Source organism: Hyperolius riggenbachi, chromosome 9 (assembly GCF_040937935.1).
Source record: "Hyperolius riggenbachi isolate aHypRig1 chromosome 9, aHypRig1.pri, whole genome shotgun sequence".
In the NCBI taxonomy this organism is placed as follows: Eukaryota; Metazoa; Chordata; class Amphibia; order Anura; family Hyperoliidae; genus Hyperolius; species Hyperolius riggenbachi.
Window position 1 is genome coordinate 189,256,976 of NC_090654.1, and position 72,089 is coordinate 189,329,064.

The following is a 72,089-nucleotide window of genomic DNA, read 5'->3' on the forward strand; positions in this document are numbered from 1 at the left end:
CATTGGGTAGAAATCTATAGTTGTATGGCCAGCTTTACTCTAACCTGATACTTAATTTGAACCCTTTGCCCATAATTCTATTCTCAAATTCCTAGCCTCAACCTAAATTGCCAAAAGGCCTAGCTTTTAATCTTTCCTAAGCACTTTTTTTTTGTTTTTGTAAGTACCTAAACCTAATAACCTGATCTATTAGTATTTCTAACCTCCCCCCTTTTCAATGCACGAAACCCTATCCTAACCACGTTGTTGTCATGGGGCGGCTGGAGGTAATGGGCCTTGGGCGGTAAAAAGTACAAATCCGGCCCTGGACCTGAATCCTATTGAGATGTTGTGGCATGACCTTAAAAAGGCGGTTCATGCTAGAAAACTCTCAAATAAAGCTGAATTAAAACAATTCTGCAAAGATGAGTGGGACAAAATTCCTCCAGAGCGCTGTAAAAGACTCGTTGCAAGTTATCGCAAACGCTTGATTGCAGTTATTGCTGCTAACAGTGGCCCAACCAGTTATTAGGTTCAGGGGGCAATTTATTTTTCACACAGGGCCATGTAGGTTTTTAGTTTTTTTTCTCACTAAATAATAAAAACCATCATTTAAAACTGCATTTTGTGTTCAATTATGTTATCTTTGACTAATAGTTAACGGTTTTTGATGAGCAGAAACATTTAAGTGTGACAAACATGCAAAAGAATAAGAAATCAGGAAGGGGGCAAATAGTTTTTCACACCACTGTAATTACTAAGCTACCAGACTGCGCTGTGGCTAGGACTCTAGTCCAAGGGTTCCTTTCCTGGCCCAAACACTATCTGTTCCTTCAGGCTCTCCTTATATTAATTCCCTTTCCTGTGAGATGTAGATGCTAGAGTGTAGCAGATTATGACTGGGGTACACACCAAGCGACCGGGGTAGTTCATTAAGTGCGCTCTATATCTCTGAAAATGCACTTTGGCTACAGGAGAAAAGTGCTTTACAAATGTTAGCTTATCATCATTATTAGATGACATATTCAAAAATGTGCCTAGAGTTGGGATTTAACACCCACTGAAATGCAAAACTGATGTACTTAATAGCTAGTACAGCAGCACCATCTGAGGGATGTGTGCAGCTGTCTGGGGAAGACACAGAGCCCAGCAGTTTAGCATCCAGTTATCTAGCAGCTGTGCCAGAGTGAGATGTCAGAACAGAACTGAGACTAATGGTCCTCATAATCGCTAGAACATGCCGCTATTCACGGCTCCAGCATAATTTGGCAGCAGCAGAATAAGATTTGCAGCTGCACAGAAATTCACAGAGGTTCAGGCCAAGCTACGCTAGGGAAGAAGATCTAAGTATTGACATAACACAGAACGAGACATCCCTGTCAAAGGAAAACAAGTTCCAAATCTTAAAGAGACTCTTTAAAAAAATTTCAGCCTTATTTCTTCTATCCTATAAGTTCCTATACCTGTTCTAATGTGGTCTGTCTTACTGCAGCCTTTCCTAGTTGCACAGTGGATGTATTATCTCTGTTATATAATCTAATCTTCTTTCCAGGAGAACATAATGAATAGAATGGTATGCTTTTTATTGTAAGAATTTTAGAGTACAGATTCTCTTTAAAGCAAACTCTATTCAGAAAATTATTCACTGTGTATAATTCTATGCATGCAAGTTTTTTTTTAGCATTCTCATTATGAAATAAACACAGAATCCCACCAGTTTAACTTGGTGACAGGGCTGCACAGGGAAATAGGAGCCTTTAAAATTATAGGTTCAAACTGTCCTTTTTTAGATAGACAGTCCCTCTTTGGGAACCAAATCCCTGTGTCCTTCTTTCTTCCTCATGTGTCCCTCTTTCGGGAATGATGTACAGATCTATGTAAATATATGTATTTTTCTCATAAAAAAATGTTTTAGATTGACTCTAAACTTTATTCTCTTCCTTTAAATTAATCTATTTCTTACTTTTGCATGTTATTATGAAATAAAAATAATGATGATACAGAGTACCAGTCTGGTTTGAGAAGAACAATTACATACAACTGATCTGTAGTTTTGTAACACAATTTAAACGTTAGCACCAGGCCCCAGCTGAGGGGAATCCACCAGACACTGACTCAGATGAAATTATCAAAGATCACTGGTAGCTTCAATCAACCCGTAACACTTCAACAACACAATACACCTCCCTTGCACATCACATGTCAAAATACACAATCTTCTGGTCTTCACAACCGGTGCACTAGTAACAGCTGTGAAATAAAAAGGTTAAGTTACATACAAATTATATATGAAAACTGAGCTACAAAGGTCTTCTTGTACAACAATTAATTACTTTACAGCATGTTTACATCACAGTACCACTGTTGGGGGCATGGGCTGGGGAAAGGGGATGGTCTAGTGAGCAATTTCAGTTCCTAAACAGTTCTCAGTCCCTTGCAACCAAGTCCAAGCTATATTGCTCAGCAAAACCTTGGGGGAACTCGTGACAGTTCTTAAGATGGTACTGTATAGTTGCAAAGTTCGTTGGTTGATCCCAAAAAGGATGTTTACCTGTAACGATCGGTGTAACACAGAGAGGGTCTGATTACCGGTGATCTGCAGTATCACCGAGAATGCAGAATATACCCGATTATTGATGATCTGCAGTATCACCAATAATCAGATATACCTTCTAACCTCTGGACACCTGAGATATGAGAGTGTTTGGTGCTACAGAAATACTTTGAGGAAAGCACCCCGGAGAATGGGTGCTAGACAGTAGGATTTACTGTTAAGGATTAGCTTCCTTTCACCAGCCTGCTGCTCCCCAAGGGGCCACGCTGAGACAGTGGGAAGGACAGAACGTGAGTGACACCAGTGGTGGAGTGTCACTGACAGATCTGTGAATTATCTCCTAACAGGGGAGACAGTTCTCGAGGTCGGACAAGCCAGGTCGTAAACACACGGACAGACAAAGTACAGAGACAGTAGGCAGATACAAAATCCAGAGACTAGCCGGGTTTTGGAGAATCAGAAAGACAAGGTACAAAATCAGAGATCAGGAGAATGGTCAGAAATGCAGAGGGTCATAATAGATAATCAACAATGCCTAAGCTTGAGTGTGAGCTCCAAGATTCTAATACTCCAGGAACTAAACTAGATAATACAACTAATACAGATGGTACAGAAATCCTAGACTAAGGTGTGAGTTCCATGGCCGTCAACACCTTGGAAATTGGTCTAGATAACAACACAGATAGTAACAGAATTCCTAGGCTAAGGTGTGAGCTCCGTGATCATTAACACGTTTGGAAACTGACTAATAAACACAGATACTGACAAGGTCTAAGTGCTACCACGTAGTGATCGCAACGCCAGACACCAGAGAAATGACCATCACCCAGTATATATATACACCAGCGCTCTCCAGCGCCTCCCCTAAGTGCTGGACCAATGAAAGTTGCTGCAATTGTCAGCTGACCGGCCTGGTCAGCTGACCCTCCTCTGACTGCCATAAAGGCCCTGCCTCTCTGCGCGCGCGCGCGTCCTCCTAAACCAGTGTGGACTATCAGTCCCAGCCACACCAGTCATGTGTTGTAATGTTTCTGCTGTATTAGATGCGGAATCCGCCGCCACGCTGTCTGGGCGTGCGGCGTTTACTCCGCATTCCGCCTTACTGAGAGGAGCAGGCCTATGCGAGCAACTTGCCGCATTGAATGCGGAATCCGCCGCCCTGTCGTTAGAGCATGCGGCGGTTTCTCCGCGCTCCGACTGCGCCCCAACTGCCATGTTAAACGCAAAATCAGCTGCCTCACCTTGAGTATTGGCAGGGGCTTTTCCGCGTTTTCTCACATTACCTTGATCAAAGATCTCTCAGATTCTTTACCCTTGATAATATACCACAAACCCACTTTACACTTATCACACCTCTCTGTACAGGGCCTCCCAAAAAAACAAACAAAATAAAGTATAAATCAAATAATCAAAAAGAGTTAGGAAAATAAAAGTAAACAAAATAAAATATAAAAGTGACCAATGCACCAAACTATACCACCAGAATCACCCTCCCACAATATAACTACCTTTTTGTGCACTTTGACTTTTAGGCTGAATGAGCTCTAATTTAGGGTTGTTGCAAAACTTGTGCTGCAAGCAAGTGGACTGTGTATCTTGGTCAAAGGTCAGTTCACTCCTCACTGTAGCACACTTTTATTTTCGCAAGACGCAATGCAACTCCTCCTCTTTCACTTATCTTCTTCAATACTGACAGGTTCTCTTTACAATCACGGCCTTAGTTATCGCCTCTTTCTTTAGGACCGTGTACTCAGGCAATATGCATAAATCACACTTTGGTTCACTTCTTGTATCTCTCTCTCAGTAACACTTCAGAACATAGCACAGAAGAACACATGAACTTCAACTCTTGACTTGAAACAGACTTGACAGGCACACTGTCTCTGAATCAGGCCTAAAGCAAGAGGTGGCTGTGTCAACTCAGCGGGGTACTCAATGGAGGCTGGTAATGTCTCTTGTAACAGAAAGGCTTCACACTCAATACACTTCATATAGTCAGAAGCAGATTCCTTCACTTTAGCTGGCAGCAAGAACTGTATCAACAACACAATGGGCCTGATTCACAAAGTGGTGCAAACTTTTTCGTGGACTTTTTCGTGCGCAAAGTGCTGCGATTCGCGCGATCGTGGACTTTTGCGCGCGCAAAAGTCCGCGATCACGCGAATCGCGCCACTTTTCACGCGAAAAAGTCAGCGAAAAAGTTTGCACCGCTTTGTGAATCAGGCCCAATGTCTCTGTATATTTAAGACCTTTGCACACAGACAGTCTCTAGCAACAGCACTATGAACAGGCCTGGCCTCTTCAGGCTCTGGGTTGCTATATTTCAATCTCAGCAAGCCTCCGCTGAACACTGGCTTCTAACTGAACACACACTGTAACTTGTAGTTGGCTCTAGGGCCCATACTCATCTGACTGCCGGATTTCCTTTCTGTCCGGGCTAGCTCGAATTTGCTCTGTGTATGCTGCCTCTGGCCCCCGGTCACTGTCTGGCCTGGCTGCTGCTGTCTCTCTGCTCTGCTCTGGTTGCTGCGTGGCCGCCGGGTCCCCTCTTAGTCTCTGGGGTGACTGCTGCGGCCGTTCTCCTTGTGGCCTAGTCCCTGCTCACTCCGCCGCCTCCTGACTTTTTCTAAGTTCCACTCTCTCCTGCTCTCTGGCGCGCTCTGGCTGGTTCTAACCAGTTCCCTCCGGTTACACCCTTCCAGCTCTGCCCCTCTGCACCTGCGCTGTAGCTTCCGACAGGCCGCGCGGGGCTTCTGGAAAGTTCCACTGCTCTGTGTGCTTTGGTCACCTAGCAACAGTCTATGCGACCATTACAACGCCTCCACTCCTCTCCCATGTGCCATTTTGGTTCCACAGGCGACCATCTAATGCGAAACTTAGTCTTAGATTCTAAAGTTACCTAACACATAGAAATACATTAGCAAAACTTTTGGGGCCCTCTTTTAGAGGGTTACAGTTGTAGTTTGAAAATACTATCACATGTTAAAAAGATAGAAATCCCACTTTACCAAACTATGGCTTAACCACTTCCCCCTCCCCTGGGACGAGTAATTACATCCATGCAAAATCCCATATCTCTGTGCAGGGATGTAGCTACTACATCCCTTCCCGATCACCCACAGTTCCCATTTATTGATCTAAGTCCCTGTGTGAATGACTGCAGCCGTCTATTAGACCGCGCCGCCATTCACAAAAAAACGATACTTACACATGCACGAATTACTTCCTACTTACGGAAGTTATGCATGAGGACATCTAGTGGCCACATAGTAAAATTAAATCTAAACACTTTTTTATCATTAAAATACATTTTTAACATCTGGAATGACCCAATAGTCACCCCCAAAATTTGTATGTAAAAAAAAAATTTACAATACAAAAAAATACATAAATAGTTACCTTAGGGACTGAACTGTATTAAAATCTATGTCAAAGGGATTATATTACTAGTCCTTTTTAAACTATGGGCTTGCAAATAGTGACGGACGCAAAACTGAAAAAATGCACCTTTATTTCCAAATAAAATATAGGCACTATGTACTAGGGAAAAATTTTAAACATTGCAATACCCGGGACAAATTGTCAAATAAAATGTGTAGGTTTTAACCTCCCTGGCGGTGCATTTCTGTCTGGAATAATGAGTCTAAAAGTGGTACATTTTTTTCAAGAATTTTAAGCCATACTTCTTAAGTCATAACTCACCAAAATATGTCAGAATAAAAGCCTGGTATATAAATCTGCATATAAATAAAAGACTGGAACACAATTTTTTTGAAATAATTAACTTTATCAATAAACTGAAACAATAAGAAAACTGTACCAATAAGGCAGCAGATAATTATACAGTATGTACAAGTATACTTAATACACCCCCCCGCATATGGTAAATTTTAAAACAGGAAACGGCACAAGTCCAACATTATAATCAGGGCAGTACATTCGGGATTCCTTATGGACTTTTTCCCCTTTATCATCAGTCTTAGAGCAGCAAATAACACATGTCCTGATTGGTGTATTTTTTGGGGGAGTGGATGGAATGTACTCCATGAAGTGACGGCCAGTGAGGCGCTCCAGGTTCATAACGTAGGAGGCACGGCATAGGAGGCATCTGCTGTGGTATGATACTTTAGGCAGATGCACTCACACATCTTCCATATAAAGTCTGCGTGAGTCCCTGGCCTGTTACTGCGCTGCTTGTAGATGATGTATGCATTCCACAGACTTTGTTCCAAGAGATGCCGAAATATTTTCTTGTAGTATTTGTTTTGTTGTTTTCAGACTGCGGGGTAAAAGGTAATTTTCTGGTCGGCTCTGTCCACACCACCCATCATGAAATTATAGTCCACCATGACCTGAATTCAATGTCTTTTCCTCCTCTTGTTCTGGCGGTGACAGTTGAGGTGTCGTGGACTGTACTGAGGAGAGATACATCTTTTTTTGTCACGCCAGCGTAGAGAAAACATTTTCCCCTTTTGCCAAGTAACTATGTCCCCAGTGTTCAGCTTCTGCTTGGCAAATGCTGAAGGCATCTCCCGCCTGTTAGGCCAAGTCTTATGCTTGATGAGCAACTCAAATAGTTCAGGGGAGCTGCAGGGGTCTAGTCCTGGGAAAAGAAGTGAGTGGACTCACCTCGAAAAACACTGCGCCGCGCCAAAAATGGGCGTGGTCAAGCATAATGTGGGCGTGGTCACGGGTGGGGCCAAATATATATGACCTTAGCAGTGATGTAAAAGGTCTGCCGGGGAAGTTTGAGCTCTGCCGTAGTGTATCCCCCCAAAATAGATGCAATCTGACAGCATTTCACCAAAAAGACACATAATCTGGTAGAAGTTCCTCCAAACTACAGAAAATATGGCAGTGGTTCCCCCAAAATAGACAATGTGGCAGCAGCAGTTCCCCCAACATACACATAATTTGGAAGCAGTTCCCCAAAATACGCGAAACCTGGCAGCGGATCACCCAAAATACACGTAACACCCAACATACATATAATCTGGCAGCAGTGGTCCCCAAACATACACAATCTGGCAGCAGTTTCCCAAAATATGCGTAATCTGGCAGCAGACGTTCCCCTAACATACACATAATCTGGTAGCTGCTCCCCAAAATACATAACAGTGGTTCCACAAAAATGCAGATAATATGACAGCAGTTCCCCCAAAATAGGTACCCCCAGCACAGGTAGCCAGGTCTATAGGTGTCCCCAGTATAAGTAGCCATGAGTATAATAGTCCCAGTATATGTAGCCAGAGGTATATGTGCCTAGTATATGTAGCCAGAGGTATATGTCCCCAGTATATGTAGCCAGGGGTATACGTGCCCAGTATATGTAGCCAGGGGTATATGTGCCAGTATATGTAGTCAGGGGTATATGTCCCAGTATATGTAGCCAGGGGTATATGTGCCCAGTATATGTAGCCAGGGGTATGTGTCCCCAGTATATGTAGCCAGGGATGTATGTGTCCCCAGTATATGTAGCCAGGGGTATATGTGCCCCAGTATATGTAGCCATGGGTATATCCCCAGTATATGTAGGCAGGTGTATATGTGCCCAGTATATGTAGTCAGGGGGTATATGTGCCCAGTATATGTAGTCAGGGGTATATGTGCCCAGTATATGTAGTCAGGGGTATATGTGCCCAGTATATGTAGTCAGGGGTATATGTGCCCAGTATATGTAGGCAGGGCAGGTGTATATGTCCCCAGTATATGTAGGCAGGGGTATATGTGCCCAGTATATGTAGTCAGAGGTATATGTGCCCAGTATATGTAGTCAGGGGGTATATGTGCCCAGTATATGTAGCCAGGGGGTATATGTGCCCAGTATATGTAGCCAGGGGGTATATGTGCCCAGTATATGTAGCCAGGGGGTATATGTGCCCAGTATATGTAGCCAGGAAGTATATGTGCCCAGTATATGTAGTCAGGGGGTATATGTGCCCAGTATATGTAGTCAGGTCAGGGGTATATGTCCCCAGAATAAGTAGTCATGTATCCCCCCAGCATGAGGGGAGCAGCGGAGTGGAAGGAGAGCTGTGAGCAGCGGTGGGGGAGGGCGGACATCTCTCCCCCCCCTCACCTTGGGACTCTCCTTTCCTCACTCTTCCCTCCAGAAGTAATGTGCGGGACTTACCTCTCCTCGTCGTCGGAATACCGGATCTGCATGCCGCAAGTCTGGTCTGGTCCAGAGCAGAGCAGCGGCACACAGATCCGGCGTCGGAACGAGGAGAGGTAAGTCCCGCCCACTGCCGGCCGCCCGCACGTTACTTCTGGAGGGGAGAGCGAGGGAAGGAGAGCCCCAAGGTGAGGGAGTGGGGGGAGATGTCCGCCCTCCCCCACCGCTGCTCACAGCTAGTGTTGGGCGAACACCTGGATGTTCGGGTTCGCGAACGTTCGCCGAACATGGCCGCGATGTTCGGGTGTTCGCGCCGAACTCCGAACATAATGGAGGTCAATGGGGACCCGAACTTTTGTGCTTTGTAAAGCTTCCTTACATGCTACATACCCCAAATTTGCAGGGTATGTGCACCTTGGGAGTGGGTACAAGAGGAAAAAAAATATTTGAAAAAGAGCTTATAGTTTTGTTTTTGAGAAAATTGATTGTAAAGTTTCAAAGGAAAAACTGTCTTTTAAATGTGGAAAATGTCATGTTTCTTTGCACAGGTAACATGCTTTTTGTTGCCATGCAGTCATAAATGTAATACAGAGAAGAGGTTCCAGGAAAAGGGACCGGTAACGCTAACCCAGCACCAGCAGCAGCACACGTGATGGAACAGGAGGAGGGCGGCGGAGGAGGAGAAGGCCACGCTTTGAGACACAACCCAGGCCTTGCATGAGGACAAGAAGCGTGCGGATAGCATGCATTTTGCCGCCATGCAGTCATAAATGTAATAAAGATAAGAGGTTCCATAAACAGGGACCGGAAACGCTAACCCAGCAGCAGCAAACGTGATGGAACAGGAGCAGGCGCAGGAGGAGAAGGCCACGCTTTGAGACACAACAACCCAGGCCTTGCATGAGGACAAGAAGCGTGCGGATAGCATGCATTTTGCCGCCATGCAGTCATAAATGTAATAAAGATAAGAGGTTCCATAAACAGGGACCGGCAACGCTAACCCAGCAGCAGCAGCACACAGGATGGAACAGGAGGAGGTGCAGGAGGAGAAGGCCACGTTTTGAGACACAACAACCCAGGCCTTGCATGAGGACAAGAAGCGTGCGGATAGTATGCTTTTTACCGGCATGCAGTCATAAATGTAATAAAGATAAGAGGTTCCATAAACAGGGACCGGAAACGCTAACCCAGCAGCAGCAGCACACGTGATGGAACAGGAGGAGGCGCAGGAGGAGAAGGCCACGCTTTGAGACACAACAACCCAGGCCTTGCATGAGGACAAGAAGCGTGCGGATAGCATGCTTTTTACCGCCATGCAGTCATAAATGTAATAAAGATAAGAGGTTCCATAAACAGGGACCGGAAACGCTAACCCAGCAGCAGCAGCACACGTGATGGAACAGAAGCAGGCGCAGGAGGAGAAGGCCACGCTTTTTGAGACACAACAACCCAGGCCTTGCATGAGGACAAAAAGCGTGCGGATATAGCAATGCTTTTTGCCGCCATGCAGTCATAAATGTAATACAGATGAGAGGTTCCGTAACAAGGGACCGGCAACGCTAACCCATCACAGATGTTCATTGTTCATGCTACTTGGTTGGGGTCCTGGAGTGTTGCGTAGTCGTTTCCAATCCAGGATTGATTCATTTTAATTTGAGTCAGACGGTCTGCATTTTCTGTGGAGAGGCGGATACGCCGATCTGTGACGATGCCTTCGGCAGCACTGAAACAGCGTTCCGACATAACGCTGGCTGCCGGGCAAGCCAGCACCTCTATTGCGTACATTGCCAGTTCGTGCCAGGTGTCTAGCTTCGATACCCAATAGTTGAAGGGGGCAGATGGATTGTTCAACACAGCTACGCCATCTGACATGTAGTCCTTGACCATCTTCTCCAGGCGATCGGTGTTGGAGGTGGATGTGCACGCTTGCTGTTCTGTGGGCTGCTGCATGGGTGTCAGAAAATGTTCCCACTCCAAGGACACTGCCGATACCATTCCCTTTTGTGCACTAGCTGCGGCTTGTGTTGTTTGCTGCCCTCCTGGTCGTCCTGGGTTTGCGGAAGTCAGTCTGTTGGCGTACAACTGGCTAGAGGAGGGGGAGGATGTCAATCTCCTCTCTAAAGTCTCCACAAGGGCCTGCTGGTATTCTTCCATTTTGACCTGTCTGACTCTTTCTTCAAGCAGTTTTGGAACATTGTGTTTGTACCGTGTATCCAGAAGGGTAATTGGTGTTGTCCAGTAAAGGATCCAGAACCCAGTAATTGGTGTTGTCCTGAATGAGCACAATGCGTGGGTCGCGTTCAATGCAGTCTAGCATGAATTGAGCCATGTGTGCCAGAGTCCTGCCAGAACCATCATCATCCTCTTGTGGTCGCTGTGATTGTTGTGATGCATCATAGTCGTCACCTTCTTCCTGGTCTGATTCTGCTGACTATTCGCGCTGAATTGTGGAAGTCCAACGTGCACCGCTCTGGCCCTCGTCAGTGGTGGCATGAAATTCCTGCTCCAACTCCAGCTGTTCCTCCTCCTCTTCTTCGTCATAGCTGCTGGGGCCAGCGTTTCCTGAGGCAGATGGCCTGATGTTGGTACCATCACGCTGATCGTTTTCTCCTTCTGATTCCCCCTGTTGCATCATGACAGCTGTTTCCTTGATTTTCAACATTGACCTCTTCAGTAAACACAGCAGTGGTATTGTAATGCTGACTGAAGAGTTGTCACTGCTCACAAGCAACGTGGATTGCTCAAAATTTTGAAGGACTTGGCAGAGGTCCAACATGTTGGCCCAATCGGATCCACAGAAGCTTGGCAGCTGTCCGGATGCGCCTCGGTACTGCGCCGTCATGTACTGGACCACTGCACTCTTCTGCTCGCAAAAGCGGGCTAGCATGTGCAGCGTAGAATTCCAGCGCGTAGGGACATCACACAGCAAGCGATGGTGGGGGAGATTGAAGCGCTCCTGCATCTTGGCGAGTGCCCCCGAAGCAGTGCTGGAATTTCTACAATGCTTGGCCACTCATCGCACCTTCAACAGAAGATCGGCCACGCCTGGGTATGTCCTCAGGAACCGCTGAACTACTAGGTTCATCACGTGCACCAGGCAAGGGATGTGTGTCAGCTTAGCCAACCTTAAAGAGCGAATGAGATTACTCCCATTATCACACACAACCATGCCCGGTTTCAGGTCCAGCGGTGCCAGCCACAAATCCGTCTGTTCCTTTATTCCCCTCCAAATTTCCTCCCCTGTGTGCTGCTTATCCCCAAGGCAGATCAGCTTCAGCAACGCTTGCTGATGCATGCCAACAGCTGTGCTGCACTGCTTCCACGATCCTACTGCTGCTGGTGCTGGGTTAGCGTTTCCGGATGAGGTACAGCTTTGCGATGCGTTGGAGGAGAAGGATTTAGAGAGGTAGGTGCTGCTGTTGTTATCCAGTGGGAAGGACGGCGGTGCAGCTGTTTGCGGCGTGGGCAACACCCGCGCCGTAGCAGGTGAGGAATCGCTGCCAGGCTCCACAAGGTTCACCCAGTGCGCGGTAAGGGAGATGTATCGACCCTGGCCGAACGCACTCGTCCAGGTGTCAGTGGTGAGGTGAACCTTGCAGGCAACGGCATTCTTCAAGCTTTGGGTTATTTTGCTGACCACGTGCTCATGCAACTCAGGCACTGCAGAGCGCGCAAAGTGGTAGGGGCTGGGAACCACGTAACGTGGGATGGCCACTGACATCATGCCCTTGAAGCTGTTTGTCTCCACCACTCGATATGGCAGCATTTCGCAGGCCAGAAGCTTGGCTATGCTGGCTGTTACTGCCACGGCCCGGGGGTCATTTGCTGGCAATTACCTCTTGCGCTCAAACATCTCCGAGACAGACAACTGAACCGTAGGGCTGCACACTGAAGGGCTGTTGGTTGTTGTGTTTGATGAACACTGGGAGACCTCAAGAACACTACTCTGGAAAGTGACAGTGTCAGCGTCGTCTGATGTTTGTGAATGTTGTGAACCACGCAATGGCTGGGCTACTGCTGCTGCTGAGGCGGGTCTGGTGGTGAGTCTGGTGACCCCAAGGGAGGCAGTGTTGCTGGTACCCTGTCCTGCCGCGTTTGCCCACAGAGTGGGATGTTTGGATAGCATGTGGCGGCTCATGCTGGTGGTGGAGAGGTTGTTAATACTTTTCCCCCTGCTCAGGCGGGTCTTGCACACCTTGCAAATCGCCATGGTACCATCCTCAGTGCAGTCTTCAAAGAAAGCCCAGACTTTGGAGCACCTGCCTTGCTGGCGATTTCTGTTTGCTCCTCTTTTGCCTCTCACTTGAACTTCCACGCTTGTGGAGCCTGAAATTTCGCGCCGCCTACCAGTTGTGGCACAAGGCGAACTCGTGCAGCAGTGGGTTCTTCAACTGACTCATCTGTGCTGCTACGACGGCGATGTTGTCGTTCACATACAAAATCTGAGTCTATGTCCACATTGTCCATACCCTCCTCTTCCATCTCCTCAAACTCGTCATATGTCATTGTGGGGGGCCGCCGCCGTGGAGTAGAGCTCCCCAGAACAACCTCTGCGCAGCTCACTCCAACGTCGTCTTCCAGATCTTCTCGGCCGACCTCCTGCAATTGCAACCCCTCCTGCCCAACTTGCTCTGGGATTTGGGTTTCAAAGTCTTTGGACTCGCCTTGTATTTCAGTGTGCGGTGCATTTCCCACAGTTAATGGTTGTGAATCCGGGCACAACATTTCTGGCTGTTCCTCCATTGACCTTTCAAAGGTGGAAGTTTGTTGGGCTGGGAATAGCTCCTGCGAATACCCCATTGTGTCCTGAGGTAATTCTTCGGCCTGGTTATCTGGCAGTTGTGTGCGTGGTGTCGCTGCCGGTTGTGTCAGCTTTGTGCCCACTGGCTCCTTGTAACTGGCTGAGGACTCGGACCTCGTGCGTGATGTGCTGGTGCTGCTTAACCCACTGCTGGACACTTGAGAGGTCATCCAAGTAATTATCTGGTCCTGTTCTTTTCGATTTGTGAGGGTTGTTGTCCTGGACAACATGGGCGGTATTGAGTGGGTTTTCTTGGGTGCTCCCCTGTGGCCTGTACATGAACCGTCAGGGGAAACACCTCTTCCCTTGCCCCTACCTCTTTCACCGGATTTCTTCCTCATTTCACTTATCCTTAAAGTACACGCTGACTGGCAGCAGTACAGTGGCAGTACAGAAATGATATACAGTGGTGGGTGAGCGGTGTACCACTATTGCCAGCAGCGACACAGAGCACAATGCTATACAGTGGCGTGTGAGCGGTGTACCATTATTGCCAGCAGCGACACAGAGCACAATGCTATACAGTGGCGGGTGAGCGGTGTACTACTGTTCCCAGCAGACACAGAGTGGCAGTAAACACAATGCTATATAGTGCTGGGTGAGCGGTGTACACAGAGTGGCAGTAAACACAATGCTATATAGTGTGGCTGAGCGAGCGGTGTACTACTGTTCCCAGCAGCGACACAGAGCACAATGCTATACAGTGCTGGGTGAGCGGTGTACCACTATTGTCAGCAGCGACACAGAGCACAATGCTATGCAGTGGCGGGTGAGCGGTGGACTACTGTTCCCAGCAGACACAGAGTGGCAGTAAACACAATGCTATATAGTGCTGGGTGAGCGGTGTACACAGAGTGGCAGTAAACACAATGCTATATAGCGGTGTACTACTGTTCCCAGCAGACACAGAGTGGCAGTAAACACAATGCTATATAGTGTGGCTGAGCGAGCGGTGTACTACTGTTCCCAGCAGACACAGAGTGGCAGTAAACACAATGCTATATAGTGTGGCTGAACGAGCGGTGTGCTACTGTTCCCAGCAGACACAGAGTGGCAGTAAACACAATGCTATATATAGTGCTGGGTGAGCGGTGTACACAGAGTGGCAGTAAACACAATGCTATATAGTGTGGCTGAGCGAGCGGTGTACTACTGTTCCCAGCAGCTACACAGAGCACAATGCTATACAGTGGTTTTGAGCGGTGTACACAGAGTGGCAGTTAACACAATGCTATATAGTGTGGCTGAGCGGTGTACTACTGTTCCCAGCAGCGACACAATGACTGGGGGGGACCCTGGCTAGTCCGGCTGGAGAGAGAACTACCCTGCCTGCCTACCCAAAGCTAAACCCACAGACAAATGGCGGAGAAATGACGTGGTTCGGGTATTTATTTACCCGAACCACGTGACACGTTCGGACAATCAGAGCGCGTTCGGGTCCGAACCGCGTGACCTGTTCGGTCAATCAGAGCGCGTTCGGGTCCAAACCACGTGACCCGTTCGGCCAATCACAGCGCTAGCTGAACGTTTGGGGAACGTTCGGCCATGCATTCTTAGTTCGGCCATGTGGCCGAACGGTTTGGCCGAACACCATCAGGTGTTCGGCCGAACTCGAACATCACCCGAACAGGGTGATGTTCTGCAGAACCCGAACAGTGGTGAACACTGTTCGCCCAACACTACTCACAGCTCTCCTTCCACTCCGCTGCTCCCCTCCACAAATGCCAGGAGGGACAGAGTCCACCCTCGGGAAATAGTAAGTGGACTCCATCCCCCGCGTCCACGCCCCACTCGACCCCTGGGGAGCTGTACAAATTTTCAGTGGTCACTCAATAGCCTTTGTCCAGTAAAGGCTCAACAAGGAGCAGTACAGAGGATGTCGCTATTCCGTAGTCGCTGCACCTGGGGCTAAACTTGGTGCCTTTTCTGGTATACAAAATAGTGTTCCAAATGTATCCAGTTGCCGATTTGCATAGCATGTATGACTTTACACCAAAGCGGGGCTGCTTGGATGCTATGTACTGGACCCAACTCAGCCTCCCCTTATAGGCCATCAAACTCTCATCCACGCTTATGTCCCTCTGTGATACATAAGTGGTCCGGAAGTTGTCAACCACCATCTAATAGACTTGACTTCCCAGAGTTTTGGGACAGGGTGGGTGGATTCCTCAAAGGTATCCCTGTTGGCAAAGTGCAAGAACTTCATGATAAGGCTAAACAGATATTCGGACATCACCGGTCTGAAGAAAGGGGTTGCGATGATCTTATTGGTGCTCAAATACCATTTCTGCAGGGGCTTCCCCACCACTCCCAGCGGAATAATAAGGCCCCAAAAGAACCAAATGTCCTGTTTGGTGACTGGCTCCCATTAGAGATGGCCCGAACGGTTCAACCGCGAACTTACAAGCGCAAACTTCGGTGGTTCGCGGTGAACCGCGAACTTTATGGCGGTTCGACCCGCCCCCTATACTACATCATTAGGGTCAACTTTGACCGTCTACATCACAGTCGGCAGGCACAGGGTAGCCAATCAGGCTACACTCCCCCCTTATAAAAAGCAGGCAGCGTCAGCCAATTCACTCACTTGTGTGGCTACAGTAATAAGAGTAGGTAGAGGTGCTGCAGAGACATTAGGGAAAGCTTAGTTAGGCTACAGTTAGGCTTGTTAAGTTGCTCTTTCTTGCTGATACTTATTGCTAAAAAGCACTCCTCATCCTCAACAGCTCTTTTGAGAGCTAATGTTGTTCTTGTGATCTACTTTTTCTTTGTGTGTGTCCCACAGACACTTGTGTTGCATATACAGCCCTGTCAGTCAGTCTTAGCTGCTGGACCTTGGCCCCTTGGTAATTCCTACTGTGCCACTGCCAGGCCCAGCACATTCAGTGACTACCTGTGTGTGACAGCTGCACATATACCTACCTGTTGTTCAGTGCATATACTGCCGAGCTGGGGGCGGGCCACAATAACGCAGGTGGGGGTGGCCAGATCTTCAGGAGACATCTGTGCTATGCTGCATATACCTACCTGTTGTTCAGTGCACCCACCCACTTACCTACGTGACCGCACGTAGTGCCACTGCACCTGTTCACGGTACGTGTGTGTGTGTGACAGCTGCACATTTGTAATACCCATCACTGCATATACCTTACCTACCTGTTGTTCAGTGCAAAACCACCCACCTACGTGAGTGCACGCAATTTGATATTTAATACCACCAGTCACTGTACTTGTTCGTGGTACCTGTGTGTGTGTGTGTGTGTGTGTGTGTGTGTGTGTGTGTGTGTGTGTGTGTGTGTGTGACAGCTGCACATTTGTAATACCCATCACTGCATAATTGTTCACAGTACCTGTGTGACCGCATGCTGTGTAATATACCACTCTGTGCATACCTGTCAACTGCACCTGTGTGACAGCTGCACATTGTTGTAACATATGCGGCTGCGGGCACGCAGGGTGTCTCCGCAGCCGCTTCGGTTCCCTATTCAGAGTCTTTCTCCGTTCCCTCGGCGTCTCCGAGGACGGAATTGTCATTTGCACATAAGGTTTCTGTATCGTGCGGCCGCACACATAGACAGGACCTTTATGCTGGGAGGAGGCGCGTCAGCTGACCCGCTGGTCGGCTGACGTCAGAGCAGACGTTCGCCACTCAGGATTGGCTGATTGGAGTGGGCGCGGCTTGGAGGTGTCCTCAGCTTCTTAAGCCGTCTTTGCTCACTCGCAACTAGTCTTGGTTGCGAATACTTATGTGCTAGCGCTCAGACCTTAGACTAGTATCCGGTGTGCTTTGATCTGGGAGGAAACCTGGGATTTCACACAAGACTAGGAGATTGTTTACTGTATATATTTGATATTCTGCGTATGACTCTGGCTAACCCCTGACTCTGCTAATTGCTATTCGTCTTTGTACTTCTGCCCATCTGATCTTGTTGCCGACTCCCTGCCCGATTACCTACTACTCTTTTGCCCTCTGACTCTGTACAGTATTTGCCTCTTAGTTGCCGAACCTGGCCTGTCTGACGCTCCGACTCACCAATGGGCCCTCGCCACTGGTGAGGTATTCTTGGTGCCCACCAGCTCCTCTGGTAAGCCTCAGCTAAACTAATCAGTTACTGTACTCTAATAGTGCCCACCAGCTTCTCTGGTGAGGCTCAGCTAAACTAATCAGTTACTGTACTCTAGTAGTGCCCACCAGCTCCTCTGGTGAGGCTCAGCTAACTTATCAGTTACTGTATTCTATAGATCCCCACCAGCTCCTCTGGTGAGGTCTTGCTAAACTTATTGTTGCTGAGTTCTTAAGCCGTCTCTGCTCACTCGCAACTCGTCTGCGGTTGCGAATACTTATGTGCTAGCGCTCAGACCTTAGACTAGTATCCGGTGTGCTTTGATCTGGGAGGAAACCTGGGATTTCACACAAGACTAGGAGATTGTTTACTGTATATATTTGACATTCTGTGTATGACTCTGGCTAACCCTTGACTCTGCTAATTGCTATTCATCTTTGTACTTCTGCCCATCTGATCTTGTTGCCGACTCCCTGCCCGATTACCTACTACTCTTTTGCCTTCTGACTCTGTACTGTATTTGCCTCTTAGTTGCCGAACCTAGCCTGTCTGACGCTCCGACTCACCAGTGGGCCCTTGCCACTGGTGAGGTATTCTTGGTGCCCACCAGCTCCTCTGGTGAGCCTCAGCTAAACTAATCAGTGTGAGAGATCGCGGAAAAGCCACGCGGAAGCGTGTGTCTGGTAGCAGGGCAGAACGCGGAAAAGCCGCCGCATGCAACAACAGTAAGGTGGCTGGTTCCGCGGCGTGTCTGGTGTGGCTGAGTCTGTTAGTGCACATAGGCTTAGGAATACATGCGCGCGCGCTGAGAGGCACAATTCTTACACTGAGCAGGAAGAGTCAGCTGACCACGCTGATCAGCTGACCCAAGAGCAGGATACTATTGGTTGAGCAATTAGGGGTGGTGCTGGAGAGCACTACTCCATATATATTTTCTGCTGGTCACTTGCAAGTTGTCTGCCAGTGCGATCACTACGTGGAAGCACTCAGACCTAGTCAGCTCCTTCAGTGTGTTTGAACCAGGTGGACCTGGGAATTCACACTTAGCCAGATTACTTTGAATTGTTATTCTGTTTATGCTTAAGCTAGTTCCAGGGTGTAGAGACCAAGAACCTCACACCCAGGTTAGGGAACTGTGTTATCATCTGTGTTATACCTTCAGACTAGTTCCAGGGTGTAGAGACCAAGGACCTCACACCCAGCTTAGGGGACTGTACTACCATCTGTGTATACTTCAGACTAGTTCTGGGGTGCTGAGACCAAGGACCTCGCACCCAGAATAGGCATTGTTTGTTATATGTTATGACTTATAGCTTTTCCGACTACTCCTCTGTCTCCTGATTCGGTAGCTTGCATATCTGATATTCCATTGCCAGACCCTGCTTGCCTTGGATACCGAATCAGCCTTCTGTCTTTGTACTTTATCTGTCAGTGTGTTGCCGACCAGACGAGGCCGACCTTGAGAGCTATCTCTCCTGTTAAGAGATAGTCTCCAGACCAGATAGTGACATCCACCGTCAGGTGTCACTCACTCTCTGGCCTTCCCTATCCTTAGCCTGACTCCTCCCCTTGAGGAGCCTCAGGCTGCTGGAAGGTTCCTGTGCTCTCTGAGCCGTGTCTCTTCACTGTCAATTATCACCTGCTCAGCAGGTGTGTTACTCAAAGTATTACTGTTACACCAAACACTCACATACCTATAGGTGTCCAGAGGTTAGCAAAATATCTGTATTATCGGTGATTCTGCAGATCATCAATAATCAGGTATATATCTGCATTCTTGGTGATACTGCAGATCACCAATAATCAGATTCTCTCTGCGTGCTGACACCAATCGTTACAATCAGTTACTGTACTCTAGTAGTGCCCACCAGCTCCTCTGGTGAGGCTCAGCTAACTTATCAGTTACTGTATTCTATAGATCCCCACCAGCTCCTCTGGTGAGGTCTTGCTAAACTTATTGTTGCTGAGTTCTTACAGTGCCTACCAGCTCCTCTGGTAAGGCCCAGTCTATTGTTGCACCAAGCACTACACATACCTTGTATCTTGCCAGCTATACATGTATTATTGGTGATACTGCAGATCACCACATAATCAAGTATAGCATCTGTATTATTGGTGATTCTGCAGATCACACATAATCAGACGTCTGTGTTGCTACACCGATCGTTACAATTGTATTGGAATACCAGTCACTGCATACCTTTCACTGCACCTGTGTGACTGCACAATGTATTAATCAAGTCAGTGCATACCTTTCACTTCATCCCCCCTCAATATGGGCAAAACAGGCAGAGGCAGGCCACCCGGCAGGTCTGTTCGAGGTCTTACTGTTGTGATTTTGTGCGGCCCTGGACCAAAGTACAGTGTTCAGAAGGCATGTGCCATCAACCCCCAAGATTATCAGAACGTAGTTGACTATTTAACACAAAACACCTCATCTTCCTCAGCTTCTGCACGGAACCGTGACATATCTTCCTCCTCCTGCTGTGATTCGGGCACCCCACTTAACACTCAGTCAGCCACCACCACCAAAGTGCCATCACCCCAGGGCTCAGCGGTGTGGACATTTTTTTGTGTGTCTGCCTCAGATGAGAGCAATGCCATCTGTACTCTCTGCCACCAAAAATTGAGCCGTGGAAAGACCAAGACCCGCGTAGGGACACTCAAGATAATAAGGTTGTTACTTCATTGTGGACAGACCAAATTCGATCAGCTGGACAGTAACTGTTGTTCTGTCATTGAGCTACCTCCGCCCGGCGACCATATGGGCTTGAAAACTGCCATTGCCTGCACTCTGGCCATGGTGCGCACCAGTCCAGCACGGCCGTCACTACACAAACAGCTGTGTGCGGTGCGTTACACAGTGAGTTTGGTCTGTCAGTGTGAAGCAGTACTCTAATTACTCTCCCTGATTGATGTATACACATGCAAGATGTTTTAAAGCACTTTAGGCCTCCAATTTAGCATGCAATGTGATTTCTTACCTTAAAACGCTGCTTTGCGTCAAGTCCACATTTTTACCCGGGACTTTTGTTGTGTATCCCACTCCCCCATGCAAAAACTCAGATGATAGACCCCTTGAAACATCTTTTCCATCACTTTTGTGGCCAGCATAAACGTTCCTAATTTTCGAAGTTCGCCTCCCCATTGAAGTCTATTGCAGTTCACAAAAGTTTGCACGAACCAAACTTTTTGCGGAGGTTCGCGAACTGAAAATTGGAGGTTCGAGCCATCATTAGCTCCCATGTCCTGCTCCTTGAAAAGCGCCCTTGTGGAGCAGCCAGTTGTTGGGTGGCATAGCAGTTAGTCTCCTCCACTATCTTTTCAATAACCACGTCCATGAAGAAGAGCTGCAGGTAGGCCAGGGGGTTGTGCTCACACTCTATCTTCAGGTCAGGCTCCCCAGTAAAAGGGAAGCATGGGGGCGGTGGCGAGGCCTTAGTACGGTCTATGGGGCACCAACAGTGGACATCACCAGTGGCGTACCTAGGGCATTTGACACCCGGTGCTGGGTATTAAAAGACACCCCCCCCCCCAAAAAAAAGGGTGTGGCTATAACCTACGGCACGCGAAGCGCACTGTGGTGAAAAATGGGCATGGCCACGACCAGATGAGGGCAGAGCTAACTAATTTAAAGTGAACCCGGGATGAGAGTGATATGGAGGCTGCCATATTTATTTCCTTTTAAACAATAGGGAGCCCTGCTGATCTATTTGGCTGCAGTAGTGAACTGAATTACACCAGAAACAAGCATGCAACTAATCTCGTCAGTTCTGACAATATTGTCAGAAACCCCTGACCTGCTGCATGCTTGTTCAGGATCTATGGTTGAAAGAATTAGAGGCAGAGGACCAGCACGGCAGCCAGGCAACTGGAATTGCTTAAAAGGAGATAAATATGGCAGCCTCAATATTATTCTCACCTCGGGTTCCCTTTAAAAGTGCAACGCAAAGACAGTGGGCCCAAGTTTTGGTGAGCCTTTTCCCAGAAAATTCACATAATTGTGCAGGTTTTCTCAAGAAAATACACATAAAGTGAATAGATTTGCCCAGAAAATAAATGCAATCATGGCGGTAGATTTGCCTAGAAAATACATGCAATCATGGCGGCAGATTTGCCCAGAAAATACATGCAATCATGTGGAAGATTTGACCAGAAAATACATGCAATCGTGGCAGACCTGGCCAGAAACCACTTCAATCATGTAGCAGACCTGACCATAAAATGCATACAATCACGTAGCAAACCTGGCCGGAAAACGCTTCAATCATGTAGCAGACCTGGCCAGAAAATACATGCAATCATGTCGGCAGATTTGACCAGAAAATACATGCAATCATGTGGAAGATTTGACCAGAAAATACATGCAATCATGGGGCAGACGTGGCCAGAAAACACTTCAATCATGTAGCAGACCTGGCCAGAAAATACAAGCAAGCATGTGAAAGATTTGACCAGAAAATACATGCAATTATGTGGAAGATTTGACCAGAAAATAAATGCAAACATGTGGAAGATTTTACCAGAAAATACATGCAATCATGTGGAAGATTTGACCAGAAAATACATGCAATCATGTGGCCGACCTGACCAGAAAATACATGCAATCATGTGGCCGACCTGGCCAGAAAACACTTCAATCATGTAGCAGACCTGGCCAGAACAGTCGATACACCTGCTAATATAAAAAAAAAAAAAAAAACATTTACTCACCTGAAGCAGCAGCAGACCTCCTGTCCCGGCCTCCGTCCGGCACAGCTCCCACAATCCTCTGCAACCAGCCAGCAACCGAAACTCCCGCGCTTAGAGCAGGGCTATGGGAAAATGGCGCCCGAAGCCCTGCACTGCAGACTCAAAGTCTCCAGAGCAGGGCTTCAGATGCCATTTTACTGTAGCCCTGCTCTGCCGCAGCTGTGGGCTGCTGCTGTCAGTGAACTGACACAGCGTCTATTAGACGCCAAAAGTCAGTTCACGCTGGGGGGTGCTTTAGGGGTGCTTGGAGAATGTCGCTGCCATTGCCCCAGTATAGCTAGTATAGTTGCCCCCAATATAGCTAGTATAGTTGCCCTTAGTGTAGGTAATATAGTTGCCCCAGTATAGCTAGTATAGCTGCCCCCAGTATAGCTAGTACAGTTGCCCACAGTATAGCTAGTACAGTTGCCCACAGTATAGCTAGTATAGTTGCTCCAGTATAGTTAGTATAGTTGCCCCAGTATAGTTAGTATAGTTGCCCCAGTATAGCTAGTATGGTCACCCCCCGGCCAGTATAGCTAGTATAGTTGCCCCCAGACAGTATAGCTAGTATAGTTGCCCCCAGCCAGTACAGTTAGTATAGTTGCCCCAGCCAATATAGCTAGTATAGTTGCCCCCAGCCAGGATAGCTGCCCCCAGTATAGCTATTATAGTTGTCCCAGCCAGTATAGCTACTATAGTTGCCCCCAGCAAGGATAGCTGCCCCCAGTATAGCTAGTTTAGTTGCCCCAGCCAGTATAGTTGCCCCAGCCAGTATAGTTGCCCCCAGTATAGCTAGTATAGTTTAGTTGCCCCCAGTATAGCTAGTATAGTTGCCCCCAGTAAGTATAGTTGTCCCCAGTATAGCTAGTATAATTGCCCCCCAGTAAGCTAGTATAGTTGCCCCCAGTATGGCTAGTATAGTTGCCCCCAGTATGGCTAGTATAGTTGCCCCCAGTAAGCTAGTATAGTTACCCCCAGCCAGTACAGTTAGTATAGTTGCCCCCAGCCAGTACAGTTAGTATAGTTGCCCCCAGCCAGTATAGCTAGTATAGTTGCCCCCAGCCAGTATAGCTAGTATAGTTGCCCCCAGCCAGGATAGCTGCCCCCAGTATAGCTAGTATAGTTGCCCCAGCCAGTATAGCTAGTATAGTTGCCCTCAGCCAGGATAGCTGCCCCCAGTATAGCTAGTTTAGTTGCCCCAGCCAGTTATAGTATCAGTATAGCTAGTATAGTTTAGTTGCCCCCAGTATAGCTAGTATAGTTTAGTTGCCCCCAGTATAGCTAGTATAGTTGCCCCCAGTATGGCTAGTATAGTTGCCCCCAGTAAGCTAGTATAGTTGCCCCCAGTAAGCTAGTATAGTTGCCCCCAGTATGGCTAGTATAGTTGCCCCCAGTATGGCTAGTATAGTTGCCCCTAGTATGGCTAGTATAGTTGCCCCCAGTATGGCTAGTATAGTTGCCCCCAGTATGGCTAGTATAGTTGCCCCCAGTATGGCTAGTATAGTTGCCCCCAGTAAGCTAGTATAGTTGCCCCCAGTAAGCTAGTATAGTTGCCCACAGTATGGCTAGTATAGTTGCCCCAGTATGGCTAGTATAGTTGCCCCCAGTAAGCTAGTATAGTTGCCCCCAGTATGGCTAGTATAGTTACCCCCAGTAAGCTAGTATAGTTGCCCCCAGTAAGCTAGTATAGTTGCCCCCAATGTAGGTGCCCCAGGAGTGGGAAGCAGGGCTAGATGAAGGGGCTGTGGAGGGGTCCCTCACCTGGGACCCCTCCATCTACCTATCTCTCCCCTCTCCAGCAATGCATAGCGGCGACAAGTGCAGGGCGGCCGGAGGCGTACAGAGAATTACTCACCTGATTTCCGTGTTCCAAGCGCTGGCAGCGTCATGACGTTACAGGTCTCCACCTCCAATGCCGCCCACTGTGCTTCCGCTAATTAGGAAGCACAGTGGGCGGCATTAAAGACGGAGACCTGTAACGTCATGACGCTGCGCTCCACGCTTGGAACGCGGAAATCAGGTGAGTAATTGTCCATACGCCTCCGGCCGCCCTGCACTTGTCGCCGCTAATTTCTGGAGGGGGAGAGAGAGGCAGAAGGAGAGGTCCCAGGTGAGGGAGGGAGGGGGAATATTTCCCCCCTCCCCACCGCTGCCTCCACAGCCTCTCCTTCTAGCCCTGCTTCCCCCTCCTGCTGTGCTGCTGTGGGGGGTCGTGGCGACACCTCCCTGGGTGTCTGACACCCGGTGCGCCCCGCCCCCCTGCGCTCTATGGTAGGGACGCCACTGGACATCACTGACCTCGGTGGTGATGAAGTCACTGTCACTGTCGCTACCTGGGTCAAATGACAGATCTCCAGGTGCATCGCTGTCACTCAGGTCCACCAGTGACTGCAGATCACTGTCCTCAAACTTCACCAGCTCTTCCGCAGTGAGAAACCTTCTGAAGTCTGATGTCATAGCAAATGACAGGCAGGCAAAGGTCAGTGCAATCGGCAGGCAGAGAGTTGTCAAATCCCAGGCAGAGGTCAGTACAGGCAGCAGGCAGAGAGTAGTCAAAATCCAGGCAAAAATCGGCAACAGTAAATCAGTCAAAGCCCAAGCAATAATCAGAGCAGGCAGAAGGCAGAGAGACTAGTCAAAATCCAGGCAAAAATTGGCAACAGTAAATCAATAAAAGTCCAGACAAAATCAGTGCAGGGAGAAGACAGAGAGAATAGTCAAAATCCAGGCAAAAATCGACAACAGGTGGGCAGAAAAGTATATCAGCAGATCAGCAAATTACACAGATCACAGCACTTAGCTCAGCCGCATCCAGGAAGCAAATTGCAACATTGCATTGGATACAAACTCACTTGTATCCAATACAATGCAAATTTCAGCCAATCATAATTTTTTTTATTATTTTCTTTTTTATGACCCCACACCCCCGACATCACGCTGCACCGCTGCTCCACCATCCTGATTGGCCACCGGGTCTCTGTAAGAATTGCAGAGGTAATGGGGATCCCGGCAGCGGTTGGGGAGAAGCTTGGGTCCCGCTGGCCAGCGCTGATCGTGCATGGGACCCAGGAAAACAGCACAGGAGGCGTTATTAGCCAGCCCGAGCTAAGCTCGGGCTTACCACACTGAGCTGCTGCCACTCAGCCCGAGCTCAGTTGGGGATGACAGTCAGGGGGTTAATTACAGTAGCATGTATTATTTAAAAACTATAATGGCCGAAAACTGAGAAATAATGTTTTTTTTTCCATATTTTTTTCTTTTTCCTGTTAAAATGCAGTTGGAATAAAATAATTCTTAGCAAAAAGTACCCCCCCCCCCCCCCCACAAAGAAAGTGGCGAAAAAAACAAGATATAGATTGTTTTGTTGTGATAAGTAGTAATAAAGTTACAGGCGAATGAATGAAAGGAGCGCTAACGGGTGAAAATTGCTCTGGTCTTTTAAGGGGAAAAACCCCATCTGGGTTGTCTTATGCTCCCTCATTATTCCGTCAGGTCCTTTTTTACAATTTTCGACATCCCCTCTGTGTACCAGCACAGCTGCACAGCGCAGTAATACATAGATAATAGAAGTTGCTCATGAATGGCTTTTTCCTCCATGCTACTGTGCAGGTGCGAACCCTATGGACACCTGCGCAGTGCAGCTACGCTTGTGCAAGGAGAAGTCCTTATGTGTACAGTGATAGTAAAAAAATCCTGACAGATGTCCTAACCCTTTCCTTCTCTATCTAACAAACACTTATACAGAAAAAAAGGATCTTCATGCTAAATCCCAGCTTCCACCCAAACTTTTAGTTTAATTCTGGACAGAGTGCAAAACAGATTTTCTTTCAGGTGTTTATCGCTGTCTCTGATATCATCAGGGAGATTTAAATACACTTCAGCTTCAGAAAAGGAATAGAGCGCAATGCCATAAAACACATACCTAAAGTTGGTACCGGTTAAATTTTCATATTTCTTGCCATTGGTTATACAAAACAGCCACTGGGATGCAGAATACAGCAACAACTCTTCATTCATTGACACTGATTGTATGGTAGGTGTCACAAACAACTAAACATCCCTGCCCAGGTCAACTGTATCCCCTCAACTCTATGCAAAACTATGGAATGTTGTGGTTGGATTTCTGCTTTTTTATTATAATTATTATTATTTTATATATGTAAATTAAATGTACAGGCCCCTGACTTTTAATCATTCCTTGAGGTGGTGGCATATTCAGAAAATGTATGTGATATTAGTATATGCTAAGAAAACTTACTGCTACGTACTTTATAAGCATAAAACAATTGTTTTCTGCCATTCCTACCTATTTCCTCACAAGCATATGTATTTTCTCAAGACTATACCATATGACAATATTAAAGATAATCATTACCTCTCCCTTTAGCTTATGCCTTATTTGTGCATCATTAAGGATAATCAGTGTCTTCCCCCTTATGCCATGTGATTTATTTCCATACTAACAAATTATAAGTATAAATGGTGAATAACTACTTGTAATTAAGTAGCAATGTCATCCCCACTGTATTCATTATATACAGTTATGTTACTGCTGTATATCAGTCTGTGACAAACCTCTCAAAGCTCTGTGCTTTCAGATGGTCTCATATCTCTCCCTAGACTCCAAGTCTCTTTGTTATCTATTGTCTTATTATTTTCCACATTCATCTTTTGTTGCCATTTACAAGGACACAGGCTACAGGGATTTCGACTGAGGTGGCTCTTTAGGGATCTCTTGGGCAAATATTTAGCGTGCATCTACAGTATGTGTCACATGATACTGTGCATTGTTGTCATACCTATTCTGCTTGCTGGAAGTTGCTTGCTCTTGTGCTGCCCTATGATCCTTCATCCCACAACCAATAAAAACGGTATCCATTAATCAGTAGCAGTATCTCACAACAGTGAGTGCAACGCTCCCATTTTTGTAAATATTTTATTATATCTTTTCATGGGACAACACTGAAGATATGACACTGTGATATAATGTAAAGTATTCAGTGTACAGCTTGTATAACAGTGTAAATTTGCTGTACCAACAAAATAAGTCAACACACAGCCATTAATGTCTAAACCACTGGCAACAAAAGTGAGTACACCCATAAATGAAGAATGTCAAAATTCTCCTAAATTAGATGTTTCCCTCCCTGAGAAGCTGGGCAAGTGACTGAACAGTCTCAGAAGTGCTACCATGGTTGCTGAAAGCAACAGAGATAAAGAACTAGAACAGATGTGGTCCTCAGAGAACTTTGAAACGTCAGACAAGCAGAGGTTGGCAATAGAGTGGGTTCTTGTACAGGCAAAAGTTCAGCATCAAATCTGTTAGTCAGACAAAAATGGGCCAGCAGCAGAGCAGGTAATCGTACACAGCCAAGGTCAGCAACAGAGTGGGTTACCAGACAAGCCAAGGTCTGCATAACAGGGTCAGGCAGATACTAAGATCAGGTCACAGGAATCTCTCCAACACACCAGCTGCAATACTACAGTGCTGGAGAGTTGTACTCTGCCTTAAATGGTGCAATTTGCATAACATGCAAGTGCACAACACATATGCCAGAAGTATAAACATGTACTCACAAATGCCATGCTACGCAACATTGCGTGGGCACATATCGCCAGGCTTCCCACCTAGGAACCCAAGAGAACTGCACCAGGATGCCTGTGGGCATCCATTTGTACCAGCCACCTCGTCTAGACAGGTAACTGACTGTGACACAACCTGGCTAGTCAACAAAGATGGCTGACATAATTCAAGACTATTGTGTGAGGATCAACCAAAATAGAAATGAGGCGGCACACCACTGGCTGCAAAAAGTTGCTTTGTATTGCGGAACAGAAGCACTACATGTTACGGACTGACAGGTCCTTCTCGTTTCTATTTTGGTTGGTTCCAGGACTGTTTTGAGCAATCCGGTCAAGGGTTGGCACCGGCAGATTACCAGGTTTCACACACCTGAACAGCTGTTTCCGTGGTACCATACATGTGGTTGGTACTGTGTGAGGATGCCTGGAACAAATACCTAGCTTGCAATTACAACAGGGCTTTAGGAAAATCCCTGTTGTAATTGTAAAAAGAAAAAAAGGTTAATGGAAGGTTAGATCCTCTTTAACCACTGCAGTAAATTAAAGCCCATTTTCAGGAAACTTTAATGTTATCATTGTTATTATTTTGATTGTCATTGATTTTTATTGTTGCAATGCTAAAGTAGTAATGTCAAATAATTAGATGTCCACTATTACTTTTTTAGTGTCTCTCCCCCTTACTTTCAGATCTCCCACTGGAGCACACCACTTGTTATCAGAGACATGGTCAGTGTTACTCTCATCCTTCCAATTAAGAATCACTCAGCATTGTGATAATACATAATGCTGTCACTTAGCAAAAGAGGGATATTATGTACTCCTCCATGACCATATCTCACGGCAGCTGCAGCATCTACAGGTCTGTAAATCATGTTCCTCATGCTCTACCTAAGCTCTGCCATAACAGTGCTTTCATTAAAAGGACAAATGATCTGAGAGGGATACAGAGGCTGCCATATTTATTTCCTTTTTAGCCTCCTGGGCGGTATGTCCAACACTGTGTCGAGCAGGAAAAAAGCTGAAAGTGGTATGCCCGACACAGTGACAGGCATGCCGCTCAGGAAGATTTCTCGATCACGCTGTGCAGACAGAATAGGTTAGCCAGCTACTAGTGATCAAGTGTAGACTAGCTAACTACAGGAGGCCCAGTAGAAGCCCCCCTCACTGATCTCTTCCCCCCCGGAGCGATTTCCCCCTCCGCCACCTCCCATCTTATTTTCAAAAGCACTTAGTGAATGGCAGTTGCTCTGTCCAACTGCCAAAAAACTGTAGAGGAATATCTTTATGAAGAATAAAAGCCTTGCTGAGAATCTCCTATGAAGAGATGGACTAGTCCAAAACCTGTTGCTTCTGTAAGATCTCTACTACCTATTGTAAGTGACAGCAACATAGGAGAAAAGTTTATGGCTTATTTTACTCTGGAAAAAACATACTTATTTGTCTATGTTTGCGCATATTTTAAATTTTTTCGCCATAGTGCCCCTTTAAAGAGGAACTTTAACCTCCTTAGCGTTCTGTTTATGTGCAGCCACACGGCTGCGCATGGTTTTTTAAACCTAATTATTTTTTTTAATCATGTAGCTAGCCTAGCGCTAGGTACATAATACCCCCCTCCCAGCCGAATCCCACCCACCCTTCCGATCGCCGCCGGCGATCATGGCCGTCAGGAAATCCTGTTCTGAACGGAATGACTTCATCGACGTTGTGATGTCATAGGGAGTCCCAATCCACCCCTCAGCGCTGCCTGGCACTGATTGGCCAGGCTGCGCATAGGGTCTCGGGGGGGGGGAGCCTACTACGCAGCGGGTAGCGGCGCATCAGCGGCGAGCAGCGGCGATCGGAGCAAACACATGTTTGAAAAAAAAATTGATCAAAATCGGCCCGGTAGGGCCTGAGCGGTGCCCTCTAGCGTCTCTGGACGAGCCTAGCCTAGCTCGTCCAGAACGCTAGGGAGGTTAACCAATGATTGAACTTTGTCCCAATCAGTAGCTGATACCTTTTTCCCCCATGAGAAATCTTTATGTTTTCTTGGAAAGATAATCAGGGGGGTTTTATGGCTGATATTGTGGTCAAACCCTTCCCACAGTGTGATGTCAGGACCTAGGTCCTGACAGTTTCCTGCCTGTGAACCTTGTTGCATTGTGGGAAGTAATGGCTGATTAAATAGCCTAGCAGCCAATATCTCCCTCTGTGCATATGTAAAAAAACTTTTAGCCCATCGCATTGTCAGGGGATGTGGTTATAAATACTTACAGTTGGTGCTGTCTGTTTTTTTTCATGCCTGCCAGTTGTAAAAATGATTATGTGCGGGCTAATTGTGGATAAAACAATATGAACAAATTACAAATGAACAAAATGGCGCGAATATCAATAATTTCCTTATTTCTTTTCTATTTTTAACATCTCACTTTGCAATGTATTGATTTATTTCTTTTTTCCTCCTTTTCACTAAAGTTCCTCTTTAAAGGATACCACAGCTGAAAAAACAGAAAGCTCCAGTGTGTGGGGGGTTAAAAGTTCATACTGTGACCTCCTCCCGCCCCCTCCGTCTGCCGACGTTCGTGGACTATTCATGCCGGTGTCCCCGCGACTTGCTTGACCCTTGACCTGGATATAAATCTTCCTCTCTTCACTTCTGGCCGGTGCATAGCGATCGGCTCAGAAGCACGCTGTCCCCTGCGTCTACTCTGGGCTGCGTGTGCGCTCCATTACACCAAGCGTCACATGATTATCAAATGTGCAGAATAGAGATGGCCCAAACTGCTCCCCAGCCGATACGTTTGCGGCGAACAACAGGTGTTCGCATTCGCCCCCCCTCAGGCAAACAAATGGCGTCATCAATACATTATAATGGAGCCAAATTTTGACCCCTCACCCCAGAGTCAGCAGACACATGGCAGCCAATCAGCTATCCCTCCCAACTAGGGTTGCCACCCGGCCGGTATTCCCCCGGCACAGCCGTAAAATTAATTAAAAAGCCTCTGCCGGAAAAATGTTTTTACCGGCAATGTATCCAGCCGGTAATTTGGACTGTTCCAGGAGAGCAGAGGGGGAGACGCCTGGTCTGTTACAATAATACTTCTAACAACTGAGTGGAGGCTACAGGCTGTTCTCCCCCTCCCTCCTGTTTAATGTGCAGCTCCCTGTGACAGCCGACTGCGGAGCTAAGTACACTGATACACAGTGTGGAGGAGAGGAATGTCCTGCTCCTCCCCCCTCCCTCCCCGAGACTTCAGAGGGCCAGAGAGAAGGAGACACAGACACGTGCAGCTGCAGCTGGGACAGGAGATTCTGCTACTTGGAGAGGTGCTGTCACTGCTGTGTGTATGGATGGATGCAATGTGTGTACATGTATGGCATGTGTGTGACGTGATGTGTATGCATATAGTGTGTGTGTTTCTGGGATCTGTGTGTGTGTGTGTGCGCGTGCGTGCATGCGTGCGTGTGTGTGTGTGTGTGTGTGTGTGTGTGTATATGTAGAGTATGTGTGTATGTATGTATGTATGTAGAGCGTGTGTATGTATGTATGTATGTATGTATATATACACAGACCGTGTGTGTGATGTGATCTGCGCATGTGTGTATATGTAGAGAATGTGTGTATGTATATAGAGCATGTGTGTATTTATATAGTGTGTGTGTATGTATGTATGTACATAGAGCATGTGGGTGTATGTATATAGTGCATGTGTATGTATTGAGAGGATGTTTCCCTTATGAATAACTGCATCCCCCCCCCTTCAGTGTAACACCCCCTCCCTTACCCCCATAGCAAGCATGGGCAATACACCTCCACGCTCCCTCGAGGTTCGTTGTCCTGCCATAACCCCCCCCCCCCCCCCCCAACCTGTCCCTGACAGACCTGACCCCCCTTCTCTTAACCGCTTAAAGGAGTACTGTAGGGGGCAAAGGGGAAAATGAGTTAGACTTACCTGGAGCGTCTAATGGTCCCCCGCAGACGTCCTGTGCCCACACAGCCACTCACCGATGCTCCAGTCCCTGCCACCGGTTACTTCCCGGAATTTGCCACTGCGCCTGCACGACCTTCTCCACGCTGACATCATGGGAGCGTACTGCGCAAGCACAGTATGGCCTGTGCCTACGCAGTACACTCCGGAGACATCAGTGGGAGTGAAGAGAAGGCCTCGCAGGCGCAGTGGTTTTCCGACTTGAAAGTTCCGGAAGTGAACCGGCGGGGACCGGAGCATCGGTGAGTGGCTACGCGTGCACAGGACATCTGTGGGGGACCATTAAAAGCCCCGGGTAAGTTCAACTCTTTTTTTCCTCTTTGCTCCCCACAGTAATCACAGGCTTACATCCCCCTAGTGACCAGGCTATTGTTTTTACAACTCAGGCCACCGCAGTTTGCTGCAGGGCCATACAACTTAGCACACAATTGAATCTTGCCCCCCTTTTGTTGCCACCAACAGAGCGTTCTGTTCAGGGGCGCCTTAACCTACTGACCACCCAGGCAGCGGCTTGGAGCGGGCTTTGATGGGGAAGGCGCAATAAATTACTGTCAGTCCAAGGGGAAATAAAAATTCCTGTCCTGAAAGACCGTTGTAAGGGACTGGAGAGAAATAGATTTCCTTCTGTTTTAAGAAGGCAAATTACACCAAGCTTTGCTTTTTTAGTAAGAGGGCATTTTGGTAACTTTTATCTCCCTATACATTCCTAGTAGCTTGGGTCACCCTGCGCTGCTTGGATACTCTGCTCTTTTCACAAATAGCATTCTGCTAAGTCAGGGATAAAGAATCATTCAGAGTTCAGATTTATAGATACTCCCTAAGAAGAAGGTGTCTGGTTTATAACTGTTCTCTGCCCCCACCTTTCTGAGCCTGAGTGACTGACTGCCGTTTAAGGGTATGTAGAGAAAGTTTTCTACTCTGTTTTAAGAAGGCAATTACACCTAGCTTTGCTTTTTTAGTAGGAGGGCTTTTTGGTTCCTTTTATCCCCCTATACATTCCTAGTAGTTTGGGTCACCCTGAGCTGCCTGGTTACTCTGTTCTACTCTCACAAGTGGTTTTAGGAATGCATCTAATAAGGATTCATAGAAAGATTTGAGACAGTCCCTCACTATTCAGTGTACAGAGGTGACAGCGCCCTACCCCCAAATGTTACTGAGTCTGCAGAGCGAGCAAGACAAACAAACAAACAAACAGTAAACTCTGCAGACAGCCTGTGTGCTCTGCTAGAATGTCCTGCATGTCTAGATGTCAGGACGCTCTCCAGCCATGACTAGCTATGGAGCGGTAGGATCATCTGATGCTCTCTCCCTCTGACTGGGACACACAGCTTGCACTTCTCCCTGAGTTCCCAAGGACAGTGTTTGAAGTGTGTAATGGACACAGTGGGGGTTGCAGGTTTTGTCTTTCATTGTGAGAGAGTGAATAGGAGGGCAGCATCTAAAGCTCAAACAATGATAATGGACATGTAAGCAATGTATGTAATTACATCCATCACTACTTATAATTGAAGATGGCATAATAATGTATTTCCATTAATGCTGTCTGTTTGCCCTCTCTCTAATGCTATGTACCCACCTCACGATTTTTCCAACGATTTTCCCGATGTCCATTCATTTTTTTTTTTGAGCGACAAGTAGTCATTTACACGATGTCGTGACATCCCTTAGCGTTGTGTGGTGAAAAGTGACAGTCACTGAGGACCGGATCTTTAAGATCCTTGACGACACCCCGTAAAGTACTGCGGTCGCGAGATGTCACGTGACATCTCGCATACCCGCTGGCAGGAAGATGAATCGCTGGACGCTTGTCATGAGGGGACACCTCGCTGGATCCATCTTCCTGTGTTGTTGCAGTCACTGTGGTGAGTGTGGAGCTTAACTTTGCTCGCCCTCACCCTCTGCTCATGCTCCCTCTCCCACTGTCTCTCTGACCAAACAACTGCTACTTGGGGAACAATGTGCACAACTATGTACACTAGTCTGAGCACTCTTCAGAGGAGCCAGTAGCATTTGGAACTATTATTGTGTATTTATGTAGCACTGACATCTTCAGCACTTTACAGAGTACATAGTCATGTCACTGACTGCTCACTGGAGCTTACAATTTAATCCCTACTATAGTCAAACTGTAATGTCCTACCATATTATTATTATGTATTCATATAGCACTGACATTCTGCAGCACTTTACAGAGTACATAGTCATGTCACTGACTGTCCTCAGAGTAGCTCACAATCTAATCCAACCATAGTCATAGTCTAATGTCCTACCATATTATTATTATGTATTTATATAGCATTGACATCTTCTGCAGCACGTTACAGAGTACATAGTCATGTCACTGACTGTCCTCAGAGTAGCTCACAATCTAACCCTACCGTAGTTATAGAATAATGTCCTACCATATTATTATTATGTATTTATATAGCACTGACATCTCCTGCAGCACTTTACAGAGTCATGTCACTGACTGTCCTCAGAGGAGCTCACAATCTAATCCCTACCACAGTTATAGTCTAATATTTTCAATATAGGATTGTTTTGGGGTAAACCAGTTGACTTATTAGTATGTTTTTTAGGATGCAGGAAATGTCTGAAGTGTCTGAAGACAGAAACTCCATGCAGATTTTGCCCTGGCCAATGTTCAAGCCTAGGACTCAGCACTAAAATGCAGTAGTGCTACCCACTGAGCCTCTATTCTACTCATAGATATCTGCTCATCCATGTCATCAATTCTGACCCTCTACTACCCTTCCTCCCTCCATTCTACTTCTCTTCTTGTATCACTTACACTACAAACACACTGTGCTTATCTCCAGAATGGATTATGAATTAAACCATTAGGCCCAGTGCACACCAAAACCGCTAGCAGATCCTCAAAACGCTAGCGGTTTTTGGAGCAGATTTCAGAGCGATTCTAGGCATGTTTAGAGACATTTTCTAAACATGCTGAGCGTTTATGTGAAGCAGATTACAAATCTTGTTACAGTAAAAGCTGTTACTGAACAGCTTCTGTAGCAAAAACGCCTGGAAAACTGCTTTGATCTAGCGTTTTTTCAGAGCGGTTAGCATTTTTCCTATACTTTACATTGAGGCAGAATCGCTTCTGCAAACAGCAAATGTGCAGCAGGAGGCACGTTTGCGGTTTGCTAAAAACCTCAAACCGCTGGTGTGCATCATCCCATTGAAATACATTAGCCAAGCGTTTTCACAGACAGATGCAGTTGGCGGATCGCTGCTAAAACCGCTCGGTGTACACTGTGCCTTAAACCACCTTACCATATCAGCCCTTCAATGTCATGATATACCCACTCCAGTCCTACCCTAACAGGTGGTAACATATCTGCATATCTCATAATGTTTGTGAAAAATTATTCTGAAAGGAAGAATGTCTTGCTTGATAATCCAATCTTGCAATGTGACTGACATTGGAACTTGTAGTGTGGGTGTTGTATTTATTTGAGGTGCATACTGGCAGCATGTGCTGTATGGCATACAATGCTGATCATCCACAAGGTAAACTTAGGCACCTGCTTAGGGTCTAGAGAGAGTTTAGGGGCCTGGTGGTTGCTAGCCCCCACCAAATCTAACTAAATGAGCCAGGTGACCATCAGTGGAGGGCAAAGTGTTATCTTGCCCAGGGCCCCGTTTCATACCCCACCAAATCTAACTAAATGAGCCAGGTGACCATCAGTGGAGGGCAAAGTGTTATCTTGCCCAGGGCCCCGTTTCATAGTTATCCTTCTCTGATGGCTTATATCATGTGTGAAGTGTTCTATAATGTATATGATTTTTGTTTTATTTTTATGGGGGGGGGGGGGGGGGGCGCGCCACAGGATTTCTTGCCTGGAGTGACAAGAAGGCTAGAGGCGCCCCTGGTTCTGTTGGTGGCATCTGATTGTTACTGAGATTTATTTTTTGTAATTAGTTTTATTTTTTTTATTTTTTAATAAAATCACGTATTTTATTTAAATAATTCTGCTACCCTCCCTACCCCCGGAGAGCCAATCAGAGCTGATCACCTCTCATAGGCATCAGCCTATGAGAGGGATCTTCTTGTGGCACGCTCGAGGGGACAGCTCAGTGACAGAGCTGTCCCCCATACAGCGCTGCAGTAGATCGCAGGGCTGTATATGTAAATAAACTATTTTTTTTTTATGTGTAACAGCCTGCCGCCTACGATTGTACGCAAGCAGGCTGGTCTCGGAACTCCGCTCCATCATTCAGCGTAATCTCCTCCCCCAGGGCTTGATGCCAATCGGCATTAGGCGGTCCTGGGGGGGCCACCTTGCAACCGCCCATCGGCGTTAGGCGGTCACAAGGAGGTTAAAGTGTACCTGAAATGTTATTATTGGGTGTATTTTTACTTACCTGGGGCACTTTCCAGCCCCATGAGGTGTGTGGACTTCCTTGCAGCCTTTCGGTTCACTTGATATTCCCCCCCCCCCCCCCCCCGGTAATCTGAACAATCACGGCCAGCCATGCGCTTCTGCATATATGTGGCCCGGCTGCTACTGAACAGGTGCGGAATGCTCTCCGCTACGGGAGCACTACAGGGGTAGAACGCGGCCAGCCAGATATTACTGGGGGAGCACATCAAGTGAATGAAGCAGCTGGCGAGGGAACCCAGGCACCTCATAGGACTGGAGGAAGCTCCCCAGGTAAGTATAAATACACCTATTAAAGAGGCACTATTAGCAAAAACATGCCCATCAAAGAAAACACTTATGTAAGTAGATAAATACTTCCTCTACTTACATAACAGATGTGTTACACTGTCCTCGGTTTCCTTCAATATAATTTGATAGTATAAATAAAGGGTCATCCTTTTCATGGCAGGGGCCATCTTGATTCCTCCGGGTATATTCTTCCCCCTCCCCGCACCCCCCTCCTCCCCGCACTTATCCTCAGCACAGCGGGGTGGAAAAGCTGCAGCTGGCAAAGACTCGCTTAACAATAGATCCAAGCGCTGCAGTTCCCCCCATACTCTCTGCACTACCACCGGCGGCAGAGCAGAGCTCGTACTGAGGCTCAAGGAGCCTGGGGAGGGCTCACATGATGGGGTGGGCCTTGGTGAACAGAGGGTTAGCTGTCGCAATAGGAGGGGGAGCAGGGGCCAATAGGATGTGAGGAGGGGCGGGGTATGTAAAAAAGGAAGGGGTATATAGGGGGGGCGGAGTTTCTTTCCCGGGCAGGCCGTTGGAATCGAGCTCCCTCCCTCCCTCCCTTATGGTATATTGTTCTGCTGTTGGTTGGTTGCGTGTTTTTTGTTTTCTTGTCATTGCAGCCGGAGGGGAAGGGTATCCGGAGGAGGTCAGAGAATAGTGGATGGAGGTATTCACCTCGGTGTGAATCAATCCTGGAAGGTCTGCGTCTTCAATGAGTACCTACTGTTTGGCAGGCAGCTGTCCCTGAGCCGGTGTTTGCGGCGGGGGCCGTTACGCAGCTGCCTGCTTGTATTCAAGTGGACCTCTGGATTCCCCCTTTCCCTTTTAAATTTTGGAACATTGTTAATGTTGAATAAAAGTAAAAGGCTGCTCTGGCCTTTTTTACACCACTTTAATGGCGTGTCCAGTATTTCTTCTTAAGTTAAGAGGTTGATGGGCATTAATAACGGGGAGGCTTGGTTTATTTGGGAGGTGGTTGGCTGGGAACAAATAGGTCTTGCCCTCATCATGCAGAGAGTATGGGGGGAACTGCAGCGCCTGGGAACATTATTCCTGGAGTCTGTGCGCTGCCTTTATCCTTCCCCAAAGTTCTGTGCGGGGAAGAAGGATAATGCGGCTGCGGCGGGCGGCAGAAGGGGGGGCGCGGACATCACACTGGAGGAGGGGGCAGAGGACAGTGAGAGGAGATAGCCTCTGGCCCCCCTCCGTGCGCTCTTACAGCGGCTACAACCGCCGCAGACAAGGGGAGAGCAGGCGGCCAATTGCAGAGCAGAGAGGTGATTGACAGAGGATTTAGCCAATCAGCCAACATTTCTGTTCTGCGGCCTTGCGTCCTGCAGGCATGGGGAGAGAAAACCCTCTTAGGGAAAAAAGTAAGAAGGATTTTAACTTTTTGCATTGCCTTATTACCATCCTTTTTGTGTATGCAATAGGCTAAAATAGAAAATAGATTTCACATTGTATGCCTAACAGTTACTCTTTAAAGGGAACATAAACTGAGAGGGATATGGATGTTTCATTTTAAACAATACCAGTTGCCTGGCAGCCTCACTGATGTCTCTGGCTGCAGTAGTGGCTGAATCACACACCTGAAACAAGCATGCAGCTAATCCAGTCTGACTTCAGAGCACCTGATCTGCATGCTTGTTCAGGGGCTGCGGCTGAAAGTATTAGAGACACAGGATCAGCAGGAGAGTCAGGCAACTGGTATTGTTTTAAAAGGAAAAAGCCATATCATTCTCACTTTAGGTTCCTTTCACCACTTGCCGACCGCACACTCATAACGTGCGTCGGCAAAGTGGCAGCTGCAGGACCAGCGACGCAGTACTGCGTCGCCAGCTGCAGCCTAATTAATCAGGAAGCAGCCGCTCGTACGAGCGGCTGCTTCCTGTCAAATCACGGCGGGGGGCTCCGTGAATAGCCTGCGGGCCGCCGATGGCGGCTCGCAGGCTAGATGTAAACACAAGCGGAAATAATCCGCTTTGTTTACATTTGTACGGCGCTGCTGCGCAGCAGCGCCGTAAGGCAGATCGGCGATCCCCGGCCAATCAGCGGCCGGGGATCGCCGCCATGTGACAGGGGACGTCCTGTCACTGGCTGCACAGGACGGATAGCGTCCTGTGCAGCCCGGATCTCAGGGGGGGGAGCAGGTAGGAGAGGGAGGGGGGAATTTCGCCGCGGAGGGGGGCTTTGAGGTGCCCCCCCCGCCACCCACAGCAGGCAGGAGAGATCAGACCCCCCAGCACATCATCCCCATAGGGGGGAAAAAAGGGGGGCAATCTGATCTCCCTGCCTGCACCCTGATCTGTGCTGGGGGCTGCAGAGCCCACCCAGCACAGATCAATCAAACCAGCGCTGGTCCTTAAGGGGGGGTAAAGGGTGGGTCCTCAAGTGGTTAATGCTGCCTCTAAGAGACCCAGAGCGAGCCTAATGCTAGGTACATACTATACAATTTTCTGACTTTTTTACTGTCAGATTGACTATTTCCGATCTGATTTCCGATTTTCCATAGAAGTGAACAGAAAGTCAATCAGAAAATCGATCAGAAATCAGATTGGACCTGTTGGAAATAGTCAGAAAATTGTATAGTGTGTACCTAGCATTAAGGGTCAACTGACCTGAGAAAGGGATAAGGAGGCTGCCATATTGATTTCCTTTTAAACAAAGCCAGTTGCCTGGCTCTCCAGCTGAGCTTTCTGGCATTAGTATGTCTGCATCAAACACCCGAAAAAATCAGGCAGCTAATCTTGTCAGATTTTAAGTCAGAAAAATCTGATCTGCATGCTTTTTCAGGGGCTATGGCAAGAGGCAGAGAATCAGCAGGACAGCCAGGAAATTCAGATTTGTAAATAAATTATGGCAGCCTCCATATCCCTCTCAGGCCAGTTGTCCTGTAAAAAGTCTGTGACAAACCACTCCCACTTTTAGACCACACCCTCAGGCCACACCCACAAGCCGGTATTTTTTTACCCTAAAGGTGGCAACCCTACTCCCAACTGGACCACCCCCCAGCCTAGCAGAAAGCCAGCACAGCAGCCATTTTGCAGTCTGTGTTTGGTTACTGTGCTAGGCAAATCAGGGAGAGTGTGCTGCAGATAGGGAAAGTGTTAGTTAGGTGTATGTTCTGTGTCCCCAGTGGAGTTTCTTACTGCTACAATACCAATTCACAATCTACATGGCCCCAGAGCCCTTCTAAAGGCTCTGTTTTGATCTTATGATATTGATGTTCAGTGTGTCCACACAGTGCACTTTAGGTGTTCTACAGTACTTCACCCTTCTGAGGGCTGTTATTGTTTTTCTTGCTATTGTTATATTGCAATCCTGTGTGTCCAGTGCACACATTAGCAGTTGGAGACAGGTCTGCTGGTCCTAACTAATAATGCACCGACCATAACCCAATAATCCTTCACCACCACTATTGGCATCTAGTATCCACTACTGACCCCTGTATAAAGCCTCAGTGCAAAATCAGTGTTTTTTTTGGTCACTTAACTGACATTGAACTACCTCAGCCTGACCATAGGGGCTAGAAAACCGTTATCGCCTGCACTCCCGCAAACGTGTGCACAAGCACGGCGGCCACTACACACCACTTCACAAAGACTGCCGCCGAGAGGACTAACATTTATGTCCTGTAGGTGTCAACTAGTGAAAACAATGATTTGCTCACCTGACATTATAACTAAAGCTCTTTGCAGTTGTTTGTGGTGTGTTAAATGCATAATTTCCTCTGTCAGTGTGAACCGGGCATAACCCTTTCACTACCTTATAGCCGTGTATGCACACCAGATGTTTTAAAGCACTTAATTCCACAAATTTAGGAATGTACTGTGATTTCTGCCCTTTAGAGATTAAAACACGACTCTGCGTCAATGACATCATTTTTGGTGGGACTTTTGCCATGGATAACCTCCGGCATGCCCGGGTACAGCTGTTAGGCCACTGTAAACAACCTTTCCATCACTTTTGTGGCCAGAAACAGTCCCTATGGCTTTTAAAATTGACCTGCCCATTGAAGTCAATGGTGGTTCACCCGATTCGTCTGTTTGCAAACCTTTGCGGAAATTCACATTCCAGGTTTGTGAATTGAAAATTTCATGTTCGCTACATCACTAGTGCAGAGCAGAAGCAAAAGAACATGTCTCTCTGCGTGAGTGGTAGCATTCACCAGAAGGGAGCTGGTGATCATTTGACCATAAATTCAGCTACTTATTTCTGGTAAAACGATCCTTTTTTTTATAGAGCAAGGCCTGGTCATTTTGAGAGCATCCAACACAAGGAATTGAATTCTAGGTCTATATGGATCATTCACCGTAATCTTCTGCCCAGCAGCAATTTGTGCTGAGAACGTGTTAATCTACGTCCTGGCCTGTTACCCAGTGTCACGATTGTCAGCCAGATAGTAAACTTTCCATGTCAACAAGATGCTATGCTAGGATGGGCCAGGTGACAGCTAATTAGTTTCTTTAATATATGCAATATGCCCAGATCAATGTGATGTTTTAAAGAGACTCCGTAACAAAAATTGCATCCTGTTTTTTATCATCCTACAAGTTCCAAAAGCTATTCTAATGTGTTCTGGCTTACTGCAGCACGTTCTACTATCACCATCTCTGTAATAAATCAACGTATCTCTCTCTTGTCAGACTTGTCAGCCTGTGTCTGGAAGGCTGCCAAGTTCTTCAGTGTTGTGGTTCTGTGATGCATCTCCCCCCTCCAGGCCCCTCTCTGCACACTGCCTGTGTATTATTTAGATTAGGGCAGCTTCTCTCTTCTCTCTTATCTTTTACAAGCTGGATAAATCCTCCTCTGAGCTGGCTGGGCTTTCACATACTGAGGAATTACATACAGGCAGAGCTGTCTGCACTCTGCAGGAAGAAACAGCCTGACACTTCAGTGGAAGATAGCTGCAGGGGGAAAGAAACACACAAATGATCTCTTGAGATTCAAAAGGAAGGGTGTATACAGCCTGCTTGTGTATGAATGTATTTTCTATGTGTGGACATACTGTACATCAACCTACTTCCTGTTTTGGTGGCCATTTTGTTTATTTATAAACAAACTTTTTAAAACTGTTTTTAACCTTTTAATGCGGCGAGGAGCGGCGAAATTGTAACAGAGGGTAATAGGAGATGTCCCCTAACACACTGGTATGTTTACTTTTGTGCGATTTTAACAATACAGATTCTCTTTAAGGCAGTGTGTAATTTTTTTTCACACAGTGGGCATGATTCACTAAACAGTCATAGCTCATATCACGGCCATTTTTGCATGTGCTTTTCACGCAATCGCGAATTTTCACACGAAAATGTGCGATTGCACGCAAAATGCGAAGCCGCTAGCGTGGTCATGATATGAGTTATCACGGTTTAGTGAATCAAGCCCCGAGTCTGTAACTTTAACCCAACCAGGCACAGAGATTACAGAGACAGCAAGTATGTACTGTGTGTTTACACTTACAGTATGCAGCCAGAGTAAGAGGTGAAGGGAGAGGCAAGCGAGCAAGGTGAAGCGGTGATCATTGAGGAAAAGCAGCGTGTTGTGCTGTGTGAGAAGTCTGACAGTGGGGAGAGGGAGGTAGGAGAGCAGCAGTGTTTCATTTGACTTGCACAGCAGAAGGGAGGAGGTGGCACTGCTGTCCTGACTGAGGAGGAATGGAGAATGGCCGACTGGCTGAGGGTGAGCAGTTTTTTTGTCACAGACTTGCAGCCAGCCAGCCAGTGTGTCATTGTGTTGAGCTGCAGCATGTCATGTCTCAGGTTGTAGCATGCTCCCTTGCTGACTGGGAACATTAAAAGAAGCAGAAATATTACGTGGCACAATAGCATTACCTAACAAAACTCGCACTCCAGCTACTGCATAACATGCAAATTGTCGGGTGCTGTGCTATCATTCCAAATTAGAAAGTTTGCCTCAGGCAGCAAAATGTCTAGAACCGGCCCTGAACCCAACAATGAAAATTCAGCTATTTATTATCTATATGGATTCTGAAAATGTTGATGCCACATTCTGAAGTTCATATTTTTATGAGAAGTGTGTCTTTTTAACTGAACCTTATTTCGCACGTGTGCTGGTATAAATTTGAGGGAACATACATACAATACTTCATCACTGACTACAAGAATGGAGGGAAATGTTGGCCTTTTCATTCCCATCAGGTGAAGAAGTTAGAGCTGGATCCTAACGTTTTATCACAAAGAGTTGAAAGATTTCTGCATGTTCTTCTGTAGCATGTAATTAGAACACTGACATAAAATGACAACCCAGCTGAAAATCTTCCCTGCATACAGTCAACGAGACATTGTTTGGAGTTGTGGAATGGGACCACACAATTAAACCCTTGTGTTAGAGGTAAATCACAACGGTTTTACAGCTTTTGCTTCCCAAATCTGTGTAGAAATTAATAGAAACTTGGACTCTTTTTTCTCTCTCTCTTTCTCTGTGGATTTTGGGAATCCAGATGTTTCTCCAGCTTTTGGGCCATGTGTCTTTTATTAGCTGTTTTGTTTAGTTTTTTAATTGCAAATTAATTTGGAGCCTTTTTGTAACTGTAGCTTAGCTCATTCTGCGACTTGTCTCCTGAGCACACGGAGGCCTATAGGCATGACCCTGATTTGACTTGAAAAGGCTATACTTATTTCCCAGAGGACGCCCACCATAAAATTATGTATGGCAATTAAGATGCCTTTCGGGCTGATTAGTGATTACTGTGAAGCTTAAAGGAAAGCCAAGTCAGGATAAATATTGTCAGTACTTTTATGTAATATCAGGTGTGGTGCATATATAATCCTGTAGACGTTCAGATGTGGATTACAATATCACACCGTGATGGGTGTGCAGAAGACAGAGGTTCAGTTGCGGATTGTATTATTGGGCATGCAAAATTCCAACAGGTACACACAATATTTTGCGGTAATGTGCTGTCTTCTCAAAGTGGCTGAGCTTCAGTTAGAACAACTGTCACAACAAAACTCAAAAGAAAATTCTTGTATTGTGAATCACTTTATTGCCAACCGTGTCTCCATTGGGAAGATTTTTCTTCAGTTCATGTCCCTTTGAACTCCATGAACCAATGGAGCTATATGTGCTACCTGAGAGCTACTGTTTGTCCCCTGTTTTATTGCCTGATGAAGTGGGCTTGGTCCTGCGAAACGCGTTGTCTCTATTGGGGTACTAATAAAGTGTTTATGTCAGACAAGTAGTCTAGTCTGCTTTCAGAGGTAAGTCCACCACTACCTCCCCAGCATATTTTAAAATTTTTAATTATTGTTTTTATTCTGCTGTCGCCTCTGTTCATCAAAGTCATGAACCAATGTGGCTTTCTGAAATGGTGAAATGGGAAATGAAACAAACCTTGGCATGAGCCATATGTTCCCTCAGTATAGGTTAGGCAGCCATAGGTGCCCCAAGTATAGGTTATTCAGCTATAGGTGCTAACCCCCCGCAGGTTGTGGAGCGAGGCGGGAGCAGCGGCACCACATGGTATTTAACCGTGGGGAGAGGAACCCGACTACTTCCCTCCCTCTCCTTGAGTCCCCCTCCATGCACTCCCCTCTATTGAAAGAGATAGATTTCCTATTCCTAGCCCTAGTCATTTGATTCTGGGTGAGTGGATGACTGCTTGGAGGCGGGGCAGTTTCTAGGCTAAATTGCTTCTAGGGCGAGGGTGGAAAATTTGCTCCCCCCCCCCCCCCCCGTGGGCTCAAAAATTTTATTTACAATGCAATATTACGCCCCCAGTATAGGTAGCCAGTTAGCCCGATATAGGTGCCCCAGTATAAGTTAGCCAGCCATATGGGGCTCATTATAGGTTAGGCAGCCATAGGTGCCTCAGTATAGGTTAGCCAGCCATAGGTTCCCCAGTATAGGTTAGCCAGCCATAGGTGCCCCAGTATAGGTTAGATAGCCATAAGTGTCCTCATTATAGGTTAGGCAGCCATAGGTGCCCCCTGTATAGGTTAGCCAGACATAGGTGCCCCCAGTATAGGTTAGCCAGCCATAAGTGCCCCCAGTATAGGTTAGCCAGCCATAGGTGCCTCAGTATAGGTTAGCCAGCCATAGGTACCCCCAGTATAGGTTAGCCAGCCATAGGTGCCCCCATTATACGTTAGGCAGCCATAGGTTCCCCCAGTATAGGTTAAGCAGCCATAGGTGCCCCAAGTATAGTTTAGCCAGCCATAAGTGACCCTCCACCCCAGGCTGTGGAACAAGGGGGTAGCAGTGGCAGCACTTGGGACTCAGCTGCGGGGGAGAGGGACCCAACTCCTTCATCCTCCCCCTCTCCTCGGGTCCCTCTCCGTGCTCCTTCCTCCATTGAAAGAGATGTCCGGCAGTGGGGAGTTAGCAATAACTTACCCTCAGGGCTCCAGGTGATGCTCACATGCTGCCGGGTGGCTCTCTCTGTGTACATCGCCACTCACAGGAAGTAGTAGTTACACTACTTCCTGTGAGCAGCAATGTACACAGAGAGAGAAACCCGGCAGGAAGCAAGCATCACCTGGAGCCTGGAAGGTGAGTTATAGCTAACTCCCCGCCATCTTTCAATGGAGGGGGAGCACGGAGGGGGACCCGAGGAGAGGGAAGGAGGAGTCGGTTCCCTTTCTTCCTGCCTGAGTCCCATGTGCTTCCGCTGCTCCCCCTTCCTTTACTGCGTCCCTACCCCCACTCCTCCCCGAGTGGTCACCTGGCCCGCCTGCCTGTAGAAAGGGACCTTGGTGGAGGTCCCTTAATCCCTTAACCTTAGCATACTCCTGTTATACCCCTGGAAAGCAAACCCTATACAGGACAGACTTTGTACTAGTTAACCTAACTGCGTATATCAGCGGCATATTTGACTATAGGAATTTCATATTACTCCCCCTTATTAATAGACCTAAAGATAGGAGATGAGATTAGATCTCCCTGGAAGTTTAATAGCCTTTGGTTATCCCTGTTCCCATCCCCAGATAGGACAGTGGACCAGTTTAATGACTATTTTCTTCACAATTCTCAATCCTTTCAAGTGACATTTGTATGGGATGTGTTTAAATGCTATGCAAGAGGCTGCCTCCAGTCCACTGTTTCATATATTAAACGAGAAAGGCAGAGCAATGAGGAGACATTGGTACAGACTTGTTCAAGGCTTGAGCAGGACTATATTGACTCTCCCATGGATCAGAGTTGCAGCCAGTGGCTGTTGGCACATAGAGAAAATTTGTTCTTAAATCTTAAGTTAATTCATCAATCTTTTGTAACTTAGCTGATTGTGACTTTCCCACACTTTCTGTTGAACAGATTCATATGCTTGATGCCCCATACATTTGCCTTTATGAATCATGACTGTGGCTGTCAGACTTCTGCAATGCATTGTGGGACTTGTAGTTCCTTAACAGCTGGAGAGCCAAGTTTGCAGATCACTGGCTTAGAAGATGTAGAGATGCTTCTCTACAGAATAACAAAGCTCCTGGGCCAGACAGTATCCTTGCTGATGTGTAGAACACCTACATAGATATTCTACAGTATTCCCTAAGCTTCTTAAGGTTATTTTAGACATAAAAACTGGGAGTAGTTTCTCAGATAGCTGGAATGAGGCCACCATTGTTTTGTTGAAGGAAGGAAAAGACCCTTTTCAATGCAGTTCCTACAGGCCCTATTTCTCTGTTCAGTGCAGATTACAAGATATTTACTAATATTACTAACTAACTAATAGGTTTATACATACCTAATTTTCTGTAGCAGCCGGCGGTAGAGGCTTCCGCGTCATGTGACTAGTCACATGATGCGCTGTGTAGTCACAGCGGAAGAAGAGGAAGCCTCTACCGCCGGCTGCTACTGAAGTTTAGGTATGTATTTGCTGAGTGAAAACGGATCCGATCAATCATTGATCAGATCCGTTTTCTCTATGTGAACCGGGCCGCGGACAGAGCCATCATAATCCGGTGAAGCGGAGACCGGATACGGGCCTTAGTCTGGGTCCCCTGGAGCATCCTACAGATAGTTCAGCAGTTTCAGTATCTAGAAATAAATATTACCAAACACCCTGGAGACTTTTCCAGGTCAATATTGCTCCCCATTCAACCAAAACTGTAACTGTGCCTTGACAGATGGGACCCTGTGTGGCCCCGAAACGATCATTGGTTTTATGATCGATTGTTTGTATATGGTGATGGAGCAATAAACAGTTCCTGTTAAAGTGGTGTACGGACCTTCTTTAGATACTTCTACTGAAACTGAGCACTAAGTGCAAATCCAGGAGCAGCCTCCCATTAGCTATTGTTGGGATTGTGGCAGAGTCAATTTGTTAAAAGTATATCCCTGCCAAACACTTCATATGTGGTACAACATGTTAGAAAATCATTTTTTGATCAAATAAACAGTGTGATTGTTGCATTCATATGGAGATAAAAGACCTTGGATCAAATTGCAGACACTGACTAGGCCTATCACTGAAGGAGGTCTTGCTTTGCCAGACTTTTTTCTCTATTACTTGGCTAGTCAACTCCAGTCCTGGTTGCCAGACCAAAAGTTGGGAGATAGGGAATCTTTGCTGGCCCAGTACATATTTGACATGTACAAGTAATGAGAGAACAGCGTTGGCACTGCAGCGCCTGTAGGAAGATTGAGGTAAACTGGGCTCTATGCACACATAAAGTTTTGTATGTGGTCCTGGTTTGTGCATGCTCTGACCATGTAGCCAGTAGAAAATCGCTTTCGCGGCGGACTGTGAACATTTGACGTGTTCGATTCGCCCCCTATACATCATCATTGAGCTAAACTTTGACCCCTTACCTCACAGTCAGCAGACACATGGCAGCCAATCAGCTAGCACCCCTTCCTGGACCTCCCACCCCCCTATCAAAAAGCAGTTGCGGTGGTCATATTGGATCAATTCTCTGCTGGCAGCTGACTCTAAAGGTGGCCATACACTGGTCTATTTGCCATCAGATTCGACCAACAGATAGATCCCTCTCTGATCGAATCTGATCAGAGAGGGATCGTATGGCCACCTTAACTGCAAACAGATTGTGAATCGATTTCAGCCTGAAACCAATCACAATCTGTGGAGCTGCTGCCGCCCCCCAATCCCCCCCCCCCCCCCGCATAAATTACCTGTTCCAGCCGGCGCATGTCCCCTGGTCCCCGCTGTCTTCTTCTCTGCTCCGGGCTCCAGACCATTCCTGCAGCTACTGAACTTCCTGTCCAGGAGAAGTTTAAACAGTAGAGGGCGAAGTTCTGTGTAGCTGCAGCCGGTCCGGAACACAGCGCGAAAAGAAGACAGCGGGGACCAGGGGACTCGCGCCGGCCGGAACAGGTAATGTATACCCGCTGTATTGCGTCGGTCGTCGGGCATTCGAACGCCGCTATCGACACACTCCCGACCCGCCGGCGATCGAGAAAAATCTTCCACACGGACGGATCGATGGGAATCGACGGGAACAATCGATTTTGGACGGAAATCAATCATTCTGTCAGCGGTATGCGCGGAAATTTCACAGCCGATTCGATCACTGTGATCGAATCGGCCGTATATCGGCGGGAAAATCGTTAGGTGTATGGGTCCCTTAAGTGAGAGCAGGGTCAGACCTCTTGCAGATAAGTAGGGAAAGTATTAGCTTGGTCTGAGCTCTTGTACCTTACTTGCTCTGAAAGCACTCCAAACAGCCCTTTTGAGGGCTAGCACATCGGTCTCCTGTGTGTGTGACACTCCACAGCCCACTGACACCCAGAGCTGTGTGCACACTACTGCTGTTGCCTCATTAAGTTGCAGGCACAGAACCACTCCAATGCATTACTATTTCACTGTATTCTGATAGTACTATTGTATCTCTCTGTGTGAGACACTCCACAGCCCACTGACACCCAGAGCTGTGCATAATGTGATTTCTGCCCATTAGGGATTAAAACCCGACTTGGCGTCAACTAATTTGTGATGAGACTTTTGGCATGGATCCCCCTCTGGCATGCCCCTATCCAGGTGTTAGACCCCTTAAACAACTTTTTCATCACTTTTGTGGCCAGAAACAGTCTTTGTATGTTTTAAAAGTCGCCTGCCCATTAACGTCTATAGCTGTTCACCAGATTCGCCTGTTCATGAACATTTTGCAGAAGTTTGCGTTCGCAAATGCAAAATTTTATGTTCGCGACATCTTTAGTGGACAGTCAATTGCATGGAAGGATAAAAGTGAAGGTCGGCACTGCTGCTCTAGTCTTTTTATTCAAAAACCTTTCACATCATGCCGTGTTTATAAATTGGTGAATATGATGCGTGCACAGGGCCGGAGCTACCATAGGAAAAAATGGGCAATTGCCCCAGGGCCCCAGAGCCTGTAGGGGCCCCAGAGGTGCCCCTCCCCATCTTAACTGTTGCTCCCCAGGAACTCTACATAGTCTGTTAAGTTGGGAGGTGATTGAGGGAGGGTCAGCAGCCAGCTCAGGGGCCCAGGAGGGAGATTTGGCTGCAACAAAGGGCCTCTAATGACGCTTTTTGGTCGGGGTGTCTGTTGGGGGCCCCCAGGCTAATCTTGCCCTAGGGCCCAATTGTTACTTGAACCGGCCCTGTGCGTGCACATGCCAATTACGATGCGACAAACTGTGGCGGTGGGTGCAGGGCACTGGGTAGCCTTTGGCTATGATGTGAAAAGTTTTTGAATAAAAAAGCCTAGAGCAGCAGTGCCGACATTCACTTTCATCCTTCCATGCCAGTATATAGTTGGTTTTGCCCTTCTAAAATCTGGTGCAAGCAATTAGATTATGGCTTTGACCCCTATACATAGGCTGGCTGTACATGTGTGGAGAAGCAGTAAAAAAAACTTCTATGTATCGAAGTATTCCATCTCAGTCTCCTCCATTGGGCAATACAGCTTATCCTCACCTCTTATCCTCACCTACCTGACCCTGTTTTTTGGTCTATGAGACACCTCAGATATACATTGCCTGCTGCCTGTCATTGAACTTTTTCGTACATACAGCTCAGCCTTTTTTACGAATTCCAACTCAAACATTGGCTGAAAGAATGGCCGGATTTCCACACAGGCCACATAGGCTGGTGCCTAGGGCACCTTGAGAGTGGCAGGAGAGCTCAGGCGGGTGTCACACACCAGCAGCAGATCAGCTGTTTTTCACTAATCAGCTGTCTGCTCTCATGCTGTCTCCCTATCTCTCCAGCGTTACTATAGAATGTTAAGGTACCCATACACTGATCGATTTCCCATTGAAATACAGCAGATTCGATCACTGTGATCGAATCTGCTGTGAAATAGTTAATGCACCTGTCCACCGGCGAGAGTCCCCGGGCCCCCGCAGACTCTCACCTGTTCCGTTGTCTACTCTGCCTTCACTTCCTGTCCCATCCTGTGAGAAGGAGAAGTTAGGGGACCCGGGGGCTCGCGCCAGCGGACAGGTAATGTATTGCTTCTGGCAGGGGGCGGTGAGGCAGCGGCAGTTCCACAGGTTGAAATCTTTGTGTAGTGTATGGGCAGCCAACAGATCCCTCTCTGATCAGATTCGATCAGAGAGGGATCTATCTGTTGGTAGATCTGGTGGCAATCGACCAGTGTATGGCAGCCTTTACTCAGAGAAATTATCTTATTGGCCATATATTAAAGTGGTTCTTTCCAGAACCTCCTCAGGTATCGCGTTGTATATCTCTGGTCAATGAAGTAGTGCAATATGAAAAGATCTTATTTTCGACCGTCGCTGTCCGTCCAAGTTCAAGAAAATGAGTCCCTGGGTAACAGCTAAACCCAGCAGGAATCTTCAGTTACTTACCTTACTGTTTCAGTAGTAGTGAGTTTCCCAGTAAAGGGGTGATGGGGTGGGTGTCCTGTTGGATACCCAGAAATTCTGTAATCATATGTTTGACTATTGTACAGCCTATAATTTAACTCCGATGGTTACTAAATGTTGTTGTGCCTAAATAACATAGATGCAACTTTGTCTTATAATTTTACTTGAATGATATAATAACATTTTATTATGGCCCCCTTGTTCTCCGATTGTTTGTACCTTGACAAGCTGTTCATTTTTGCATAATATAACTCATTTAAAAAAAATAAAATCACATATTACACACAAAAAATAAATGACACTATGGCTTCAGTTCAATACGCATTACCACATTTGGTAATGCAGAAAACAACTGGTTTTAGTGAACATCTTGCCAAATACCAATTCACTAAGGCTGTAAAATAATTAACATGTGAGGTAAATGACCAACTTATTCAGTAGATATCTCAATTAATGTGAATTCACAAAGATTAGAGCATTCTGTAAATGAAGTAAAATGTTTGATATTTATATCCTGCTTAGACTTGTCAGTAACTAGCAATTAACATGCAGTTAAATTGTCAGATTAAAGGAGACAGCCAATAGGAAGAGCTATTCTGTCCTGATACTCAACCCCATTTAATCAATGCACTGCCAGGTGGGACATCAGAAAGAAAAATAAAACACAAGAGCAGGAGAAGGAGACATTCAAAAAGACTGTTTTTTGTATTTCTTTAGACATGCAGATCTACTGTATATACTGTCTAGTGACCTTAGCCCGTTTAAAAACGGGCTAGGTCTGTCTCCGCGCACCCACCCGTCGTGCGCGCACACCCACTGCACACCCAGCCGCCCGCTCACACGCCTGCCTGGCTTCCTGGCCCCGTCCTCCTGCCTGTGTGAGGCTGGGTCCGTGCTGCGCACATGCGCAGTAGCAAAAAGCATGGACCCAGCTACACAGACACAACTGTCCCTGCTGTACGCAGCGACAGTTATTATTATTATTATTATTATTGAATATTGATTTATAAAGCGCCAACATATTCTGTGGCGCTGTACAAAGTAACAGTTGCCTTTTATTATATAGGATAGACCCTGCATATTTTAGCATGCGAAAGCAAATGCACATTTACATGTGCGATGTCTCGTGATTAGCCAATTAGGCCAAATTTGCAAAGGTTCTACTTGGTTGATGCACACATTTTTTCTTTGTTGAATTAAGATAAATACTAGTTCTACTTACATAACAGATGTATTGCACTGTCCACATTATGATTCCTATGAATTTTATAAAGGAAAAGCAGAGAATCCTATTCTAGACAGTTTCCATCTTAGTTACCTTTGAATGAAACTAATCCTGACATAATTTCCTTCCTCACTCTTTTTTCTCCTCTTGCTAATTCTGTATTCGTTACCCGCTCTCCTCCCAGAGTCTTCAGACACTCCCACTGAGGTCAATACTGGGAAGTGCACTGTCTTATGTCATTCGAGGGAATGGAAATAATGGGAAGAGGAGGAATATATTATGGATAAAAAGACCCCCCAGCAAGCAACTGTTTTGCCACCAATGGTAATGGCAATTAAAGAGCCCGTGCTCCTCAAGTATGTGATAACTCCAAACCATAACAGTAGAAAAGGTTTTGAATGCCGGATTAGCATTTTTATCACTTAATACACTCAGACCAGTTGCTGTTGCAATTTGATTTTGTATGGTGACAATCCCGCTTTAAATGGTGTTTCATAGATTCGCAAACCTAATGCAAAAGTTTGGATTTGGATAGTTTTCATACAAAATGAGATTATAATGAACTGCTGTATCATTACCATTATTATTAATGGGCTATATATGACCACCGTAGTGAGCACTCAGAACCCTGTGCTCCACATAGGAGTTATATCCAGAATCATTCCCCCAGTATTGCATTTCACACAGGTTAAATGGTTATTGTCATGCAGACAGAATTCAGACTCCTTAACAAAACCTTCACAGCAGCAACAACCGAATCAAACTAGAGTCTTTCGGAAGATTTGTAACACAATCCTTCCCTTACATTACTGCTGAAGTTCTTGAAGTCTGGGTTTGTCTGTAGTAAAATGATTACCTGCCTTTTATTAAAAGATTCTCATTCTTAGTACTTAGGTGACCTCTGACCCAAGGCAATGCAAACTTCCTTTCCCAAAGGATAGAATGGATATAGTGCATGCAAATCAGCATTTCATTAACTTGTTATGCAAAGCAGATGTTGATGTTCTTTTTGGAGATTTTTAAACTAAGTGGACCAATTTATTTTATGACTTAACTCCATTTTATATGGGTGGCATTTTTGCGTACGTTAAAAAGGGGCGCTGGGAAAAAAGGGCGCGGGGTTTTAAACGATAAACATGGATAACGTTTAAAAATATAATGTACTATATTTCGTTTAAATATTCATTTTTATAAAGTTATAAATCATTAATGTTATATAATGTTCATGAAATCGGCAATTGTGAAAACGTTAATCTTCCGTTTAAAAAGTGAAATGTATAATAACTTTTTTTTAAAAATTAGTAAGTAACCCTCCCAGTACCTACCCCTAACCCCTAGACCCCAGTATTGGTGCCTAAACCTAAGACCCCCCCTGGTGGTGCCTAAACCTAAGACCCCCCTGGTGGTGCCTAAACCTAAGACCCCCTGGTGGTGCCTAAACCTAAGACCCCCCTGGTGGTGCCTAAACCTAAGACCCCCCTGGTGGTGCCTAAACCTAAGACCCCCCTGGTGGTGCCTAAACCTAAGACCCCCCTGGTGGTGCCTAAACCTAAGACCCCCCCTGGTGGTGCCTAAACCTAAGACCCCCCTGGTGGTGCCTAAACCTAAGACCCCCCTGGTGGTGCCTAAACCTAAGACCCTCCTTAGTGATCACTGTATTGTGTGTAGAATAATGTTTTAAAAACAGTAAGGGATAACATATATTACAATTTAAGTTACGTACTGATCGCTTTATTTTGTGAATAATAATGTTTTACAAACAGTAAGGGATAACATTTAAAATAATGTTTTATTGAAATAGGAAACGTAAATCATCACAAGCAGTTATAAAACATTAAAAATCTTCGGGCGCCCTTGGAAAACGTTATTATTCTCGGGCGCCCTTTTTTCCAGTTCGGCACCCAGTAAACGATATTTATTATGGGAGTGAATGGCGGCGCCCGATTTATCCACTAGCCTCCTGCGCCCTTTTTTACTGTTACCGGCATTTTTCCCTCTGAATATTGCTTGACTTCCCTTGGTAAATAGGGCCTTTCTTAGCAGGAGCCCTGAGCTGTCTCTTGTCCATCCTAATGTGTAAACATCAATATTCAGCACAGACACTTCTAGCTGTATACCAACCAAGAAATATATATCCAATTGACAAATCAACAATAATTCTACTTAAGTCTGTTGGAATCTACAGAAAGACAAAGAGAGGATCCAGGGGACGTGGGAAAAGACGTTATTCACTGCAGAACCAAAATAACTCTGTGACAAAATCTACAGAGTACACCCAGACTCAGCCAACAACCCTAATAGCTCCAGCACAATCCAGCAGAGATGACAGCCACACATCTGGAGACTGTTCCCTCCTGGAGTCCTCAAACTCAGACCTCAGCTCCCAGGGTAGCCCCATCAAGGCTGTCTTCTGCAACGTCAGATCAATAAACAACAAAACAGCAATCATACATGATCTAATAGAGTCTTCTGATCTGGCCTGCCTGACTGAAACCTGGCTTTCTGAACCTGTTGGCCCCACCCTGGAGGCAGCTGTGCCAACAAACTATTCCGTGATATACTGCAACAGGAAAGAACGCAGGGGAGGAGGGGTTGCACTTTGCTTTAGATCAGCTTTGAAAATCAGACCACTTACTGTAGGTCCTACCAACTCGTTTGAATGCTTGGGGGTGCAACTTTCAGCTGAGGAAAACATTAACATATTGCTGATCTACCGCCCACCAGAAAAATACTCAGACTTCCTTGAGGAACTTGTAGACCTCCTATGCAACCTAACACTGGAACACCCCAGATGGATTGTTCTTGGAGATTTCAATACATGGGTGGACGACTCCTCTTCACAATTTGGAAAAGAGCTACCTCGTGCCTTACATGAACTGGGCTTCCTCCAATCAATCAGCTCTGCTACTCACAGGAAAGGTCACACTCTGGACCTTATATTCCATACTGGGCTGTCAATAGCCAATGTGGAAATTAATCCTGTTGCCTGGTCAGACCATCACACTATCCACTTCTCCCTCTCAATACCAGCCGTCAAACACCAGGTCAAGAATCAAATAAAATATCGCCGCTTAAAAGGGCTAACACCTCAACATATCCGAGATAACCTTAGCTTTGATGAATTGACTGACTCCAGCTTGGACCCTGATACTCTGGTGTTTAAATACAACAAATGTGTGTCCTCCACCTTTGAGACCATTGCTCCTCTGCGCACCAAATATCTTACTCCACACCATCATGCACAGTGGTTTGATAACGCTATAAAAGAGCTGAAAAGACAAGGCCGAAAACTTGAGAGGCTGTGGCGCAAATCTCAGTCCCCAGAAGACAAACATGCCTTAATCTTCCACTTGAAGAGCTACCAAAAGGTAATCACGGGAAAAAAATCATCCTTTCTATCACAAGAGATTGCAAATGCAGTTAACAAACCAGCCCAACTGTTCCGCACAGTGGAAAAACTCTGCAACCCAGCATGTCAAAAACTTAATATCGAGTCTTCAAAGGACCTCTGTGACCAATTTGCCCATTTCTTCACAGACAAAGTCTCCGCTACAAGGTCCGCCATCCAACTTACAGCATCTGAGCCTAATATAGCGCGAAGACAATTAGCAGAGACAACGTAACACCTTGGTCAAACTTCAAAGAAATTGATGAAGAAGTCACATCAAGCATCCTCCTTCACGTCCGCCTAACTACCTGTGACCTGGATCCTGGCCCAACACAGTTCATGTTGAACTGCCCCGACCTGTTTGTACCGGTATTCCTCAAAATTGTTAACTGTTCCTTACAATCAGGGATATTTCCTGCTTTACTGAAGGAAGCAATCATCAGGCCTCTCCTCAAAAAACCCTCCCTGGACCCAGATGCAATGACCAGCTACAGACCTGTCTCTAACCTCCCCTTTCTGGGCAAGCTAATTGAAAAAGCTGTATACCTCCAGCTAGAAGCCAGAATCCTACAAAATAACAGTTATGACCCATTCCAGTCTGGCTTCAGGAAACACCACAGCACTGAAACTGCCCTCATCCAAATATGCAACCACCTGCTCATGGCAAGAGACAGAGGAGAGTGCTCGATCCTCATACTGCTAGACCTTTCTGCAGCCTTTGACACAGTTGACCATGACATCTTGATAAACAGGCTACAGGAATACTGCGGCATTAATGGCATAGTACTTCAGTGGTTCGAATCCTTCTTGAGTGGCAAAACCCACAAAGTGTCTATGGGGCCCTTCCTGTCCACCCCTGTAACACTTAAGTATGGGGTGCCCCAGGGCTCAATCCTCTCTCCCCTGCTTTTCACGATTTACATGCTACCGTTGGGAAAACTAATCCAAAAACATGGTCTGACATACCACTGCTATGCAGACGACACCCAACTGTATCTTTCCTTCAAGCCTGGTGTGACAGACCCAACTCTAACTATAAACGCCTGCTTACGTGAACTACAGCAATGGATGAATGACAACTGGCTGAAACTAAATGCAGACAAAACTGAAGTCCTTCTGATTGGAGGGCAGAGCATGATAACAAAACAACTTAACTTGCAGTCTTCACCACTGGGAATAGGAGGCACGGATCTACGCAGCTCTGATCATGTGCGTAGCCTGGGAGTTCTAATTGATGGGGATTTAAACTTCAGAACTCAAATCTCTGCTGTGGTGAAATCATCCTATTTTCACCTGAAGAACATTGCAAAAATCAAGCACCTCATACCCCTAAAAGATCTGCCAACCTTAGTCCATGCCTTCATCACATCCCGACTGGACTACTGCAATGCTCTCTACACTGGCCTTCCAAAAAAGGTCTTGTACCGCCTACAGCTGATACAGAATACTGCTGCCAGACTGCTAACCAACCAACCCCGTCACTGCCACATAATGCCAGTCCTGCATTCCCTTCACTGGCTACCTATAGAATGGAGGGTCCTATTCAAGATCGGCCTACTGACATTTAAATCCCTGAATAATCTAGGCCCTGGATACATGAAAGATATGTTACAGCTGCGTAGCAATCCCCGCATTCTCAGATCCACAGGTTCTAATAATCTAGTCATACCCAGAGTCCACTTGGAAACTTTTGGTCCCAGAGCCTTCTGTCATGCTGCCCCTACGTTTTGGAACTCCTTACCTCAACAGATCAGGACAGCCCCATCCCTGGACGTGTTTAAATCCAGACTGAAAACCCACCTGTTCAGTCTGGCATTTGCAGAAATATAACTTTTGTTGTGTGAATACTTCATCCTACTAATTACTGAATCTGAGAGAGCCTAAGCGCTTTGAGTCCTATGGGAGAAAAGCGCTATAGAAATGTTATTGTATTATTGGTAACTATTGAACTATTGTGAGCACATGGGTAATATATGCCCCTGGCTTGCTTTTCTGCACCCTGTGCTCAGCATTCTCTAAGCACTGTACAGGCAGAGACTGTCCAGGAGAAAAAAAAATGAAATGCACGTTTGTTGTTGGCAACACTATGGCCTCAATTCACTAAGCTTTATCAAACACTTTATCAAACGTTTGATAATTTACCTCATGGGTAAAATCTAATTCTGAATTCACTAAAGTGTTATAGATTTATCGAACGTTTTATCAATAAAACATTCAATAAATATATAACATCTTAGTGAATTCAAAATTAGATTTTACCCATGAGGTAAATTATCAAATGTATGATAAATTGTTTGATAAAGCTTAGTGAATTGAGGCCCATGTGTCTGCGTTATTTGTGTTTTTTTGTCTTTTTAGGTTTTTTTTTTTATAAAGTTATAAATAATTGTTTCATCAAGGCTTCAACTGTAATTTGATCCAGACTTCTGACACTAGTAATTAACAACTGTCTAAAGCCTCTTTCAGACTGGTGACTGAACAGCGAACTTTTCAGGCAGTTCAGCATCCCGTCTGCCATCCACAAAAACCATTCTGGTGCAAGTAAAAGGAAGCGGTGGCAGTGTTTGTAACACCACATGGGAGAGAACTGTGACACGGCTCAAATGCGACTCCGGGGGGGCTGCCCACTGTCAATGCCAAGCACTAGCAAGCGCCTGGTGGGTGCCAGAGAGCAGCTGACAGTGAATTAATTGCCTTCAGCTGCCCTTACATTATGAAAGAGCCATCCACAGAACAGAGCACCCATTCAGACAAGTCCGTTGAATCAAACATATTATAACATATAATGACATGCCCGTCTTCTGACCAGTGCACATTTGGTGTGTACATTTTCACAGTATCTCCTCCCAAATTGCTGTCTCTATTAGGGATGATCGAAAGAGGCGATTTCCGATATCGCGGTAATTCCGCCTTCCGCTATAATGAAATTCCACTACCGCTACATTCCGGCGGATCCCCGCGGTATTCTGTGGAATTCCGCATTCCGGCGGATCAATTTCCACAATGTCAAAGGGAACCTAATGGATGTTTCCTTTTAAACAGATACCAGTTTCCTAGCAGTAAAATGTAATCAGGATTTTGATTCAGCCACCACTAAAGCCAAAGCTATCAAGCTTTGGCTGTAGTGGTGGCTGAATCAAAATCCTGATTACATTTTTTTTTTGGAGCAGCAGGAGTTGTTGTAGGCCATGGGACCTAGAGGTGGTTTCACGGCGGTCATCACAATTTTTTTTTTATTGAGCAGCAGGAGTTGTCGTAGGCCATGGGACCTAGAGGTGGTTCCACGACAATCATTACAATTTTTGTTTGCAGCAGCAGGAGTTGTTGTAGGCCATGGGTAATAGAGGTGGTTCCATGGCAGTCATTACAATTTTTGTTTGGTGCAGCAGGAGTTGTCGTAGGCCATGGGACCTAGAGGTGGTTCCACAGCAGTCATTACAATTTTTGTTTAGAGTAGCAGGAGAAGTTGTAGGCCAAAAGCATAGGGTTAGGATAGAATATAACGTTGTACAGCTGCAAAAGCTGCATTTTTATGATCTTAAAAAGCAAAAATATATCGGCCACCTGGATCTTCTGCTATGAGTTCCGGTAATTCAATCAGTCTGCGCAGTCCGGCTGTGTGCCGCTCCCACAGCCAGGAGCATTCTGCATCTGCGCAATAGTGCGGTGGGGGAGTGTGGCATGCGCACTACGCCCGACAGGCTCAAGTACAGGGACCCATAACAGAAGATCCAGGTGGCGGATGAGGACAGCGAAGGGACTAATTAGCCTGAAGGGGGCTGGAGGAAGCCCCAGGTATGTATAAAACTTTAATTTCATCTGTCTCAGGTTTACTTTGTTACACAGTAGTACTATACATATGCACTCCCCACAGAGCTGCAGGGAATCCACTTAGAATGTTGTGCTTATTAAACACAGAGGTGTTGTCTATCACCCAGAAACCTGGTTCAGATTGTACATGAAGAATGTGTAATAGAGAAAGAATCCCCTCATTCTCCTGCAGAGTACCTGCACATCAATCTTACATGTACCCACGGTTACATTGCCTAGGGCCTGATAGATTTTCTTTGTTCCTGTCTGTACCTTCCACAAGTACTCTTACCAAGGACTAGTTTTAAGGTAAGTACACACATCAGATCATTTTTAAACGAACGATCGTTCTAAACGAGCAAAGATAGACAACAATAAAGTAACGACTGTTCAACGACCAAGCAGAATACACACATAAACGATGTAAAGAACGATATTTTAAGGGAAGTGAGGTAATGTACATCGGAAATGAAGTATGTATAACGACATAGACTGACCAATTAATGTACTGGTATGAACGATCGTCGGTTAAGTGTTTGTGTGAACAGTGTATGAGTGTGAATGCATGAGAGCGTGTAGCTATGTGAGTGTGGGTAGTAGTGACTGTGTCTTTTCTTTAAAATAATGATAAAAAAAATTTATAAAAAAACGAACGTTCGTTCATTCAACGCATGCGTACGGATGAGAATTCCGTGGCTGTATATGCGGCGCATGCGTTCTGTGTCGAATGATCGTTCTATATTGGTAAATTAGCTGTACATACTTTGGTCGTTCATCATTGGTCGTTACAAAAAATCCAACAGGACGGATCAAAAACGACTAACGATATTGGTCGTGATGGCGAAGTAAGTATGTAATATTCATTTGCAGGTACATCATGTGTTTATTTTAAATAATTTTATTTGGTTTAGGTTCACTTTATACAAAACATACAGCATTTTACAAGACACAAAAGGGAGGGAGCCCTGCCCCTGCCTCCATGTTTCATATAGTTTTAATAGTTCATATAGTTTAACCCTTAAACCCTTATATTCAAAAGTTTCACAATAAACTATCTATATATACAGTATATATATATATATATATATATATATATATATATATATATATATATATATACATACATACATACATACACACAGTGGGTTGCAAAAGTATTCGGCACCCTTGAAGTTTTCCACATTTTGTCGCTTTACTGCCACAAACATGCATCAGTTTAATTGGAATTCCACGTGAAAGACCAATACAAAGTGGTACACATGTGAGAAGTGGATCGAAAATCATACATCATTCCAAAAATTTTTTACAAATAATAATAACTGCAAAGTGGGGTGTGCGTAATTATTCGGCCCCCTGAGTCAATACTTTGTAGAACCACCTTTTGCTGCAATTACAGCTGCCAGTCTTTTAGGGTATATCTCTACCAGTTTTGCACATCTAGAGACTGAAATCATTGCCCATTTTTCTTTGCAAAACAGCTCCAGCTCAGTCAGATTAGATGGACAGCGTTTGTGAACAGCAGTTTTCAGATCTTGCCACAGATTCTCGATTGGATTTAGATCTGGACTTTGACTGGGCCATTCTAACACATAGAAATGTTTTGTTTTAAACCATTCCATTGTTGCCCTGGCTTTATGTTCAGGGTCATTGTCCTGCTGGAAGGTGAACCTTCACCCCAGTCTCAAGTCTTTTGCAGTCTCCAAGAGGTTTTCTTCCAAGTTTGCCCTGTATTTGGCTCCATCCATCTTCCCATCAACTCTGACCAGCTTCCCTGTCCCTGCTGAAGAGATGCACCCCAGAGCATGATACTGCCACCACCATATTTGACAGTGGGGATGGTGTGTTCAGAGTGATGTGCAGTGTTAGTTTTCCGCCACACATAGCGTTTTGCATTTTGGCCAAAAAGTTTCATTTTGGTCTCATCTGACCAGAGCACCTTCTTCCACATGGTTGCTGTGTCCCCCACATGGCTTGTGGCAAACTGCAAATGGGACTTCTTATGCTTTCGGTTAACAATGCCTTTCTTCTTGACACTCTTCCATAAAGGCCAACTTTGTGCAGTGCATGACTAATAGATGTCCTATAAACAGATTCCCCCACCTGAGCTGTAGATCTCTGCAGTTCGTCCAGAGTCACCATGGGCCTTTTGACTGCATTTCTGATCAGCGCTCTCCTTGTTCTTCCTGTGAGTTTAGGTGGATGGCCTTGTCTTGGTAGGTTTACAGTTGTGCCATACTCCTTCCATTTCTGAATGATCGCTTGAACAGTGCTCCGTGGGATGTTCAAGGCTTTGGAAATCTTTTTGTAGCCTAAGCCTGCTTTAAATTTCTCAATAACTTGATCCCTGATCTGTCTTGTGTGTTCTTTGGACTTCACGGTGTTGTTGCTCCCAATATTCTCTTAGACAACCTCTGAGGCCCTCACAGAGCAGCTGTATTTGTACTGACATTAGATTACACAAAGGTGCAGTCTATTTAGTCATTAGCACTCATCAGGCAATGTCTATAGGCAACTGACTGCACTCAGATCAAAGGGGGCTGAATAATTATGCACACACCACTTTGCAGTTATTTATTTGTAAAAAATGTTTGGAATCGTATGATTTTCGTTCCACTTCTCAAACGTACACCACTTTGTGTTGGTCTTTCATGTGGAATTCCAATAAAATTGATTTATGTTTGTGGCAGTAATGTGACAAAATGTGGAAAACTTCAAGGGGGCCGAATACTTTTGCAACCCACTATACATATATATATATATATATATATATATATATATATATATATATATATATATATATATATATATACACTGTATATATATATACACTGTATATAACACTACGTGCTTCAACCTTGACGGTCCTAGAGTTTTCGCCTAGAGTCCAAATGCTCAATATGGCTCATGACTTTCATTCTCTGGTCCAGTCACACCTAGTGTTCTTTATTCAGAGGCAATCAGCCGGGGGTTTTTTTTCGGCGGGGGGGCGAGGCACATGCAAGCTTGTATTTTTGAAGCAGATTAATCTCTCCCTCAGAGAGCTGAACAGGGCTGCCTCAGAGTATCAATCTATCACTTTTTTTCACAAGCCTGGATACCATCATATCTTTCCACAGACATGAAATTAATGCATCCAATGACTGTTAAAAATTCTTTGCTTGATTCGAAGAGCAGAACATTGTAAAGTTGCAGTACCCAGGATTTAATTAAGTGGTTTAGTAGTGGGGGAGAGCTTTTATACTTATCTCTCATAAACTCCTAGTTTTAATGTGCTGTCAGTTAAAAATGAATTAGCACTACCTGACACTGGATATCACCACATCTATAAGGAAACTTGGTTGTTCTCCAAATTCTCCAAGTCCTACCGTTTTCCCCACTCTGTCAGCCAATGTAAAGGTGTGCCTGCGATCCACAATCTAAGGGACACTTCACTAGAGATGGCTCGTGCCTCCTATTTTCGGTTTGCGAACCTTGAACGCGAACCTCCGCAAAAAGTTTGGTTTGTGTGAACTTCCGCGAACCGCAATGTACTTCAATGGGGAGGCGAACTTCGAAAATTAGAAACATTTATGCTGGCCACAAAAGTGATGGAAAAGATGTTTCAAGGGGTCTAACATCTGAGTTTTTGCATGGATGAGTGGGATCAGGGTCGGACTGGGACACTAAGGGCCCACCAAGGAAGTTTCAGCCTGGGGCCCCCCCCCCCGATCCCCTCCTCCTCGCCACCCCCCCCCCCCCCCATTTTGGGCTCACATACACATGTACTCTAGAAATTTTGCATGAGTTTATGGTAGGGAAAAGATTGTGAGCACTTCTGAGGACAGTCTCCAATAGGGATAAGTCCACATGCGGCGCGCGTAGCGCGCCGCAGCGAAAGTAAATGGGTGTCACCGCACCGCGACATCGGCGTGGTCACGATGAGTCATGGGCAGACTTAAAAAAAAAAAAAAAACACAACATAAGTAGCGGTGTTATTCACAGAGATTAGGTCCGAACAGATACATTTTAGATAAAATATTCAAGTAGTTACATGCCTCATGATAATTCATCAAGTAGTCAAATCGCAGCAGATTTTCCGACAAAATGCAATCAGGTTGGCGGCTGATACCCCCACAAAATGCAATCAGATTGGCGGCAGATACCCCCCAAAATGCAATCAGGTTGGTGCCAGATACCCCCCCCCCCAAAAGTGGGCAGCAGTGACCAGAAAATCGTAATGTGGGCAGCAGACACCTGAAAATCGCAATGTGGGCAGCAGTGACCAGAAAATCGTACTGTGGGCAGCAGACACCAGAAAATCGTAATGTGGGCAGCAGACACCTGAAAATTGTAATGTGGGGAGCAGACACCTGAAAATCGTAATGTGGGCAGCAGACACCTGAAAATCACAATGTAGGCAGCAGACACCTGAAAATCGTAATGTGGGCAGCAGACACCAGAAAATCGCAATGTGGGCAGCAGACACCTGAAAATCGTAATGTGGGGAGCAGACACCTGAAAATCGTAATGTGGGCAGCAGACACCTGAAAATCACAATGTAGGCAGCAGACACCTGAAAATCGTAATGTGGGCAGCAGACACCTGAAAATCGTAATGTGGGCAGCAGACACCTGAAAATCACAATGTGGGCAGCAGACACCTGAAAATCGTAATGTGGGCAGCAGACACCAGAAAATCGTAATGTGGGCAGCAGTCACCAGAAAATCGTAATGTGGGCAGCAGACACCTGAAAATCGTAATGTGGGGAGCAGTGACCAGAAAATCGCAATGTGGGCAGCAGACACCAGAAAATCGTAATGTGGGCAGCAGACACCTGAAAATCGTAATGTGGGGAGCAGTGACCAGAAACCCCCCTCCCTCACCTAGGGGCCCCCCCTCCAGAATTGCAGCCAGTGGCAAATAATCACTTACCAGCATGACGGAGATGAGATCCGTAGCTCTGCGTGCCGCTGGCTGGTCTGCTCTCTGCTTCCTGAACTGACTGTCCAATCACGCTCTCGCAGTACTTCCTGCGAGAGCGTGATTAGACAGTCAGTTCAGGAACCAGAGCAGACCAGCCAGCGGCACGCAGAGCTACGGATCTCATCTCCGTAACTCATGCTGTTAAGTGATTCTTCCCCGCTGGCTGCAATTCTGGAGAGGGGGGGGGGAGCGCGGAAGGGGGGCCCCTAGGTGAGGGAGGGGGGGGGAGGCTTCCGCCCCTCCCCGCCGATCTGTGCACAATGTCCCCCCTTCCTGCGCTTAGCCCCCCTCCTTTTTAGCACTGGGGCCCCCAGGAGGCGGGACGGCCGGGGCCCACCGATGGGACCATCGGTGGTTCGGTGGGCCTGTCCGAGGCTGAGTGGGATACACGCCAAAAGGCCCTGGGAAAAATCTGGATTTGACGCAAAGCAGCGTTTTAAGGGCAGAAATCAGATTGCATGCTAAATTGGAGGCCTAAAGTGCTTTAAACCATCTTGCATGTGTATACATCAATCAGGGAGTGTAATTAGAGTACTGCTTCACACTGACACTCCAAACTCACTGTGTAACGCACTGCACACAGCTGTTTGTGTAGTGATGGCCGTGCTGGACTGGTGTGTACCATGGCCAGAGTGCAGGCCATGGCGGTTTTCAAGCCCATATGGTCACCGAGCTGAGGTAGCTCAATGACAGAACAACAGTGACTGTCCAGCTGATCGAATTTGGTCTGTCCACAATGAAGCAACAACCTTATTATCTTGGGTGTGCCCTCCCCCGAGACACTCATATAGCCGTCGGTCATTGCTTCATTGTGATAAGCAAGCCAGAAAAATTAGACAGGCATGTACACGCACAAGAAAAATTATTATAGCGGCCGCTGCTAGCAGCGGGCTTAAAAATTCAGGAATCCGCCTGGAGTCCTAAACCCTGTTGGTGGTAGCAGAGAAGGCAGTCAAGCGGCCTGCAGGCAGAGATGCTGTGTGGGTAGCGACTTAGTCATGGGGCAGACAGTCACATGGCGTGCAGGCAGAGATGCTGTGTGCGGGGACTGACTTAGTCTTCGGGCGGGCAGTAGCCCTCCGGTATCCATGCCTCATTAATTTTGATAAAGGTGAGGTACTGAACACTTTTGTGACTTAGGATGACTTCTCTTCTCAGTGACAATGCCTCCATCTGCGCTGAAGGTCCTTTCTGACAGGACGCTTGAGGCAGGGCAAGACAGAAATGTATGGCAAATTGTGACAGCTCTGGCCACAGGTGAAGCCTAGCCACCCAGTAGTCCAAGGGTTCATCGCTGCTAACAGTGTCTACATCCACACTTAAGGCCAGGTAGTCGGCTACCTGCCGGTCCAGGCGTTGGTGGAGGGATGGATCCGGAAGGGCTAAGGCGAGGCATTGGACTAAAGAATGTCCGCATGTCTGACATCACCATGAGATCGCTGGAGCGTCCTGTCCTTGCCTGCGTGGACATGGGAGAAGGATTACTGGCAGTGGCACCTTAATTCGGTTGTGCTTTGACATCACCCTTAAACTCACTGTAAAGCATAGTTGCCAGCTTGTTCTACAAGTGCTGCATCCTTTCTGCCTTCTGGTGATTTGGAAACATCTCCGCCACTTTGTGCCTATACCGAGGGTCTAGTAGTGTGGCCACAAAGTACAGCTCATTCCCCTTGAGTTTTTTTTATACGGGGGTCCCTCAACAGGCTGGACAGCATGAAAGATGCCATCTGCACAAATTTGGATCCAGACGTACTATCCATCTCCTCTTGCTCTTCCTCAGTGATGTCAGGTAAGTTCTCCTCCTCCCCCCAGCCACGAACAATACCACGGTAACATTGAGCAGCATAAGCCCCCTGTGACGCCTGCTGCGGTTGTTCTTCTGCCGCATCCTCCTTCTCCAAAAAAACCCTTCCTCATCATCTGAGTCTGACTCCTCTTCCCCACACGACTCTTCCTCCTCCTCCTTCTCTGTGCTGCCGCAGGTGTTGAGGAAACATCTTGTTCTGATGAGAATTGATCCCACAACTCTTTCTCCTGTTCATATTCCTGTTCACGCTCGTCCACAGCTTGATCCACCACTCTAAACACGGCACGCTCCAGGAAGAAAGCATACGGGATCAAGTATCACCCAATCCTGGGCCACAGCCTGCTGCCAGACAAGCATCCCCTGCTGACCTGCTTCACACATTTTACAGCCCTCTGCCCACAAATAACCTCAACATCCATCCTCGCTCCAACCTTATTTCCATCCCACCCACAAACACATGCTCCCCCCTACCCTGCGGTCTCTGGAATGCCAGATCCGTCTGCAATAAACTTACAGCAGTCCACGACCTCTTCCTCTTCAAATCCCTCACCATCCTCGCACTCACTGAGACATGGCTCACCCCCTCAGACGCTGCCGCAGAGGCTGCCCTCTCCTACGGGGGGCTTCACCTCAGTCACACCCCCAGATCAGACAACAGGACCGGGGGAGGGGTGGGTCTGCTCCTCTCCCCATCATGCACCTTCCGTGTCCTCACCCCACCTACCTCCCTACAATTCACATCATTCGAGGCCCACACCATCCGCCTCTACCACCCCTTTCCTGCCTTTGTTGCAGTCTTATACCGCCCTCCGGGCTCCACCTCACAATTTCTCATTGACCTTGCCTCCTGGCTCCCTCACATCCTCTCCTCTGTCCTCCCCACCATCATCCTTGGGGATTTCAATATTCCCATCGATGAAGCCTAGAACTCTGCTGTGACCCAGCTACTCACTATTGCCAACTCACTTGGACTAGTACAACACACCAACACCTCCACTCACACTGCAGGTCACACTCTCGACCTTATATTCACTAAATCCACCTCCATTGCAGACCTTGACATCGCACCCTTTCCACCCTCAGACCATCACCTTCAACCTCCTCACGGAAGGCACCTCCAAACTACCCGCCCACCCACCTGGTCGATGGCAGCGAGACCTACGCAAGCTCAACACTAGCGTCCTAGCTGACCCCCTCCATGCCCTCTCCTCCACTCTCCCCACCCTAACCTGTCCTAATCTTGCTGCAGCTCAGTATCGCCAAACTCTCTCATCAGCCCTAGAGAAAGCTGCTCCACCAATATTTCGCCGCAACCGACCCCCTAACCCCCAGCCTTGGAGCACTACCCATACTCGCAACCTCCAGAGGAAAACGCGCCACTGAACGGAAATGGAGGAAAACTAGACCTAACCAGGATTTCCTACAGTACAAGACCAACCTGCTGCAGTTCCATACTGCCCTTGCTCATGCGAAGCAGGAATACTTTACCAAGCTCATTAGAGCACAAGCTTTCAACCCCCAGCGTCTTTGTTCCACTTTCAACTCTCTGCACCCCCCCCCCCCCACACACACACACACACACACACACACACTCCGTTTCCTCCATCTCTGCCACAGATTTAGCCACCCACTTCACCAACAAAATTGTCTCCATCCGCCAGGAGATATCCAATCTCCAATCTTCACCTCCCACCCCCTCCCAACCAGTTCCTCCTCCACCCTATCCTCCCCTCACATCCTTCACTCCTACTACCGCCGAGGAAGTCAACCACCTACTGCAGACTTCCCATACCGCTACTTCCCCCCCCTTGACCCCATCCCTTCTGATTTACTCTAGCCTCTCTTCACGGAATTGGCCCCAGTCCTCACTACCCTGTTCAACCTCTCCCTATCCACAGGCACCTTCCCCTCCGACTTCAAGCAGGCCACTGTACTACCCTTGCTCAAGAAACTCTCCCTCGACCCCTCGCTACCCTCCAACTACCATCCTATCTTCCTCCTCCCCTTTGCCTCAAAACTCCTTGAGTGTCTGGTTCACAAACGCCTGACTCAGTACCTCAATGCCAACTCACTGTTAGACCCACTGCAATCTAGATTTTGGCCTGCCCACTCAACCGAAACTGCTCTCACCAAAGTGGTCAATGACCTTGCCTTAGCTAAAGCTGAAGGTAAATACTCCATTCTCCTCCTCCTTGACCTTTCAGCAGCTTTTGACACAGTAGATCATCCCCTAATCCTCCAGTCCCTCCAGTCCATGGGCATTCACAATCTCGCCCTGTCCTGGCTTTCATCCTACCTCTCCAACAGCTCCTTCATGACCGCCTTCAATGAGTCCTCATCCACCCCCAACCACCTTTCGGTGGGAGTCCCCCAAGGTTCGGTCCTTGGCCCCCTACTGTTCACCCTATACACATCCTCCATTGGCAAGGTTATCTCCTACATGGGTTTTAACTATCATCTGTATGCAGATGATACCCAGATCTACCTCCATACCCCTGATATATCCACCACTACCATGGACAAGGTCTCCTCCTGCCTATCAGCCATTTCCTCCTGGATGTCCGCTAGGTTCCTGAAACGAAATCTAGACAAAACGGAATTTATGATTTTCCCACCCCGGCCATCCATGAACCTCCCAGATGTGCATGTCACTGTTAACCACACTACCATTTGCCCTACCTCTCAAGCCCGCTGTCTGGGTGTCACCCTGGACTCCACACTCTCCTTCACTCCCCACATCCAAAACCTCACAAAGTCCTGCAACTTCCACCTTCGTAACATCTGTAAGATTTGCCCTTTGCTGACCTCTGCCACCACCAAACTCCTCATCCATGCTCTCATAATTTTCCGCCTTGACTACTGCAATGCCCTGCTGTCTGGTCTCCCTATGACCCGAACAGCCCCACTGCAGTCCATCATGAGTGTGGCAGCCAGAATTATCCACTGCTCCCATCGCTCCACCACGGTGGATCCCCTCCTTGAATCTCTCCACTGGCTTCCTGTCCAGTCCAGAATCAGATTCAAAATACTGTGTCTGACCTACAAATCTGTCCACAAAACCTGTCCAACCTACATTTTCGATCTTACTCAGAGGTACACACCTAGCCACTCGCTCCGCTCTTCCAATGAACTTCGCCTAACCGCCCCCCGCATCCAGTCCCATGCATGCCTCCAGGACTTCTCAAGAGCTGCTCCAACACTATGGAACTCCCTACCTCCACCCATTAGGGCAGCCCCCTCCTTTAACATCTTCAAGAAAGCCCTCAAAACTCACCTTTTCACTCTGGCCTACTACCCCTCACAAGTGCTCTAAACCCACAGCTGAACTCTGGTCCCCTACCTTTCGTGTCCTTACCTCTCCCTCTAGATTGTGAGCCTTTGGGCAGGGTCCTCCTCCTTTTGTGTCCTACCTGATCATGCACCTCCATTACTGTGAACCCATGCTATGCATCTGAGTGAACCTAACTTGCCTAATCTCCATGCTCCCATCCAGCGACTGACTAAGCATTACCTTATACTCATACTGGGCTGCATGATCTGGTCTTTCTTGTATTCATGTATTGTCATTCTGCTGTATGTCACCCCTAAATATTGTCTGTAACCTAAACTAATGTCCAGCGCTGCGTAATATGTTGGCGCTTTATAAGTACAATAAATAAATAAGTCGCTGATGGCGCCTTCACTGCGATTCACCATGTTTGTCACCTCGTCAAACGGCTGCATGAGCCTGCAGGCATTTCGCATGAGTGTCCAGTTCTTCGGCCAGAACATCCCCATCTCCCCAGAGTGTGTCCTTCTACTGTAGTTGTAGAGATACTGGGTGACGGTTTTCTCCTGTTGTAGCAGGCGGTCGAACATCAGCAGGGTCAAATTCCAGTGAGTCGGGCTATCACAAATCAAGTGGTGGCAAGTTGTTTCTCCACTGAATATCGGCAAAGCGTGCCATGGCCGTATAAGACCGCCTGAAATGCCCACACACCTTCCTGGACTGCTTCAAATCAGGACGTCCTGTAAGCCTGGGTACTTAGACACAAATCTCAGAATTATGAGATTCAGTACATGTGCCATGCAGGGTACATGTGTTAACTTTCCTAAATTCAAAGCCGAAATGAGATTGCTGCCGTTGTGACACACCACGTTGCCAATCTCCAGTTGGTACGGGGTCAGCCACTGATCCACCTGTTTGTTAAGAGCAACCAGGAGAGCTGCTCCAGTGTGACTCTCCGCTTTGAGGCAAGACATGTCTAAGATGGTGTGACACCATCGTACCTGGCATGCAGCACAGGCCCTGGGGATCTGGGGCTGTGTAGCTGGAGATGAGATCGCAGCACCAGTAGAATTGAACTGCCAAGGAGGAGGAGGAGGATGATAGCGAAGAGGATGTAGCAGGAGGAGAGGAGGTGGCAGGAGGCCTTCCTGCAAGCCGTGGAGGTGTCACAAGTTGGTCCGCTGCACAGCCACATACTACCTGCTTGCCAGCGGTCACCAGGTTGACCCAATGGGCTGTGTAAGTAATGTACCTGCCCTAACCGTGCTTGGCAGACCGGGCATTCATGGACAGATGGACCTTTGACCCAACGCTGTGTGCCAGAGATGACACCACTTGCCTCTCAACTTCATGGTACAGTTTGGGTATCGCTTTTTTAGAGAAATAATTGCGGCCTGGTATCTTCCACTGCGGTGTCCGAATGGCCACAAATTTACGGACGGCCTCAGAGTCCACCAGCTGGTATGGTAACAGCTAGTGAGCTAACAGTTCCGCCAAGCCAGCTGTCAGACGCCGGGCAAGGGGGTGACTGGCAGAAATTGGCTTCTTCCACTCAAAGATTTCCCTCATGGACACCTGACTGCTGCTGTGGGCAGAGGAGCAGGAGCCGCTCAAGGTGTAAGGTGGAGTGGAGGAGGGTGGCTGTGATTGTGAGGGTGCAAGGGAGAAAGTGGCTGAAGATAATGCACCTGAAGGAGGAAGAGGAAAAGGAGGGCGACAAGCTCCCCCTTCTTCTTTCAGCAACTCGTCTCCTCCTATTCCTCTCTGACTCCCCCTCTGAACTGTCCCCTTGGTCATCTTGTCTCTTAGGAGCCCACATGGCATCCATATCTACATAATCATCATAATCATCCTCCCCAGCTTCGCTTGCCTCAGACACCTCATAAACTGTACCAACAGCAGGTACTTCTTCATCCTCCTCCTCACACGTTACGTCCATAGTGTCGCCTAACTCAGACATATGAGGTGGTGCAACTTGCTTAGCGCCTCCATCTTGTTGTAACAATAATGTCTGTGAATCAGTTAATGCCCCACCAAATAGCGCTGGTGGCTGCGGAAGATGAGGTGTACTGTGTTAAACAGTCATCCACGTCCGGACAATCTTGGGAGTTGATGGGACATGCCTTCTTCTAAACATTGTACTTTGGGCCAGGGCCGCACAAAATCACGTCAGCATGACCTCGAACAGACCTGCCTCTGGGTCTGCCCCTGCCTCTGCCTCTACCTGTTTTGCCCATATCAGGGGGGATGAAGTGAAAGGTATGCACTGACTTGACTAATATAATGTGCAGTTACACAGGGGCAGTGAAAGGTATGCAGTGACTGGTTTTAAAATACAATGTACAGCTGTCACACAGCTGCAGTTAACAGGTATGCACGGACTGGTATATTACACAGCGTGCGGTCACACAGGTACTGTGAACAATTATGCAATGACTGGTATTACAAATTTGCAGCTGTCACACACATGTACCGTGAACAGGTACAGTGATACTGCGTGCACTCACGTAGGTAGGTGGGTTCACTGATCAACAGGTAGGTATATGCAGTGATGGGTATTACAAATGTGCAGCTGTCTCACACACACACACACACACACACACACACACACACACACACACACACACACACACACACAGGTACAGTGACTGGTGGTATTAAATATCACACTGCGTGCGCTCACGTATGTGGGTGGGTGCACTGAACAACAGGTAGGTATATGCAGTGATAGGTATTACAAATGTGCAGCTGTCACACACACACACAGGTACCGTGAACAGGTGCAGTGACATTGCTTGCGGTCGCGTAGGTAGGTGGGTGGGTGCACTGAACAATAGGTAGGTATATGCAGTGATAGGTATTACAAAAGTGCAGCTGTCTCACACACACACAGGTACCGTGAACATGTACAGTAACTGGTGGTATTAAATATCACACTGCGTGCCCTCACGTAGGTAGGTGGGTGCACTGAACAACAGATAGGTATATGCAGTGGTGGGTATTACAAATGTGCAGCTGTCACACACACAGGTAGTCATGTGTAGAATGTGCTGGGCCTGGCAGTGGCACAGTAGGAATTACCAAGGGGCCAAGGTCCAGCAGCTAAGACTGACTGACAGGGCTGTATATGCAACACAAGTGTCTGTGGGACACATACAAAGAAAAAAATAGATCACAAGAACAACATTAGCTTTCAAAAGAGCTGTTGAGGATTAGGAGTGCTTTTTAGCAATAAGTATCAGCAAGAAAGAGCAACCTAACAAGCCTAACTGTAGCCTAACTAAGCTTTCCCTAATGTCTCTGCAGCACCTCTCTCTTCTCTAATAACTGCAGCCACACGAGTGAGTGAAATGGCTGACACTGCCTGCTTTTTATAAGAGGGGGTGGGGCTCCAGGTGGGAGT